General features: G+C 44.1%; 3 protein-coding genes across 3 annotated transcripts; 1 reads left to right on the forward strand and 2 right to left on the reverse strand.

Annotated features, from left to right (window-relative positions):
• Positions 1 to 4,296: 4,296 nt before the first annotated feature.
• Positions 4,297 to 26,551, forward strand: LOC112231278 (transmembrane protein 47). Its single transcript, XM_024397945.2, has 3 exons — positions 4,297 to 4,660; positions 7,197 to 7,337; positions 24,673 to 26,551. Exons 1-3 carry the CDS (start codon positions 4,465 to 4,467, stop codon positions 24,852 to 24,854), a joined length of 519 nt encoding a protein of 172 aa, XP_024253713.1. The 5' UTR covers positions 4,297 to 4,464; the 3' UTR covers positions 24,855 to 26,551.
• A 12,472-nt stretch (positions 26,552 to 39,023) lies between these two features.
• si:dkey-111e8.4 (uncharacterized protein LOC793802 homolog) lies at positions 39,024 to 39,821 on the reverse strand. Its single transcript, XM_024396929.1, has 2 exons — positions 39,664 to 39,821; positions 39,024 to 39,546 (listed from the first exon to the last, which is right to left on the reverse strand). Exons 1-2 carry the CDS (start codon positions 39,819 to 39,821, stop codon positions 39,069 to 39,071), a joined length of 636 nt encoding a protein of 211 aa, XP_024252697.1. The 3' UTR covers positions 39,024 to 39,068.
• A 3,758-nt stretch (positions 39,822 to 43,579) lies between these two features.
• Positions 43,580 to 51,365, reverse strand: LOC112230663 (monocarboxylate transporter 8-like). The gene is made up of 8 exons (XM_042311223.1): positions 51,348 to 51,365; positions 50,093 to 50,602; positions 49,695 to 49,841; positions 45,119 to 45,211; positions 44,775 to 44,862; positions 44,468 to 44,539; positions 44,107 to 44,327; positions 43,580 to 43,972 (listed from the first exon to the last, which is right to left on the reverse strand). The coding sequence occupies exons 1-8, from the start codon at positions 51,363 to 51,365 to the stop codon at positions 43,580 to 43,582; spliced, it is 1,542 nt and encodes a 513-aa protein (XP_042167157.1).
• Between the last annotated feature and the right edge of the window lie 6,455 nt (positions 51,366 to 57,820).

Consider the following 57,820-nt stretch of genomic DNA (forward strand, 5'->3'; position numbering starts at 1 on the left):
GCCAAACCCACTGGCTCCATGTCATCTACAAGACCCTGCTAGGTAAAGTCCCCCCTTCTCTCAGCTCGCTGGTCACCATAGCATCTCCCACTTGTCGCACATGCTCAAGCAGGTATATATCTCTTGGCTCCCCCAAAACCAATTCTTTCTTTGGCCGCCTCTCCTTCCAGTTCTCTGCTGCCAATGACTGAAACGAACTACAAAAATCTCTGAAACTGGAAACACTTATCTCCCTCACTAGCTTTAAGCACCAACTGTCAGAGCAGCTCACAGATTACTGCACCTGTACATAGCCCACCTATAATTTAGCCCAAACAACTACCTCTTTCCCTACTATAATTAATTAATTAATTTTGCTCCTTTGCACCCCATTATTTTTATTTCTACTTTGCACATTCTTCCATTGCAAATCTACCATTCCAGTGTTTTACTTGCTATATTGTATTTACTTTGCCACCATGGCCTTTTTTGCCTTTACCTCCCTTATCTCACCTCATTTGCTCACATTGTATATAGACTTGTTTATATTGTATTATTGACTGTATGTTTGTTTTACTCCATGTGTAACTCTGTGTCGTTGTATGTGTCGAACTGCTTTGCTTTATCTTGGCCAGGTCGCAATTGTAAATGAGAACTTGTTCTCAACTTGCCTACCTGGTTAAATAAAGGTGAAACATTATTTTTTTAAATTTAAAAATAATGCAAAAACAGTGTTGGAGAAGAAAGTAAAAGTGCAATACGTGCCATGTAAAAAAAGCTAACGTTTAAGTTCCTTGCTCAGAACATGAGAACATATGAAAGCTGTTGGTTCCTTTTAACATGAGTCTTCAATATTCCCAGTTAAGACGTTTTAGGTTGTAGTTATTATTGGAATTATAGGACTATTTCTCTCTATTCCATTTGTATTTCATATACCTTTGACTATTGGATGTTCTTATAGGCACTATAGTATTGCCAGCCTAATCTCGGGAGTTGATAGGCTTGAGGTCATAAACAGCGTTGGCAAAGCAGGAAAGTGCTGTTTGAATGAATGCTTACGAGCCTGCTGCTGCCTACCACCGCTCAGTCAGACTGCTCTATCAAATATCAAATCAGACTTAATTATAATATAATAAACACACAGAAATACAAGCCTAGGGTCATTAATATGGTCAAATCCAGAAACGATCCTTTCGAAAACAAAACATTTATTCTTTCAGTGAAATACAGAACTGTTCCGTATTTTATCGAACGGGTGTCATCCGTAAGTCTAAACAACCTTCAATGTTATGTCATAATTCTGTAAAATTCTGGCAAATTAATTAGCCTTTGTTAGGAAGAAATGGTCTTCACACAGTTCGTAACGAGCCAGGCGGCCCAAACTGCTGCATATATCCTGACTCTGCTTGGACAGAACGCAAGAGAAGTGACACAATTTCCCTAGTTAATATTGCTTGCTAACATGAATTTCTTTTAACTAAATAAGCAGGTTTAAAAAAATATACTTGTGTATTGATTTTAAGAAAGGCATGGATGTTTATGGTTAGGTACATTGGTGCAACGACAGTGCTTTTTTCGCGAATGTGCTTGTTAAATCATCACCCGTTTGGAGAAGTAGGCTGTGATTTCGATGATAAATTAACAGGCTCCGCATTGATTATTTCCAACGCAGGACAAGCTAGTTAAACTAGTAATATCATCAACCATGTGTAGTTAACTAGTGATTATGTTAAGATTGATTGTTTTTATACGATAAGTTTAATGCTAGCAAGCAATTTACCTTGGCTCCTTGCTGCACTCGTAACAGGTGGTCAGCCTGCCACACAGTCTCCTCGTGGAGTGCAATGTAATCGGCCATGATCGGCGTCCAAAAATGTAGATGACCGATTGTTATGAAACCTTGAAATCGGCATGAATGAATCGGCAATGCCGTTTAATTGGTCGACCTCTAGTTTAGAGTCATACCTTGTGGGATTGGTAATAATCTGAGGAATATTTAGGGTGTCCCATTGCTTTAGGACTTGGTCAGGTTGTTTAAGCATGTCCCAGTTTAGGTCACCTAGTAGGACGAATTCAGACTTAGTGTAAGGGGCTAGGAGAGCAGGGCAGGTAGGGTACAGGCCGGTGCAGATGGAGGACAATAACACCCAGAAACAGTCAACAAAGAGCAATTTGAAAGTTGAATGTTTATAACCAGCAAATCAAATAGTTTGGGGACAGACTTGGTGGAGACAACCGAGCACTGAAGGTGATCCTTGGTAAAGATTGCCACTCTCCCACCTTTAGAAGATCTGTCTTGCCGAAAAAGGTTATAAACAGAAAGGTTGACATCAGTATTCAAAACACTCTTCCTTAACCACGTCTCAGTAATGACCAACACATCTGGATCTGAGTTGTGAACCCACACTTTCAATTGATTCATTTTAGGTAATAAGCTTCTAGTGTTAACGTGCAGAAACCCCAGGCTTTTACGACAGCAGAAATCAGTGAAGCACATATCAGAGCAGAATTGGTCAGAATTGGGGCTAGAAACAGTAGATGGGCACATTTCCAGATCAATAGTGATACAATCAAGGCACGGCAGAGGACAGGGAGAGCTCTGCAGGGTTGATTTATGACATCTGAATGTGCATCAGATGGCAACAAGATCATATGATACAGCAATTTCATCAGGTACCACGAAGTTGCCAAAATGTCACGTGTCTATTTATATCAGTACATTCGTAACAACCTAACCATGATGCAACTATTCTGTCAAATAAGCATCAGGTAGCAAATGATCAAATCAAGTTTTGATGACCAAATTTGACACCCATTGCCCTCCATACAAAAATTCCTCACTTAGTGGGGTTATTGTCAAGGACAAATTTTGGGCAGAACCTCTCGCTTCACCTCTTTATCTCTGAAATAACCAAACCACAGATTATCCATTATATTGGCCAGATACTCCATTGAATACATTTAAGGCAGTCTGGTAGAGCCACGGCCAGGTGGGAGCATTCTAGCCAATGAGAGGGCAGATATGAGCGTGATAACAGGCACAACTCTGATATAACGTTTTTTTTCTTCTCAAAGTTCCCAGGATGTCACCTGTCCTACTTATACCAGTACAGTTGTAACAACCTAATCATTCCCGAAACTTGTATTCGAGCAAATAACCCATTACATTTTTTGTTAACCATTTTTGACCATGTACTCATTGTTAAGCGAGAAGACAGATTTTAGGCCCAGTTATCCCTCTCGCTTCGCCTCTCTGACCAAACAGAACAAGCTCAGGTGAGCTAATTTATAGTCTGCAGTCCAAACACTTAAAAGACACCCTCGTCCACTTACCCTCGCCTTATGCCCTTGGGGGAATCCCCGTTTTTAGTTGGCTTTGCGAGTGTACAATTATGTTCACTCTGGGGCCTGAAACTCCCCATTAATTCAAATCGCTTTTGTACATCCGCTAAGACATACAAGTATAAGTAAAAACGAATGCAAATAAGTTAGAAATTGTACTACTAATGCACGACCGCACAAACACCTCTCTTAAAAGTGAATATGTTTTTGTTTGGTTATCATTTGGAAATTGTAGAAAAAAAACATTTTCCTTCTTCAGCTAGTTCCAGCTAGGCAGACTAACGTTAGTTAACTAATTAATTTTAGTATAATTATATATTCATATAAGTAGACATGCACTCATTATTGACTGAAGCGCATATAAAGCACCCACAAGCTACCTGTGGCGGAAAACAAAATCATGGCGGGATGAACGAGTGACGAATTTCCAACCAAAGGTGGTCCATTTGAAAAACATTCCTTCCTCCCTCGCCCCTTGCCCTGCAAGTGTATACTCGTCAGACGTCATGTTACGTCATCAGAAGTGTCCACTTAATTTGAGGGCAGAGGGAATAGGGTGTGTCTTTAAGTGTTTGGACAGTAACCATATAGACTTGAAGTCCAGCCTCTGACCAGGTGGTCGTTATGGGATGGTCATGTGACCTTGTTAGAAGTGTTAGGCGACCAACTACTGGCGGGATGGTCCAACGTGGGGAGGAATTTGGGATTTTGATTGGTTTCCAGTCCATGGTATCCAAAACGCCTCCGTCTGTAATCTCGGTTAACCCAGAAGTAAAATATTGAATAATTTGGTAAACTACACGCATAATCTGCCCACGGGAGACTACTCCGTCTGTAATCATTCTTATATTGATGGCTCGTATATTTCCATCCTTATCTCAACTGTAGTAGTGAAAGGAGTTCCGCAGTGACTGTGGGAGCTGCCATATCAGTTGTCCAGATGGGGGCGCACGGGATCTGAGTAAAGCGCATTGTGCGCACAGACAGACGCGGGGAGGAGAGGACTTTATGAGGGGTTGCACCACAACTTGCTGTAGTCGATTCTGAACTTTCGGATCTGATCGTGCTTGAGGACCCAGTCGCAGTTTTTATTTTCTCCTCAATTTCAACACGCGTGGATCCAAGTCAACTTAATATGAAAAAATGTCGATAAATGAAGTGTACGTTTTCCGACCGTTCAAGTTGATTGCTTTACTTTGTATATTTCTGGCATTGTGTCTGGACATCGTAGCGTTATTGAGTCCCGCCTGGGTAACGGCAGAGCGTTTTTCTTTGTCGCTATGGGAATCATGCACTGAAACAGAGGCTGGCTGGAGATGCCTTTCCACCCTCACATCTGGTAAGAAGCGATTCACGTTTTTTTCCCTAAAATGATTCTGTATCTTGATGTAAATCACGCCTTTCAAGTGGTGTTCTGTCCAAATGAAAAGGGGTCCCCATAATTAGTTATAATCCTTTGACTCCCAAAATAATGGGGAAGTAGGCCTTTATTGGCATAGCATGACTTGGGACTATACGGAACCCAAACATTGTGATATTGGCCTTTTAAAACATTATATTATTTCCCATCATCTGTTGTAACACACGTTATAGAACCTGGCTATAACGCCTGCCTTCATGCTGTGGCATGGAAACTGGGGTCGTCTGGTGCAGTTTATTTATTTAACCTTTTATTTGACAAGGAAAAGCCCACTGAGACCCAGAGTCTCTTTTTCAGTTGTTTCTCTTTATCAAAGTTCTAGCATAGGCTATACAATGTTTAGTCTACACACATTAACAGACTGGCCCAGATGGATAGAAGAACAATGGGTGACTCAACCTGATTATAGTGAGAGAAATGTCTGGAATTTACGGTGAATTTCTATGTACATCATGGGATGAAGAGATAAAACAATGGACCATTGTTAATGTACTGTAATCGCTCCCAGTCCGGCTCCACATATGCGTGTCTACTGTAGCATTTGCGTTCCAGGCCAGTGGTAATATTTTGCTCTCTGCCCTGTCAGTCAGAGCGCGCCAATATAGCGGAGATTCGCCACCTATGTGAGTAATTCTCGAGATACAAGTAGCTGTTTAGGCCTATCGGTTCTCTTTTCGTGTCCTCGCGGTTTTTTGATCGTGCAATTTGAAGTTTTCTTTCTCAGCTGAGAGTTGTCCCTATGACGTGATGTGCCATCTGGGAGCTCCACTGGCCTTTGTAAGCTTTGTGAATGCAGGTGGGTGTGTTCCACCTATTGTTGCGTTCCACTGGTGTAGGCCACTCTGTTTTTGTGAATGTCTCTCTCGCCCTCACTCTCTTTGAATGGGGGAAGGGGATTGAGTGTCCTTGGTTATGGACTGAAAGCATTATCATAGATAGATTTCACAGTTTGTTTTAAGGAGATGGAGTTCTCACACATTCCTACAGGGTTCAAGACACATATTTACGGGAGACAAATATATTTCCTTTGGCCATAAAAATATGTTTGATGAGAATGTATTCTATCTATTTATGGCAACAACATGTTATCATATTGCACTACTGAAAACTATTGTTGGTCTCTTTCAATATCCCATGCTCCTTCCAAACAAGAGCATCTTCCTTCTCCCCTACTGCTTCTCAGTATCTCAGTAGCTGTTTTGGCTGAACCTCCAAGCAGAGTAGAATGTGCTGTTTATTTTACCTGCAGGGAGAGCATTAGGGATGACACTACTGCCACTGCAGCCAGCTTTATGACTCGAGCACAGCACAGAGCAGAGAGGCTGGCAGGCAGTGGAGACTGAGACAGACACCAGATGGGGGCTGTGCTCAGGCGAGACAGGTTAACCCTGGCTGTCTCCTCTGATAGGATCCTTTCTCTCAGATCTGTGCCCAGCCAGCGACACCCTCCCTCTCCCAACCCAGCTTGATGGTCCGTCTCTGTCAGAGAAACACCTGTCATTCTCCTGCCAGAGCCTCCTGCTATCCCCACCTCAGAGGTTTGTCTGGACAGACCGTGTCGTCAGTGGAATGGTCTCTGTATTGTTCCTCTGGTCCATCCTGGTGTTGTGGTTGGTTCAGCTCATTTGAGTAGGGGTGAAATGAGGAACCATCATCATCCATCCCCAGTGGGTCTGTGGAGGCCTCTCATCTCACACAGCTTGATGAGGTGGAGCAGAGGGGGCATTATGAGCTGCTGTGATGGATCTCCTCCCCTCTGTTGTTGTGGTGGAATGTGGAGAGTGGGGGGTGAATGTGAGGTGGGCCCTGAGAGATAAGCTTGTCCCTGGGCAGTGAGAGAGAACACCTGCCTGCCTGGCGGAGCTCATTAGGACAAGGGCATCAGGGCTGTGGGGTTAACATTACAGGAGACAAAAGAGTAAATGGCCTGGGGGGGCAGATAGGGACATGTCAGAGGACAGACGGAGCCCATTAGCTGCCTCGAGTGGAGCTTCTCTCTGTTCTCTGAGATGAGCCAGCCAACCGAGACGCAACAGACCTGAGAGAGAACTGAACAGTCAGCTGGATTTTGGAGCACTGTACCTCAGCACTTTCTGCACAGCCAGAACCTGGACAGAAGAGAGGCAGTGGCAGATGGGATGGAGGATATGTGAGAACCTTTGTGGCACATAGTCAAGTGAGCATGTTTGAAGTAGCTGTATGAGTTAAGCTCCCTGTTCACTGTCTGCTAACACTGAAGAGGGAGAGCTGTGTGTGGGGAATTTTAATATATTTTCTTGACCACAAACACACGTGTTTTGCATTGTAACGAGCAGCAGGTTATTTGTTTCCTGCTTGTCTGTCATCACTGATCTGAGTTAATGGGGGATCCATTCAACTCCACCATAGTGTGATTTCAGTGTGTGACTAGAGTAGCGTACCCTGTGAGTCTGTAACATGTCTCCTCCTCCTGCAGACTGGCAGATCGCCACTCTGGTGCTGCTGCTGGCCGGTGCTGCGGTGACTCTGGTGACCTTCCTGGTGGCCCTCATCTCCCTGTGCCGGGGGACACGCATACGGCACTACCGCATGGTGGCTGTGTTCCTGTTCACTGCAGGTACATCCATCATGCTCCAACATAACACCATACATGGACATACTGTACAACACTACAATAATCCACAACACCATCACTTACATCTCTAATGTTTCTCCTATATTCATTTAGGAGCAGTGGCCAACCACTGTTACATTCTTGCCACCATTGCAAAAAATATGATGTTCATTTTTAATATATATACAGTACCAGTCAAAAGTTTGGACACACCTACTTATTCCAGGGTTTTTCTTTCTTTTTACTATTTTCTACATTGTAGAATAATACTGAAGAGATTAAAACTATGCCATAACACATATGGCATCATGTAGTAACCAAAAAAGTGTTAAACAAATCAAAATATATTTCATATTTGAGATTCTTCAAAGTAGCCACGCTTTGCCTTAATGACAGCTTTACACACTCTTGGCATTATCTCAACCAGCTTCATGAGGTAGTCACCTGGAATGCATTTCAATTAACAGGTGTGCCTTGTTAACAGTTAATTTGTGGAATTTCTTTCCTTCTTAATGTGTTTGAGCCAATCAGTTGTGTTGTGACAAGGTAGGGGTGGTATACAGAAGATAGTCCTAGTTGGTAAAAGACCAAGTCCATATTATGGCAAGAACAGCTCAAATAATCAAAGAGAAACGACAGTCCATCATTACTTTAAGACATGAAGGTCAGTCAATGCGGAATATTTCTAAGAATTTTGAAAGTTTCTTCAAGTGCAGAGTCTCAAAAACCATGAAGCTCTATGATGAAACTGGCTCTCACTTCTCTGCTAAACAATTCAACAAATGGCCACCCAGACTATTTACATTGACCCCCCTCCCACACACACACAAACATTTTTACACTGCTGCTACTCAACGTTTATTATCTGTGACAAATAGGATTTGATTTGATTTATTTGAGTGCATAGAGATAACATGTATTTTCCCCTGTTCCCAAAAGGGTCATTCTAAATCGAAACAAATGTTACATATTTGTAAAGACGAGAGAATAGTCTGATGGGTGAAAATATGATCACTTGATGAGAGGACACACAGCATGTGCAGCCTGAGGCAAGGAACAGAGAGCAAGCCTTTTTTTTTTGTGACTTTCTCAAATCATCAATAGCCCATAGTCCCATCATGCAGCCCATATACATTTTGATTTGTAAGACATTCTAAGGTTTGTATCACTCACAACTAAAGTTGCCAAATAACTCACAATCAAGCATATAGGACCTGTTTCAAATGATCACTTTTACGCTCCACATATCCACTTCATATTTGCACTCGCTCCGGAATGGGAAAAATATCACTTCTATTTCTTTCAGTTCAGTTAAATTCTATTCTTTTTACTATAAAATCATATAATATAAAATAATGGCATGGGACATAAACATATCTTGTCGGGTAAATGAACAAGCCTACAGCCTATGGCATGGAGCATAGCCAGGTCTATGGCAAGGCGTATTGAAGCTGTTCTGGCAGCTCACGGTGACCCAACACCCTATTAAGACGCTCTATGTTGGTGTTTCCTTTATTTTGGCAGTTACCTTTATTTTCCCTTCACACCACAGTTGGTCTACATAGACACATAATGAGCATTTGAGAAAATGGTCAAGTTATTTGCACAAAGCTAAATAGACACTGACTGAGACTGAATGTGAGGGTGAGGTAGTGATGTGTTAAAAGTACCAGTCTGTCTGTTTAATTGATTAGCACACAGCTCAGACACTCATACGTACCCCACAAGACATGCCACCAGAGGTCTTTGAAAAGTCTCCAAGTCCAGAACAGTGGCTAGGAAATGCACAGTACTATATAGAGCCAGGATGGAACTCCCTTCCACCTCAGGTAACTCAAGCCAGGAGTAAAATCTGATTAGAAAAAGCGATAAAACAACACCTCTCCGCACAACGGGGACTCACACACACTCTCTAAAACATGCACTCTACACACACCCACACACTATTCTTAGTAATGTAGTATTGTAATACTGTAATGGAGAAATATACATTTATATAATGCACAGTGTTTTGTTTGATGTAATGTTTTATCTCTGTTTGGACCTCAGGACAGGAAGAGTAGCTGCTGCCTTGGCAACAGCTAACGTGGATCGTAATAAAATACTAACGTGTGGAGAAGGAGAGGGTGGGGGGGATAAGAGGGGAGTTGGGTTTGAGCTAACTTTTTCTGTGGTGAGGGAGCTGTTGTGAGACCCAGAAAGCAGGCTGCTGTGTGCCAAGAAAAGCAGCCACAGAATTTGCACAGTTACCAATGAAGAGAGGAATGTATTCCCTCCCCATAGCTCTCTCTCTCTTTCTGCTTTGTCTGCTCTCTCTCTCTATATATATATATTTCTTTCTGCTTTGTCTGCTCTCTCTCTCTCTTTCTTTCTGCTTTGTCTGCTCTCTCTCTATATATATATATTTCTTTCTGCTTTGTCTGCTCTCTCTCTCTCTTTCTTTCTGCTTTGTCTGCTCTCTCTCTCTCTCTCTCGTTCTTTCTGCTTTTTCTTCTCTCTCTCTCTCTCTCTCTCTCTCTCTCTCTCTCTCTCTCTTTCTTTCTGCTTTTTTTCTGCTCTCTCTCTCTCTCTCTCTCTCTCTCTCTCTTTCAGCTTTGTCTGCTCTCTCTCTCTCTTTCTGCTTTGTCTGCTCTCTCTCTTTCTGCTTTCTGCTCTCTCTCTTTCTGCTCTCTCTCTCTCTTTCTGCTTTGTCTGCTCTCTCTCTCTTTCTGCTTTGTCTGCTCTCTCTCTCTCTTTCTGCTTTGTCTGCTCTCTCTCTCTTCTGCTTTGTCTGCTCTCTCTCTCTTCTGCTTTGTCTGCTCTCTCTTCTGCTTTGTCTGCTCTCTCTCTCTTCTGCTTTGTCTGCTCTCTCTCTTTCTGCTTTGTCTGCTCTCTCTCTCTTTCTGCTTTGTCTGCTCTCTCTTTCTGCTTTGTCTGCTCTCTCTCTTTCTTCTTTGTCTGCTCTCTCTTCTGCTTTGTCTGCTCTCTCTCTTTCTGCTTTGTCTGCTCTCTCTCTCTTTCTGCTATGTCTGCTCTCTCTCTCTCTTTCTGCTTTGTCTGCTCTCTCTCTCTCTCTTTCTGCTTTGTCTGCTCTCTTTCTCTCTCTTTCTGCTTTGTCTGCTCTCTCTCTCTCTCTCTCTCGGTCTGCTTTGTCTGCTCTCTTTCTCTTTCTGCTTTGTCTGCTCTCTCTCTCTCTTTCTGCTTTGTCTTCTCTCTCTGCTTTGTCTGCTCTCTCGCTCTCTCTCTTTCTGCTTTGTCTGCTCTCTCGCTCTCTCTCTCTTTCTGCTTTGTCTGCTCTCTCGCTCTCTCTCTTTCTGCTTTGTCTGCTCTCTCGCTCTCTCTCTCTTTCTGCTTTGTCTGCTCTCTCGCTCTCTCTCTTTCTGCTTTGTCTGCTCTCTCGCGCTCTCTCTTTCTGCTTTGTCTGCTCTCTCTCTCTCTCTGCTTTGTCTGCTCTCTCTCTGCTTTGTCTGCTCTCTCTCTCTCTCTGCTTTGTCTGCTCTTGCTGCTTTGTCTGCTCTCTCTCTCTCTCTCTCTCTCTCTGTTTTGTCTGTACTCACTCAGTCACTCACTCTTTCTGTCTGCTCTGGTCCTTTTACTTTTCAGGCTCAGTGAAACACAATAAATAGTCCTGGAGCAGTGGTTTTAGGCACTGCATCTCTGTGCTAGAGGCGTCACTACAGACCCTGGTTAAATTCCAGGCTGAATCACAACCGGCTGTGATTGCGAGTCCCATAGGATGGCGTACAATTTGCCTAGCGTCGTCCGGGTTAGGGTTTGGCCGGGGGTAGGCCTTCATTTTAAAGTAAGAATTTGTTCTGAGCTGACTTGCCTAGTTAAATAAAGGTTAAAATATAAGAAAGCAATATTAAAACAGACATTGTTTTTGTTGTTTGTTGTAATAATGAAGAACAAAAGGTCTGTGCGTGTCTGTGTGTTGTATGTGATGTCAGGAATAGAGCGGTGTACAGTGCAGTCAGTACATCTTGTGGTTTGAAAACAACGATGAAGCAGAGACCACAGCCTTACTTGGGTGGTGCTCAGTACAACTGTCCCCAATATAAAACGTGTTTCTAATAACAGACATGCATCATGCTATGCCATTTATGTCGAATGCTAACAAATACCTTTCTCCCACTCCCTGCACTTTCTCTTCTTAGGCCTCAACACATATCTTTTCTAAGTTTTCTGTTTGGGAAGTGTTCTGCAAGTCCATTGGGGGACAGGTGTAAGGATGGATACAGCCAACCATTGGTTCCATCACCCGGTTACTTAAGCTCGCTCTTGGAAAAACCTAAACAGCATGAAAGCCTGCAGTACTGTAGGAACAGTATGTAGTGGGGTAGATATGATGTCTGAGGCTTTCGCTGTTTGTCATTTGCTGAGAAATGTGTAAGAGGCAATGCTTTCAGGCCTGGTGAGGATAAAGGTCTCCTTATGGCAGAAAAGCCCCCAGTCACAGGAGGGAGGCGGAGGGAGGGGGAAGAAGGAGGGGAAGATAGCCCTTAGTCACAGGATGGGGGGCCTCCGTCACGGGGGAGAGGGAGAGAGCCCTCCATCATGGGAGAGATGGGTGGGTGTGGGGGAAAGATACCTCTGTCATGGGAGAGAGGGGGGAGAGGGAGAGAGCCCTCAGTCATGGGAGAGAGGGGTGGAGAGGGAGAGAGTCCTCAGTCATGGGAGAGAGGGGGAGAGGGAGAGAGCCAGCAGTCATGGGAGAGAGGGGTGGAGAGGGAGAGAGTCCTCAGTCATGGGAGAGAGGGGTGGAGAGGAGAGAGCCAGCAGTCATGGGAGAGAGGGGTGGAGAGGAAGAGAGTCCTCAGTCATGGGAGAGGGGGGAGAGGGAGAGAGTCCTCAGTCATGGGAGAGAGGGGTGGAGAGGGAGAGAGTCCTCAGTCATGGGAGAGAGGGGTGGAGAGGGAGAGATTCCTCAGTCACGGGAGAGAGGGGTGGAGAGGAGAGAGTCCTCAGTCATGGGAGAGAGGGGTGGAGAGGGAGAGAGTCCTCAGTCATGGGAGAGGGGTTGGAGAGGGAGAGAGTCCTCAGTCATGGGAGAGAGGGGTGGAGAGGGAGAGAGTCCTCAGTCATGGGAGAGAGGGGTGGAGAGGGAGAGAGTCCTCAGTCATGGGAGAGAGCGGTGGAGAGGGAGAGAGTCCTCAGTCATGGGAGAGAGGGCTGGAGAGGGAGAGAGTCCTCAGTCATGGGAGAGAGGGGTGGAGAGGGAGAGAGTCCTCAGTCATGGGAGAGAGGGAGGGAGAGAGCCAGCAGTCACAGGAGAGAGGGAGAGGGAGAGAGCCCTCAGTCATGGGAGAGAGGGGTGGAGAGGGAGAGAGTCCTCAGTCATGGGAGAGAGGGGTGGAGAGGGAGAGAGTCCTCAGTCATGGGAGAGAGGGGTGGAGAGGGAGAGAGTCCTCAGTCACAGGAGAGAGGGAGGGAGAGAGCCAGCAGTCATGGGAGAGAGGGAGGGAGAGAGCCAGCAGTCACAGGAGAGAGGGAGGGAGAGAGCCAGCAGTCACAGGAGAGAGGGAGGGAGAGAGCCAGCAGTCACAGGAGAGAGGGAGGGAGAGAGCCAGCAGTCACAGGAGAGAGGGAGGGAGAGAGCCAGCAGTCACAGGAGAGAGGGAGGGAGAGAGTCCTCAGTCATGGGAGAGGGAGGGGAAGCGAGGGAGGGGAAGAGAGTGGTACATTTCCCAGCCTTTCCTCTAGTCAGAGAAAGGCTTGGAGTCAATAGTGTTGTGCCTAACTGCTGGCCAGAGGTACAGCCCCAGCCCAGTCGCTTCAGTCTGGCCTCCCTCAACGGAGTCATGTTCCTTGGCTTATGTCTCAGCCTACCCCCCTCTCCATCTCCTCCTCTCCTCCAGGCCCCGCCACCTTGTACAGCAGGAAGGAAATAGGTGGTCTCAGTAAATTACACAATGTCCTTGCTCTGAGTCCAGTACTCACACATATACACACACATATGTATATACACACACACACGTATACACAGATACAAGGAACAGTAGTTAAAATGTGTAGAGGGCCCACAGTGTGGTATTTCTCTCTTTTAACTAGGCGCCCTACTGTTTGACTCTAAAAGTAGGAAGAACACACACATGTGTAAGCAGACATGTACACACACACACACTGACAGCTTCCTGCTCTTAAAAGGATTTATTAAGAATGCGTTGACTCAGAATGTGAGGAATGTGATGAGGGATGAGTTTACACAATGTGACCAAAGGGAGCCAAAGTGAATCATAACTTTGTTGTAGCGCTATTAGATCAAAGTTCAATCGGCCAACACTGGTGACTATTCCACAGGATGTACAGAACAGACACTCACTGAGCCTTATAACAATCTGACAACTGTGTGGCAACTACTGTGTTAAACCTTTCCTGCTCCACAAGTTGCACCGAACAATGTTAACACATGATGTCCATAATGAAAGATCTGTCGCTATAGGGATGTTTCAGATATTTCAGGTTTTCTATTATGACCTCTGCCACTACAGTCTATAGAAAAGTTTGTGGGCATACGCACATCCTTAAAAACATAGGCTAATAAAGAATACTATTAAAGAACAAGAAGGCGGCCTCCCGGGTGGCGCAGTGGTTAAGGGCGCTGTACTGCAGCGCCAGCTGTGCCATCAGAGTCCCTGGGTTCGCGCCCAGGCTCTGTCGTAACCGGCCGCGACTGGGAGGTCTGTGGGGCGACGCACAATTGGCCTAGCGTCGTCCGGGTTAGGGAGGGCTTGGTCGGTAGGGATGTCCTTGTTTCATCGCGCATCAGCGACTCCTGTGGCGGGCCGGGCGCAGTGCGCGCTAACCAAGGTTGCCAGGTGCACGGTGTTACCTCCGACACATTGGTGCGGCTGGCTTCCGGGTTGGATGCACGCTGTGTTAAGAAGCAGTACGGCTGGTTGGGTTGTGTATCGGAGGACGCATGACTTTCAACCTTCGTCTCTCCCGAGCCCATACGATGAGACAAGATAGTAACTACTACAACAATTGGATACCACGGAATTGGGGAGAAAAAGGGGTAAAATAAATAAAAAATGTAAAGAACAAGAAGGCCCGCACACTGTTAAAGCTCCCAATTCACCTCTTTATTGACAACGTTTCCATCCCAAACGGATCTTCGTCAGGTCAAACGTTGTCAATGAAGCAGTGAATTGGGAGCTTTAACAGTGTTGGTTACTCTGCCACTACAAACTCAATACAGTCCAGTGGAACACAACTTGAAACACTGGTGGAACATTTGACTTTTCTCTGGAAGTTCAGGATCATATGACAGTATTATGCCAACATAGAGCTAGTTATAGTACAGGTGTCAGATCTTACACTGAACAAAAATATATTTGTGTTGGTCCCATGTTTCATCAGCTGAAATAAAAGATCACAACATTTTTCCATAGGTACAAAAAGCTTATTTCTCTAAAATGTTGTTCACAAATTTCTTTACATCCCTATTAGTGAGCATTTCTACTTTGCCAAGATAATCCATCCACCTGACAGTTGTGGCATATCAAGAAGCTAATAAAACAGCATGGTCATAAAACACAATGCCACAAGATGTCTCAGGTTTTGAGGGAGTGTGTTATTGGCATGTTGACTGCAGGAATGTCCACCAGAGCTGTTGCCAGAGAATTGAATGTTAATTTCTCTACCATAAACTGCCTCCAACGTCTTTTTAGAGAATGTGGCAGTACGTCCAACTGGCCTCACAACCGCTGACAACATGTAACCATGCCAACCCAGGACCTCCACATCTGGCTTCTTCACCTGCGGGATCGTCTGAGACCAGCCACCCGGACAGCTGATGAAACTGTGGGGCTGCACAACCAAAGAGTTTCTGCACAAACTGTCAGAAACCGTCTCAGGGAAGCTCATCTGAGTGCTCGTCGTCCTCATCTGGGTCTTGACCTGACTGCAGTTCTGCGGCATAACCGACTTCAGTGGGAAAATGCTCACCTTCAATGGCCACTGGCACGCTGTAGAAGCGTGATCTTCACAGATTAATCCTGGTTTCAGCTATACCGGTCCGATGGCAGACAGTGTGTGTAGCGTTGTGTGGGCGAGCAGTTTGCTGTTGTCAGTGTTGTGAACAGAGTGCCCCATGGTGGAGGTGGGGTTATGGTATGGGCAGGCATAAGCTACTGACAATGATCACAATTGCATTTTATTGAGGGCCCTTTGAATGCACAGAGATAACGTGACGAGATCCTGAGGCCCATTGTTGTGCCATTCATATGCCGCCATCACCTCATGTTTCAGCATGATAATGCACGGCCCCATGTCACAAGGATCTGTACACAATTCCTGGAAACAAAAAATGTCCCAGGTCTTCCCTGGCCTGCATACTCACCAGACATGTCACCCATTGAGCATGTTTGGGATGCTCTGGGTTGACGTGTACGACAGCGTGTTCCAGTTCCTGCCAATATCCAGAAACTTCGCACTGCCGTTGAAGAGGAGTGGGACAACATTCAACAGGCCACAATCAACAGCCTGATCAACTCTATGTGAAGGAGATGTGTCATGCTGCATGAGGCAAGTGGTGGTCACACCAGATACTGACTGGTTTTCTGATCCACACCCCTACCTTTTTTATAAAGATATCTGTGACCAACAGATGCATATCTATATTCCCAGTCATGTGAAATCCATAGATTAGGGCCTAATGAATTTATTTCAATTGACTGATTTCGTTATATGAGCTGTAACATATTTGTTGCATTTATATTTTTGTTCATTGTAATTAGATTTTTAATTTTATTTTTGCTGATAGTTTTAAAGGTGAGCGTATTGCACTCTTCATGTAGCCTCATTTGTCCACGTAATAGCATAACCTCCGATCGAGCAACATTATGGACTATAGGATTATTTTGCTACGACAATACTGGTCAAATTAAGATCCAGTATCTGTAGGCCTTTACCTAAACACTTCAATACAGCGTGTAAAATACTGGACCAGAATTGTTTAATACAATGGCCTGTATTCATAAAGCGTCTGAGAGTAGGAGTTCTGATCTAGGATCAGGTGCCTGCTGTCCATATAAACCTATTAATTTTGACCTGAAAGGCAAAACTGATCCTAGATCTGCACTCGTCTGAGTTGCTTCGTGAATACGGGCCAATGAGCCTATATTTAGGCTGTGGTCAATAAAGCCCAAGAATGTTATGCCACAACCATAGAGTATAACATATGGTAGAGTACTGCTCAGAGTCAACTGAAGGGGGATGCATTAGAACGTTACAAGAGAACTAGAGATTGGATACAGGATGTTGTTTGTTTACTGTGTGGTGAAGTATGGGCCAGTGGAGAGGGAGGGAGAGATTCCTCAGTCACGGGAGAGAGGGGTGGAGAGGGAGAGAGTCCTCAGTCATGGGAGAGAGGGGTGGAGAGGGAGAGAGTCCTCAGTCATGGGAGAGAGGGTTGGAGAGGGAGAGAGTCCTCAGTCATGGGAGAGAGGGGTGGAGAGGGAGAGAGTCCTCAGTCATGGGAGAGAGGGGTGGAGAGGGAGAGAGTCCTCAGTCATGGGAGAGAGCGGTGGAGAGGGAGAGAGTCCTCAGTCATGGGAGAGAGGGCTGGAGAGGGAGAGAGTCCTCAGTCATGGGAGAGAGGGGTGGAGAGGGAGAGAGTCCTCAGTCATGGGGAGAGGGAGGGGAGAGAGCCAGCAGTCACAGGAGAGAGGGGAGAGGGAGAGAGCCCTCAGTCATGGGAGAGAGGGGTGGAGAGGGAGAGAGTCCTCAGTCATGGGAGAGAGGGGTGGAGAGGGAGAGAGTCCTCAGTCATGGGAGAGAGGGGTGGAGAGGAGAGAGTCCTCAGTCACAGGAGAGAGGGAGGGAGAGAGCCAGCAGTCATGGGAGAGAGGGAGGGAGAGAGCCAGCAGTCACAGGAGAGAGGGAGGGAGAGAGCCAGCAGTCACAGGAGAGAGGGAGGGAGAGAGCCAGCAGTCACAGGAGAGAGGGAGGGAGAGAGCCAGCAGTCACAGGAGAGAGGGAGGGAGAGAGCCAGCAGTCACAGGAGAGAGGGAGGGAGAGAGTCCTCAGTCATGGGAGAGGGAGGGGAAGCGAGGGAGGGGAAGAGAGTGGTACATTTCCCAGCCTTTCCTCTAGTCAGAGAAAGGCTTGGAGTCAATAGTGTTGTGCCTAACTGCTGGCCAGAGGTACAGCCCCAGCCCAGTCGCTTCAGTCTGGCCTCCCTCAACGGAGTCATGTTCCTTGGCTTATGTCTCAGCCTACCCCCCTCTCCATCTCCTCCTCTCCTCCAGGCCCCGCCACCTTGTACAGCAGGAAGGAAATAGGTGGTCTCAGTAAATTACACAATGTCCTTGCTCTGAGTCCAGTACTCACACATATACACACACATATGTGTATACACACACACACGTATACACACATACAAGGAACAGTAGTTAAAATGTGTAGAGGGCCCACAGTGTGGTATTTCTCTCTTTTAACTAGGCGCCCTACTGTTTGACTCTAAAAGTAGGAAGAACACACACATGTGTAAGCAGACATGTACACACACACACACTGACAGCTTCCTGCTCTTAAAAGGATTTATTAAGAATGCGTTGACTCAGAATGTGAGGAATGTGATGAGGGATGAGTTTACACAATGTGACCAAAGGGAGCCAAAGTGAATCATAACTTTGTTGTAGCGCTATTAGATCAAAGTTCAATCGGCCAACACTGGTGACTATTCCACAGGATGTACAGAACAGACACTCACTGAGCCTTATAACAATCTGACAACTGTGTGGCAACTACTGTGTTAAACCTTTCCTGCTCCACAAGTTGCACCGAACAATGTTAACACATGATGTCCATAATGAAAGATCTGTCGCTATGGGGATGTTTCAGATATTTCAGGTTTTCTATTATGACCTCTGCCACTACAGTCTATAGAAAAGTTTGTGGGCATACGCACATCCTTAAAAACATAGGCTAATAAAGAATACTATTAAAGAACAAGAAGGCGGCCTCCCGGGTGGCGCAGTGGTTAAGGGCGCTGTACTGCAGCGCCAGCTGTGCCATCAGAGTCCCTGGGTTCGCGCCCAGGCTCTGTCGTAACCGGCCGCGACTGGGAGGTCTGTGGGGCGACGCACAATTGGCCTAGCGTCGTCCGGGTTAGGGAGGGCTTGGTCGGTAGGGATGTCCTTGTTTCATCGCGCATCAGCGACTCCTGTGGCGGGCCGGGCGCAGTGCGCGCTAACCAAGGTTGCCAGGTGCACGGTGTTACCTCCGACACATTGGTGCGGCTGGCTTCCGGGTTGGATGCACGCTGTGTTAAGAAGCAGTACGGCTGGTTGGGTTGTGTATCGGAGGACGCATGACTTTCAACCTTCGTCTCTCCCGAGCCCATACGATGAGACAAGATAGTAACTACTACAACAATTGGATACCACGGAATTGGGGAGAAAAAGGGGTCAAATAAATAAAAAAATGTAAAGAACAAGAAGGCCCGCACACTGTTAAAGCTCCCAATTCACCTCTTTATTGACAACGTTTCCATCCCAAACGGATCTTCGTCAGGTCAAACGTTGTCAATGAAGCAGTGAATTGGGAGCTTTAACAGTGTTGGTTACTCTGCCACTACAAACTCAATACAGTCCAGTGGAACACAACTTGAAACACTGGTGGAACATTTGACTTTTCTCTGGAAGTTCAGGATCATATGACAGTATTATGCCAACATAGAGCTAGTTATAGTACAGGTGTCAGATCTTACACTGAACAAAAATATATTTGTGTTGGTCCCATGTTTCATCAGCTGAAATAAAAGATCACAACATTTTTCCATAGGTACAAAAAGCTTATTTCTCTAAAATGTTGTTCACAAATTTCTTTACATCCCTATTAGTGAGCATTTCTACTTTGCCAAGATAATCCATCCACCTGACAGTTGTGGCATATCAAGAAGCTAATAAAACAGCATGGTCATAAAACACAATGCCACAAGATGTCTCAGGTTTTGAGGGAGTGTGTTATTGGCATGTTGACTGCAGGAATGTCCACCAGAGCTGTTGCCAGAGAATTGAATGTTAATTTCTCTACCATAAACTGCCTCCAACGTCTTTTTAGAGAATGTGGCAGTACGTCCAACTGGCCTCACAACCGCTGACAACATGTAACCATGCCAACCCAGGACCTCCACATCTGGCTTCTTCACCTGCGGGATCGTCTGAGACCAGCCACCCGGACAGCTGATGAAACTGTGGGGCTGCACAACCAAAGAGTTTCTGCACAAACTGTCAGAAACCGTCTCAGGGAAGCTCATCTGAGTGCTCGTCGTCCTCATCTGGGTCTTGACCTGACTGCAGTTCTGCGGCATAACCGACTTCAGTGGGAAAATGCTCACCTTCAATGGCCACTGGCACGCTGTAGAAGCGTGATCTTCACAGATTAATCCTGGTTTCAGCTATACCGGTCCGATGGCAGACAGTGTGTGTAGCGTTGTGTGGGCGAGCAGTTTGCTGTTGTCAGTGTTGTGAACAGAGTGCCCCATGGTGGAGGTGGGGTTATGGTATGGGCAGGCATAAGCTACTGACAATGATCACAATTGCATTTTATTGAGGGCCCTTTGAATGCACAGAGATAACGTGACGAGATCCTGAGGCCCATTGTTGTGCCATTCATATGCCGCCATCACCTCATGTTTCAGCATGATAATGCACGGCCCCATGTCACAAGGATCTGTACACAATTCCTGGAAACAAAAAATGTCCCAGGTCTTCCCTGGCCTGCATACTCACCAGACATGTCATCCATTGAGCATGTTTGGGATGCTCTGGGTTGACGTGTACGACAGCGTGTTCCAGTTCCTGCCAATATCCAGCAACTTCGCACTGCCGTTGAAGAGGAGTGGGACAACATTCAACAGGCCACAATCAACAGCCTGATCAACTCTATGTGAAGGAGATGTGTCATGCTGCATGAGGCAAGTGGTGGTCACACCAGATACTGACTGGTTTTCTGATCCACACCCCTACCTTTTTTATAAAGATATCTGTGACCAACAGATGCATATCTATATTCCCAGTCATGTGAAATCCATAGATTAGGGCCTAATGAATTTATTTCAATTGACTGATTTCGTTATATGAGCTGTAACATATTTGTTGCATTTATATTTTTGTTCATTGTAATTAGATTTTTATTTTATTTTTGCTGATAGTTTTAAAGGTGAGCGTATTGCACTCTTCATGTAGCCTCATTTGTCCACGTAATAGCATAACCTCCGATCGAGCAACATTATGGACTATAGGATTATTTTGCTACGACAATACTGGTCAAATTAAGATCCAGTATCTGTAGGCCTTTACCTAAACACTTCAATACAGCGTGTAAAATACTGGACCAGAATTGTTTAATACAATGGCCTGTATTCATAAAGCGTCTGAGAGTAGGAGTTCTGATCTAGGATCAGGTGCCTGCTGTCCATATAAACCTATTAATTTTGACCTGAAAGGCAAAACTGATCCTAGATCTGCACTCGTCTGAGTTGCTTCGTGAATACGGGATAATGAGCCTATATTTAGCCTGTGGTCAATAAAGCCCAAGAATGTTATGCCACAACCATAGAGTATAACATATGGTAGAGTACTGCTCAGAGTCAACTGAAGGGGGATGCATTAGAACGTTACAAGAGAACTAGAGATTGGATACAGGATGTTGTTTGTTTACTGTGTGGTGAAGTATGGGCCAGTGTGTTGTCCTGCAGTAATGAGTCTGGTGGGTGTGTTGTGCCTGGTAGGGCGGTGGTGTGTGTTTCATGATTATCCACTCATGGTGTGATTGTGATAACGTACAGAAACCTCACAATCTAGTGCTGACCGTATTACCTCCCCAGAGAATTCTCTTCGTTATAGTTACAGCTGTGTATATTCCCCCTCAAACCGATACCATGACGACCCTCATGAAACTACAGTGGACTTTGTGCAAACTGGAAACCACATATTCTGAGGCCGCATTTTATTGTAGCTGGGGATTTTAACAAAGCGAACTTGAAGAAAACGCTACCGAAGTTCTATCAACACATTGACTTTAGTACTCACGCTGGGAAAACACTCAACCACTGCTATTCTCTCTTCACATATGCCTACAAGCCCCTCCCCTGCCCTCCCTTCGGGCAAATTAGATCACAACTCCATTTTGCTCCTCCCTTCCTATAGGCAGAAACTCAAACAGGAAGTACCCGTGCTAAGGTCTATTCAATGGTCATCTGACCAATTGGAATCCATGCTTCAAGATTGTTTTGATCACGTGGACTGGGATATGTTCCAGGTAGCCTCTGAGAATAACATTGACGTATACATGGACATGGTGACTGAGTTAATCAGAAAGTGTATAGAGGATGTTGTTCCCACTGTGACTATTAAAACCTACCCAAACCATACACCGTGGATAGATGGCAGCATTTGCGCTAAACTGAAAGCGCAAACCATCGTATTTAACCAATGCAAGGTGACTGGGAATATGGTTGAATACTTACAGTGTAGTTATTCCCTCCGCAAGGCAATCACACAGTGCCATCGACGCGGCCCACTCCCAAGGACTGTTGGCTCTTGTTCTCCGTGGCCGACGTGAGTAAGACATTTTATGCGTGTTAACCCTCACAAGGCTGCCGGCCCAGGCGGCATCCCTAGCCGCGTCCTCAGGGCATGCCCTGACCAGTTGGCTGGAGTGTTTACGGACATACTCAATTTCTTCCAATCCCGGTCTGCTGTCCCCACTTGCTTCAAGATGTCCACAATTGTTCCTGTACCCAAGAAAGCAAAGGTAACTGAACTAAATGACAATCACCCCGTAGCACTCACTTCTGTCATCATGAAGTGCTTTGACAGGCTAGTTAAAAATCATATCACCTCTACCTTACCTGACGCCCGAGACCCACTTCAATTTGCTTACCGCCCCAATAGATCCACATACAATGCAATCACCATTGCACTGGACACTGCCCTATCCAATTTGGACAAGAGGAATACTTATGTAAGAATGCTGAGCCTTCAACACCATAGTACCCTCCAAGCTCATCATCAAGCTCGGGGCCCTGGGTCTGAACTCCGCCCTGTGCAACCTCAGGAGGCTGAAGACATTTGTCTTGGCCCCTAAGAACCTCACAAACTTTTACAGATGCACAATTGAGAGCATCCTGTCGGGCTGTATCACCACATGGTACGGCAACTGCACCTCTCCAACTCATCAAGTCATGACATTTCAGACAACACAACCATAGTAGGCCTGATTACCAACAATGGCAAGACAGCCTACAGGGAGGAGGTGAGGGCTCTGGTGGAGTGGTGCCAGGAAAATAACCTCTCACTCAACGTCAACAAAATTAAGGGGCTGATCGTGGACTTTAGGAAACAGCAAAGGGAGCAGACCCTTCTCCACATCAATGGGACCGCAGTGGAGAAAGTGGAAAGCTTCAAGTTCCTCGGCGTACACATCGCTGACAAACTGAAATGGTCCACCCACACAGACAGTGTGGAGGCTGAAGAAATTTGGCTTGGCCCCTAAGAACCTCAAACCTTTACAGATGCACAATTGAGAGCATCCTGTCGTGCTGTATCACCACCTGGTACGGCAACTGCACCGCCCACAACCGCAGGGCTCTCCAGAGGGTGTTTCGGTCTGCCCAACGCATCACTGTTGGCACACTGCATCACTGTTGGCACACTGCTTGCCCTCCAGGACACCTACAGCACCTGATGTCACAGGAAGACCAAAGAGATAATCAAGGACATCGACCACCTGAGCCACTGCCTGTTCACCCCGCTATCATCCAGAAGGCGAGGTCAGTACAGGTGCATCAAAGCTGGGACCGAGATACTGAAAAACAGCTTCTATCTCAAGGCCATCAGACTGTTAAATAACCATCACTAGCCGGCTACCACCCGGCTATGCAACCCTGCACCTTAAAGGCTGCTGTCCTATATACATAGACATGGAATCACTGGGCACTTTAATAATGTTTACATCCTGCTTTACTCATTTCATATGTATATACTGTATTCTATTGTACTGAATTTTAGTCAATGCCACTCCGACATATATTTCTTAATTCCATTATTTTACATTTAGATTTGTGTGTATTGTTGTGAGTTGTTAGACATTACTGCACTGTTGGAGCTAGAAACACAAGCATTTCGCTACACCCTCAATAACATCTGCTAATTATGTGTATGTGACCAATAAAATTGGATTTGATTTGATTAGTTGACTACAGGCTACAGTAATGAGCCCGGTGGGTGTGTTGTGCCTGGTAGTTGACTGCAGGCTACAGTAATGAGTCCGGTGGGTGTGTTGTGCCTGGTAGTTGACTGCAGGCTACAGTAATGAGTCCGGTGGGTGTGTTGTGCCTGGTAGTTGACTGCAGGCTACAGTAATGAGTCCGGTGGGTGTGTTGTGCCTGGTAGTTGACTGCAGGCTACAGAAATTAGCTCGGTGGGTGTGTTGTGCCTGGTCGTTGACTGCAGGCTACAGTAATAAGCAGCTGTTGGGCCTCTGAGGGTAGGAGCAGACAGAGTGTGAAAGGACCCGTGGAGGAGGAACAGGGTTTATAGAGTGTAGTGGACGCTGAGGGGAGGGTTAATGGACCCCCTGGGTAATGGCTGGGTTGGGTTGGGATATCTATCTACCACCTTTTTCCTGGCCCTGGATGTTGTCCCCTGTCTGACTCGCACACAGCTCCAGTTTCCCATCAGCAGCCTTGGCATCAATGGTTCTCTACCTGCACACAGGTAGCCATTCATTCATACAACAAAGAGCCTTGTCAGGCAAGCAGAAGTGATGATGGATGTCTGGTGATGTTCCCTTTCACCATCTCACATAGCATACAGAGATAGTAGACATACGTACAGAGATAGTAGACATACGTACAGAGATAGTAGACATACGTACAGAGATAGTAGACATACGTACAGAGATAGTAGACATAGCGTACAGAGATAGTAGACATAGCATACAGAGATAGTAGACATAGCATACAGAGATAGTAGACATAGCATACAGAGATAGTAGACATAGCATACAGAGATAGTAGACATACGTACAGAGATAGTAGACATACGTACAGAGATAGTAGACATAGCATACAGAGATAGTAGACATAGCATACAGAGATAGTAGACATACGTACAGAGATAGTAGACATACGTACAGAGATAGTAAACATAGCATACAGAGATAGTAGACATAGCATACAGAGATAGTAGACATACGTACAGAGATAGTAGACATACGTACAGAGATAGTAGACATAGCATACAGAGATAGTAGACATACGTACATTGTCTAATTGCTAAACTGTAAAATGTTAACTCACAGAAAGATGTAAATATGATATCTATTTTTTCCCCCTTTCTTTCAGTGGTCCTTCAGGCCTGTGCACTGGTCCTCTACCCAATCAAGTTTATTGATGGAACTGTCCTCCAGACCTACCATGAGTTCAACTGGGGCTACGGACTGGGCTGGGGAGGCACCATCTTCATGCTAGGGGGAGGCATCCTCTTCTGCCTCCGGACGGACATGTACGAGGACGCTATGTACTGAGTCCTCTCTCTCCTACTCTCTATATTTCTCTCTTGTTCTTTCTGTCACACACAAACAAATATTGACATTCACTCTCTTGTGCGACAACACACCCACACAAACACATCCTTCCTCTGCCCACGTAGACAAGCTTCGACACCTACATACAGTACATCTCTGTTATTTATAGACAGTGTGTGAGGCCTCCTGGCTCTGGCTGATTAGCAGGAGAGATGAAGTCCGAGGAGCAGTTGTGTGGAGAGAATGTCTGCCTGTCCCCAGTGGGGTGCCAGAGACCCTCACCACGGTCAGACAGACAGACAGCCATGATGTTAAATCACAGAAATGGTTTTGGACAGACGGCGCATCCCATGAATCTCCATTCGTAGAGCAACAAGGAAGTAGATTCTCTGAGCTCTACCTTCTGGGCTGAGGTGTTTATATAAGGGATTGTTACAGTATATGGGCCATCCCACCAATTTGGTGCCTTTTGAAAAAAATTACTTTTGATTTCACATTATAACATTCTGTCATAAAGAGCAAATGTTCAACTTAATAAAAGTTTTCCCATCTCAAAATAAATAAAAAAGACAATAGAAAGTGCCTATTACATGCCGAATAAAGTAACAGAGTTGACAATTTCATCTTAAATCAGCCATGAATCCTGTTTTGACTTGGGGAATGGAAGCTTGTTGTTTGCAACAGGGAGTGGCAATTGAATGCAAGCTTCACCAAAAATGTTTCATTGTTTGAACATTTCTAGTATGTCTATCTATGGGTAACAGGGTGGACGTGTTGTGCTCGACCCCCTCACTTTCCACGACAGACACCAGAAAATGTCCAATAGGAGTAGAGCCAGCTCACCTGCTTTTACACTATGATTTGACTATGAAATGTTTCTTAAAAAAAAAAAAAAACGTAGGCATAGTTTCACCATATTAAAACGAGAGTTAAGATAATGTAACAGGGATGACCTTAAAATGAGGGGCAGAGGTAAATGATTCACTAATCACATTAAATCAATGATTTTGTCAAAGCAATTTCATAACTAGGGCTTTACAATGACGGTGAAAACTTACAGAATTGTAGGGTTAAGTGGGGTAAAATATTACAAGTCACAGAGGTGCATAGAGGGACATGTCAAAATACAGAATTGTAGGGTTAAGTGGGGTAAAATATTACAAGTCACAGAGGTGCATAGAGGGACATGTCAAAATACACAATTGTAGGGTTAAGTGGGGTAAAATATTACAAGTCACAGAGGTGCATAGAGGGACATGTCAAAATACACAATTTGGGCTCTTTAGCAAGTCTTTATTCATATCGAAAAATGTGATTTATAGAATTCTCCATGTGGTCTATATTCATTTAATATAAAAGTATTTTAAAATGTATTATTGGGGCACCATGTTTACTTAAAATAGCAAATGGATGCAAAAGGCACTCTTTTAGTGGGACGACCCATATATTCCTTTTTTTCTTTAGTCTATTTTTTTGTGATGATGACAAATAATATTGTTAATGTATTTATGGTATCATTTATCTTGCTATCTATTCTCCCACAGGAAGATATATATTTTATGTATTGCTGTTTAAAAATTGCGGTTTCTGAACACTGAGAACTTAAAATGGGTGAATCCCAAAACATGCCTGGTTTTCTAACTCCTCCTGACATTTGTAGTGTAAAATAAACAGTACTGATATATATGCAATAATGACCAAACGCTTCTCATTTGTTTTAAATTATTACAGTCTTAAGCGTCTTAAGCGTTTGCTATAGATTATGTCAAATGCTTTGCAAATCGAATTGGTGGTCTGAACATTTGCACAACTATGAAGAGTGAAAGTCATGTGAACATGCATAACATAGTCTTTGAACAGTGTAGTTCCAGTCATAACTCTGGCCCAGAAATACCCTGTGAAAACTATGGCAGGAGTGTACCACTGAGGAGAAAGTTAAAAGGCAGGGAGCCACTTGCAAACTCTTACATGGCTGCACCATTCTATCATAACCCAGGACACAAGGGCCTCGCAGGCCAGAACGAAACATCCGCAGCAGGGCAATTATAGTTGTCATTACCAATGTGACTGCTTGTGGTAAAATGGGAAATGGGCATGAGGCTCCTGGGAAATGGGCATGAGGCTCCTGGGCTGGAACGTAATGAGGTTCAGAGCTATTGGCTGGCAGGATATTGATGATCTCTCAGGGCTTCACACAGACATAGTGTGAATAGTGGCTCCTGTCCACTAGATAAATAGTGGGGCCAAACAACAGCGGCAAAATAGTTCAGGACCCCACAATTTATTACATGCCTATTGTGCTATTAGAGTACTATTAGAGTGGTACAGTATCATTATTGCCTATTTTGACATTTTGAATGTTCGGGACCTAATGAATATATAAATATCAAACACGTCTCATTTGTGAAATTGTCCTTTGACAGAATGTGGGTAGATTTGGGTAAAACAAAACATTCAAGTCAAAGTCATTCTACTCTCTTTTCCTCCCTGCATTCCTTTAAACACTTGTAACTACTGTTCCATATAACCCCATTTCCTCCTGTATATTCCACAGAAGCTCAGGGTTAAATAAACAAGTCATTTAAAACAGCCCCCTGAACGGATAGCTTGATTATGTGAAATCAAGCTATCTGTTCAGGGGCTGTTTTAAATGACCTGTTTATTAGTTCCTTAAAACAAACCATCACGGTTGCTGTTCCCCCTCTGTGACTCCAGACTGTTTTCCCTGCAGGATGTGTTTTTAAGGCAGAGAGGGAAATGGATGCTGTTTCAGTTCAGCCCATCTCATCTGGTTTCAATTCCGCGGGATACTGAGGACTGTGATCAAATTTGCCTTGATATTTTTATATATTTTTGAAAGAAAAATGATGGCTTTCTCAGCGAGGGAGGTCTTGAGCCACTCTCCCTCTCAGTAATGAGACTCATGTTGTGTCTGGGGTCCTAGCAGAGTTGCTGTGTGACTGACTGTGTGTTCAGTAGAGTAGGAACCAGAGGAGGTGCCCCCCAGTACTCAGCTGTTCCTCCTCAACCACTAACTCTCAGGTGTCAGGTGGAGAGTCAGCCCACCTGGTGCCTCCTTCCTGTGCCATGTGCTCCCTCCTCTCCTCTCCCTGGCCAGCAGAGCACATTGCAGCAGCTGGGACTCCCTGCCTTGAATGGGGTTTCCATCCTCAACACCAACTAACTATTTTTTATTGCGCCTGTGATAAAAGGGCCCATTTTCCTGTGTGAGGATGCTCTTGTAGGATACGTCTTCCACGGTGTCGGCCTCTGTCCCCAAGCTGTCAGCAGCTTCTTATAGGAGCCTGGAAGGTGTTAGGTCAAATGGATCCTTAGCCTCTCTGATAGTTACTGAAGTGGCTGTTCTAGGGCCAAAGTTGATCTTTTTTTATATATATTTTTTTAGAAATTACTTTTCAAGAATTCATGGACTACAGCTTGTTGGTTAGGGGGTCATGGTCACGTGGTGTGGTGTATTGGGTACATATACTCTACATGGCTTCTATAGAATGACAGGTATGCAGCTGTGTTACACTAAGGTGTGTCCTCGGTTGTAACTGAGGAGTCTAAGTTATCTGTAGCTCATTACATATTGGGTTTGGTAGCAAAGGCGTGGCCTTGTCTTTAGCCTGCATTTATTTGACCATGCATACACCCATTTATGAATAGACAATAAAAGTTTGCACAAACACTGTCATTATTCAAAACGGTAAACAACAACCCATAAACTGTATGGAGCTAAATGACATGTTTACTGCCACCGTTGTTTTGTTTACTTTACAATCTCTCTCATTATGGCAGGTAGAGCATCCCACAGCATTGAGGTCATTGGAGCAATGATCCCGTTTCACAGTCTGACCACACCTGCATTATAAACACATCTCCTTCTCGACTCCTAGTGGACAAATATAACACTGCGATACTGCTGGGAAAAGGCACGGCCTCCATTGGCCTGATAAAATAAGTTGTCATTCTTGAATTGCAGTTGCATTTGGGCATGCATTTTGGAAAAAATATACTGAATTTTTCTAGATTTGTATTTTATTTAAATGGATTTGAGTACATCTTCCCATTCTAAATCAACTAATATGGTCGTTTAATTACTTTAAATCATTTGTAACATTATGATAACATTGTACCACCAGTAGGAGTACTAACAATAATGTTGGTAACACCAATTATACATTTTAGGTAAATGAGGATTTTTTAAATGGAATGCACAAATGCTCAAATCTATGGTCATCAATCCTTTAAAAATAATTTACCAAAGCAATATGATTCATCATTTTGCTCCCAATGTTATTTCCCTTCATTTAAAAACCAGGTTACACTTTTGATTTAACCACCAAATTATCAATGGAATGCTGAAATCTATGACAAATTATATTTGATTAGCCAATCATTTTCTTTAACATAAACCCCTCCCTAGTTTTCCACTGGAGGAAAAGGTCCTTGTATAACTTTGTATTACTGAAAGTGATTTTCAAGGTGGAAACTCCAAAGACATACAACTGAGGGACACACATTATATAAAATAGGTCAAATAGGTATTCTAATAGCCTTCTTTGTTTTTATTGCTCTACCAGGTATTCCCAAACTGTACGCCAAATAAAAACGTGATTCACATTTTAAAAAATTGAACATTTTCAAACAGTCCGTTTATATTTTCCAACGGGGCTATACTGTCATGGCCGTCGTTGGAAGGAGACCAAGGTGCAGCGTGCTGAGCGTACATATTCATTTTATTAGAAAAGACGCCGAACAAAACAATAAACACTACACCACAAACCATGCCACTAAAGGCTATGTGCCATAAACAAGGTCAACCTCCCACAAAGACAGCTGGGAAAAAGGGCTACCTAAGTATGGTTCTCAATCAGAGACAACGATAGACAGCTGTCCCTGATTGAGAACCATACCCGGCCAATCATAGAAATACAAATAATAGAACATAGAATACCCACCCCAAATCACACCCTGACCAAACCAAATAGAGACATAAAAAGGATCTCTAAGGTCAGGGTGTGACATGCATTTGGGTGAGTTTTTTTTCTCGCATGAGTAGCCTCGTTTCACTGGCAAAAATTAAATTAAACCATCTACTGTTCAGCGAAATAACAACACAATTTCTTATTTTAACTTTATTTAACCAGGCAAGTCAGTTAAGAACTAATTCTTATTTTCAATAACAGCCTAGGAACAGTGGGTTAACTGCCTGTTCAGGGGCAGAACAACATATTTGTTCCTTGTCAGCTCAGGGATTTGAACTTGCAACCTTCCAGTTACTAGTCCAACGCTCTAACCACTAGGCTACCCTGCCGCCCCAGCCTAGTCAAATAATGAACATCCAATCACATTACCCGTTACTCTCTCGCGGGAAACCTTTCAATCTTGCGCAGACATTTAGAAACGAAACATGACAATTTGAAAAATAAGCCACGGGAGTTTTTTGAGTGAGAATAAAGATGACTTTCAAATAGTAAGACATGTATAAAAGCAACAGATACCATTAATAAGAAGGGTCTAGAAGCGTCTTATATGGTGAGCTACTGAGTGGCTAGGACAAGCAAGCCCCATACTATTGTGGAGGACTTAAGTCTTCCTGCTGCTGCGGATATGGTTAGGACAAGGCTGGGAGAAATGCCCCAAAAACTATGCAGACAATGTCTTCATCAAACAACACTGTTTCACGACACATCAGTGACATGGCAGGAGATGTTTAGAAACAATTACTGCTTTGCATACAAGCCAGTGAATTATATGCATTACAGCTGGAGGAGTCAACAGATGTGGCGGCCCTGGCACAGCTCCTGGTATATGTCCTTTACGTTTATGGGGGGTCAATTAAGGAAGACATCCTCTTCTGCAAACCACTGGAAACCAGGACAACATGAGAGGATATTTTAAAGTACTGGACAGCTTTGTGACAACAAATGGACTTTGGTGGTAAAGATGTGTTGTTATCTGTTCTGATGGTGCAAAAGCCATAACAGGGAGACATAGTGGAGTGGTAATGTACGTGCAAGCAGTTGCTCCTGACGCTACTTGGGTACACTGCAGCATCCACCAAGAGGCTCTTGCTGCCAAGGGAATGCCTGACAGCTTGAAAGACATTTTGGACACTACAGTGAAAATGGTTAACTTTGTTAAAGAAAGGTCCCTGAACTCTCGTATTTTCTGCACTATAAAATGACATTGGCATGTAACACTTTTACAACATACAGAAAGAAGTGCGCTGGTTATCAAGGGGCAAGGTATTGACATGTTTTTTTAAATTGAGAGACGAGCTTAAAGTTTTCTTTACTGACCATTATTTTCACTTGTATGACCGCTTGCATGATGATGAGTTTCTCACACGATCTGTCTGGGTGATATTTTTTCTCACCTGAATGATCTGAATCTAGTATTACAGGGACTCTCTGCAACTATATTACATGTGTGGGACAACATTGAGGCTAGGATTAAGAAGTTGGAGCTCTTTTCTGTCTGCATTAACAAGGAAAACACAGGTCTTTCCATCATTATATTATTTTTTTGTGTGCAAATGAACTCAAGCTTACGGACAATGTCAAATGTGATATAGCGAAGCACCTGAGTGAGCTGGGTGCACAATTACGCAGGTACTTTCCAGAAACGGACGACACAAACAACTGGATTCATTATCCCTTTCATGCCCTGCCTCCAGTCCACTTACCGATATCTTAACAAGAGAGCCTTTTCGAAAATGCAACAAGCAGTTCTTTGAAAATGTAATTTAATCAGAAGCCACTGACAGATAGGGCTGCGCTCAGAGTTTCTTGCCTTGGCAAATCTCGCTGTTAAGACACTGATGCCCTTTGCAACCACATACCTATGTGAGAGTGGATTCGCGGCCCTCACTAGCATGAAAACGAAATACAGGCACAGACTGTGTGTGGAAGATGATTTAAGACAGAGACTCTCTCCAATACAACCCAACATTGCAGAGTTATGTGCATCCTTTCAAGCACATGTACCCTTCTCATTAACCTGTGGTGATCTAAATAAAGAGCAAAATTGTTGATTATTATTATATTATTATTTGTGCCCTGGTCCTATAAGAGCTCTTTGTCACTTCCCACGAGCCAGGTTGTGACAAAAACTCTCATTCATTCTTATATTTAATAAATGTATCATATAGTGTGTGTGTGTGGCAGGCTTACAATGATGGCAAAAACATCATTTGAGAGTGCGCTGACCCTGGTGCTCGCGCCCCCTGGAGACCGGGCAGTTTACCCATGCATCTCTACTGGTGCTAGCGTCCCCTGGAGACCGGGCATTTTCCAGTGTATTGTCTTCTGACTGAACAAAATGTTTCAGTCATTAAGTCTGAGAATTATTCACAAGTTATTCATCAATGCTGAATGCCTTGTGAACTAAGCTGTGCGAGTCAAGACTTTAGCTCCTTGTGAACTAAGCTGTGCGAGTCAGGGCTTTAGCTCCCAAACTGATTGTTTGTCTCAATCATTTGTTTCCTCTGATGTAATAGAGGAAACAGCATCTACCAGTTTACAATAGCTACATAATACTATCATACCATCTGCATATCTATTGGTACTCGTTATGCGCCAATGAAACACATCAGACTTGGGGTGTGTGTCCACGTGTATGTCTGAGTGTGTGTGCCAGTCTGACACATTCTGACACATCCCTGAGGCGCAAGCTCTGTTTTCCTCTGCAGACTTGTCACATCAATGCCTTGTTCCCTGAGCTCTCAAACTGAGTGTGTGTGTGGGCATGTGTGTGTGTGTGTGCGTGCGTGCGTGCGTGCCTGTGCACACGCCCATATGCTTCATCAGCAGTAGCTGTCCTCTGTCTCTGGCGGTTTGTGATTAATTAGTAGAGAAGTGTTCCATGAGTGACAACAGAACAGCAGTATTGTCTGCCTGTACAACTCCTCTGTCTCCTCACTGGGTCCTCACTGGGTCCTCACTGGGCTGAGAGGTTATAGAACAGGGGGATATTAGATTTTCACTTTTACTCATGTAACCTGGTGAGAGTAGACCAGCATGTGTTCCTGTCCTCCAGTCTTTATCATGTAACCTGGTGAGAGTAGACCAGCATGTGTTCCTCTCCTCCAGTCTTTATCATGTAACCTGGTGAGAGTAGACCAGTATGTGTTCCTGTCCTCCAGTCTTTATCATGTAACCTGGGGAGAGTAGACCAGCATGTGTTCCTGTCCTCCAGTCTTTATCATGTAACCTGGTGAGAGTAGACCAGCATGTGTTCCTGTCCTCCAGTCTTTATCATGTAACCTGGGGAGAGTAGACCAGCATGTGTTCCTGTCCTCCAGTCTTTATCATGTAACCTGGTGAGAGTAGACCAGCATGTGTTCCTGTCCTCCAGTCTTTATCATTTAACATGGTGATAGTAGACCAGTGTGTGTTCCTGTCCTCCAGTCTTTATCATGTAACCTGGTGAGAGTAGACCAGCATGTGTTCCTGTCCTCCAGTCTTTATCATGTAACCTGGTGAGAGTAGACCAGCATGTGTTCCTTTTCTCCAGTCTTTATTATGTAACCTGGTGAGAGTAGACCAGCATGTGTTCCTGTCCTCCAGTCTTTATCATGTAACCTGGGGAGAGTAGACCAGCATGTGTTCCTATCCTCCAGTCTTTATCATGTAACCTGGGGAGAGTAGACCAGCATGTGTTCCTATCCTCCAGTCTTTATCATGTAACCTGGTGAGAGTAGACCAGCATGTGTTCCTATCCTCCAGTCTTTATCATGTAACCTGGTGAGAGTAGACCAGTATGTGTTCCTATCCTCCAGTCTTTATCATGTAACCTGGTGAGAGTAGACCAGTATGTGTTCCTGTCCTCCAGTCTTTATCATGTAACCTGGTGAGAGTAGACCAGCATGTGTTCCTGTCCTCCAGTCTTTATCATGTAACCTGGGAGAGTAGACCAGCATGTGTTCCTATCCTCCAGTCTTTATCATGTAACCTGGTGAGAGTAGACCAGTATGTGTTCCTGTCCTCCAGTCTTTATCATGTAACCTGGGAGAGTAGACCAGCATGTGTTCCTATCCTCCAGTCTTTATCATGTAACCTGGTGAGAGTAGACCAGCATGTGTTCCTATCCTCCAGTCTTTATCATGTAACCTGGTGAGAGTAGACCAGCATGTGTTCCTGTCCTCCAGTCTTTATCATGTAACCTGGTGAGAGTAGACCAGCATGTGTTCCTATCCTCCAGTTTTTATCATGTAACCTGGTGAGAGTAGACCAGCATGTGTTCCTATCCTCCAGTTTTTATCATGTAACCTAGACCAGCAGTCCAGTCTTTATCATGTAACCTGGTGAGAGTAGACCAGCATGTGTTCCTGTCCTCCAGTCTTTATCATGTAACCTGGGAGAGTAGACCAGCATGTGTTCCTATCCTCCAGTCTTTATCATGTAACATGGTGATAGTAGACCAGCATGTGTTCCTGTCCTCCAGTCTTTATCATGTAACCTGGGAGAGTAGACCAGTATGTGTTCCTATCCTCCAGTCTTTATCATGTAACCTGGTGAGAGTAGACCAGTATGTGTTCCTATCCTCCAGTCTTTATCATGTAACCTGGTGAGAGTAGACCAGTATGTGTTCCTGTCCTCCAGTCTTTATCATGTAACCTGGTGAGAGTAGACCAGCATGTGTTCCTGTCCTCCAGTCCTGGACAGATTCACAATTAGAAAAGAGGGTTCTTTGGGAAGGGTGATGGTTCTATGTGGAACCATCATGACTCAAAGAACCCTTTGAGCCCTTCAATGGGTCTTTGCTTTTTAAGTGATAAACAAAATGCAGGGGCGGCGGCTCATTCAAATGGGGCGGCGGCTCATTCAAATGGGGCGGCGGCTCATTCAAATGGGGCGGCGGCTCATTCAAATATTTTGGGGCGGGGTTTGCACACCGCTCTTATTACGCAAACATGAGTGAGAGTTTATGTCCAGTTTATGTCCATTCCAGTTTATGTCATCAGTTGTGTTATGCCTTTACATGTTAAATATGACTCTATCCAATAACTGTGTCTTGTGAAAGACTCATTTATGGCCTTGTGTCAATTGAGAACAGTGGACTAAATCAGTAGTTCTCCATTTTCTCCTCAAGGACCCCCAGCTGCTCCAGAGCTAGCACAACTGATTCAACATGTCTATTAAGACAATAGTAACACCTATGGGATTGTCACAATGTCATATGGCTAATCAGAATAAGAAACGATGGTTCTTCAAGGGATCTAAAAATAACCTTTCAGATTGAGAAACCATTAAAAAGGGTGCTGTATAGCACCAAAATGGGTTGTAACCATTTTTTTGTGCTCTGCACAAACAGTTTAAGCTGTTATCAGTATGAAAAATAGTTGCCAAAGGTTTTGAGCAGGTGCTGTAATCAAATGGTGCTGTGCACAAATTTCCCTCAGCAAAAAACGACACCTCTGCACACTAGAATAAATGCTCCCTGGTGTGTCTAGAAGGTTTTGACCCTTCATTAGGTCTCAATGGGTTAAACGTCGCTATAATGGATACTTGGAAGTGTGTATTGTAGTGTGCAGTATTTTTTGCTGATTTAGAATGTTCAGTTCCAACATCAAGTAATTCACTTCTAGTAGTGGACAGGATATTGTTGAAAACATTTTTGTGTGCATATCAAAGTGACAACACTATATCGCCATCTAGAGGTGTTGTATGTCACATTCTCACCCCTTTGTAGGGGTGACCCAAACACATTTAAGGCAATGCACAGTATATCATAGAGCCATGGTTACAGAACTCCCTTCCATCTCAAATTATCCAAGCAAACAGCAACATTAGCTTTAAAAAACGAATAAACAAACACCTCCCCTATCTGACCTAAATAACTTGTATGTATATGTCAACTGATTATGTATGCAAGCATGAAATTGCTAAATGTGACAGAATGTAGGACTAGAGTCTTCAGTGTCTTCAGTGTTTTGTCAGTACAGGACCTTTATATTTGTTTTAAATGTATGTAGTTCTGCTGTTCTTGTCTATTATTGCTCTGTATAATGTAATGTCTCATGTTTTGTGTGGACCCCAGAAAGAGTAGCTGCTGCTTTTGCAACAGCTAATGGAGATCCTAATAAAATAAAACATTACATCATAAAACTATCACAAATGAATCAGAGATTATATATCATCTTTATTACAGATGTTGATTGAATCTGGACTGAATGTTAACTTGAGTCTGTAAAACGTATCACCTGGAGTCTGTTCGGACAGAAACTGTGTCATGGTAGGTCTATTAGTGCCTCTGTGCAGCAGGTATTGGCTGGCCACCTGCCCCAGAGAGAAGTATTTTTACAGAGTACATTTTAATAGGTCCATTTTTACTCTGAAGAAACCCCATTAGGAACATAAAGCCATGGAGAGCTGCAACACTGAGCTATTTATTCCACCTAGCCAGGAGACTACTGTGTGTGTGTGTGTGTGTGTGTGTGTGTGTGTGTGTGTGTGTGTGTGTGTGTGTGTGTGTGTGTGTGTGTGTGTGTGTGTGTGTGTGTGTGTGTGTGTGTGTGTGTGTGTGTGTGCGTGTGTGCGTGTGTACATGCGTGCATGTGTGCGTGTGTGTGTGAGAGCGTGTGTGTGAGCGTGTGTGTGAGCGTGTGTGTGTGTGCGTGCGTGCGTGCGAGCGTGCGTGTGTGTGTGTGGGTGTGTGTAGACTCTCAAATCCCCACTGTCTCTGTGGGTTTCTCTCTACAGGATTCAAGAACAGTACAGACCAATAGGTGTTCAACTAGAGGTTAAAGCTGCAGTTTAAATGACTCATCTGTGCAGAGTCATCAGTAAAATATTTAATATATACAGACATCTGCTCTGGGAATTATACTGTATACGCATATTAATAAGCCCTGATAAATACGTAACACCTTGACCACATGTCCAGTTTCAATACTCAAGAAAGAGGAGTGTGTCGTTTGGATGTTTGTACAGTAAGGCAATATAACACTATACGGTGCTTCAAGTAAAGAGCCATCATCATTCGTAGTTTATGTAAACTCAAGCTATGTAAAGGAGGTATAGGATTCATAGTATCATATATGACTGCATAACCTGCCAAATAAAACAGTTATTAGACACCTACAATAACATTAAACTCAACATTTTATAATTTCCTAATCCCAATATCATCGTCACAAAGTAAGTATCACACATGTAGTAAACAGCAGAGTATTTATTACAGTATATTCAGGTTATCATTTAAAGCCTCCTGCTGGTGGACAGATTATGACATCATCCTCTTCCCTGGTTGTTTACACTTGGCAGTGAATCAGCTGTCTGCCATCTTCCTCTTCCTCTTATATGTGACCTCCAAGCATATTTTACCACACTGTCCGAGCACGTCGCAGTTTGACCGGGAAAGTCTGTCCAATCCTCGGCACAGAGCCCAAAAATGGAACTGGTAATGGTTGAACAAGGCTCTTTTATGCCATGGGTCTGTCTGTAGGCCTGGGGTCCTCCTCACCTGTCGCTGGATCTGCATCTGTAGGGGGACAGAACATGATGACTACACTCTTAGAATTAGTGGTGACGCGGGGAACCCCTGGAGTTCCTCAAGGAAACATTGCTAGTCAATGGTTCATATTTGCACCTTCGGTTAGTTGAGGGGTTCTTGGAGGAGCCTTTAATGGTTCGATGTAACGACGGGTTCCTGACTTAGTAGCGGCGTGGCTTTGAGATATGTATTTTTTGGGCCACTCGTAGTAAATGTCATTCCTGTTCTGTTGTGTTGTCATCACATGTTAAGGTTGAACATTGAGAGTTTTTAGCTGCAATGAGGCTAACAGAGGTGTATGAGTTCCTCAAGAGCCTATGACAATCCTGAATAACCTCTGTATGTAATCAGCAATGTTATAATTATTTATATTATATTAGAATATGTCATATGCATAGGTATTCAAGGGAAATGTTCATTTCAGTGTACAAACTTGAATGACAAGCGGCTGTCTGCGCTCTTTAAAGGTCCTTATTATTAAATAGTGTCTGTACAAACTTAACATGATGAACAGGACATTTACGCCAATGGATAACCAAAAAGAACCATTTGAATGCCAGGGCTCCAATAAGCCACACCTCCAATCTGATAGGCTGCCAGCGCTACAATATATTATTAAAAAGGTTCAAATGTAACCCTCCCATCACAAAAAGGTTCCGGTTTAAGCCTTTACACAGGGGTTCCTTGAAGACCCTTTTCAAAGGGGTTCCTCAAGTAACCAATTTTATATATGTTTCTTATCTACATTTTACAGAGTGGGATGAAATACAACAAAGAGGCAATATTTTGATACAGGAATGTAACTCTTTATGGATAAACTCATACAGCCTTTTATTGCTGTCCTCTTTTGACCTTCTGAATGGTTCAGCTTCAAAATGACAGAACAAAAGAGAGATTATTTCATAAAAAATATTGAACTTAATACGGAAATGTCAAACGATTAACTTACTAAATTGATCTGATAGGTAGTAGGCTACAGTACAATGGCATTTGGTAGATGCAACATAGCCTAAGCTGCCTAAGCTAAGCACACAATGGAAAAGGTCTGGTAGCATCATTTGGATCATTTGTTGGATGAAAATCAAACACATATAAAAGGAATTTGACGAAATGGCACTGTCCACCAGATGAATGATAGCAGTTCGGTCAATGCCCTTCTCTTAACTTGGGAATTCAGTCATTTCGATAAGTGACCTTCATTTTTTTTTTAGATGTAGTCATTGTTGACGTCTCGGCATATATACCAGAGCATGACGTATAGGAGGAGCAGGATGGCAAAGAGAAACAGAGTTATGAATGTGGCTTTGGTAACAGGGGACACTGACTGCATGACAGGGAGGACGGTTGAACGGAGCTGTGGAGCTTTCAGACTTCTCTGGTGATCAGGAAGCACCTGTCCCACAGCCAATCTAATAGGAAACGATTGTGCAATCTACAGTATACTGTATATATATTTTATTTTTTCTTCAAGGTGCTTGAGGTATGGTAGGCTATGGCTTGCATTCTATTAAAACTTCAACTTCAATTAGCTAAGCTAGAAGGAGCCTATATCCATCTTCCTAATAATATTACAATATCCAAAAGAGTCAACGTATCACCCCATTCCTCAGATTCATTTGAAGTTTAGTTCTTTATTTTACTTTAATTTATAATGGATTATGGTTTTTAGTTTTATTTGGGTCTGAGACTGCCCTCTCAAGATGAATCAGGTTAATCGGTGATGCTGGAGTACTCAGAAGCATCATCCTCATCCTCATATTCAGATTCAGATTCATCTTCATTTTCATCCTTCCCCCCCTCATCTGCGACACAAAACTCAGAGGGCAGTGGTCTGTTGGGAGCATCAAGGTAGTATGGAAGGGGACTTGTTGTCTTAGGCATGGGCACAGTTGTCCGGAGTGTGGGCTGGGACACACTTTGGTTATTCTCAGTGGGTACAGGAAGTGGTGCAGGTGCAGGGGATGCCATCCTATCAGTGGGTGACACCACAGTGGGTAATGTGACTGAAGTAAGGGGTGGCAGTGGGGTATTTGGGCCAGCACCCTCCAAGCGACGGACACGCCCCACAAGCATCTCCACCAGCTGAGTGGCATGACTCTGATCAGTCCTGATCTTCAGGGTGAATTTGGCCTGGGTTTCTCTCTCTAGTCCATCACCTGCTGAGATGATCTCTATTTCAGTCAATTTCCTGCAAAACGTCAGACAGACTATGTTAACCTATATGCATGCTCACATATGGTCGATTTTGAAAAAATGCCTCCACGTCATTGTGACCCTATGTGACCAGACTTTGATCCTCTCTTACATTGCTGTAGCCCTCTGGGTTCTATTGCGTCTGACGAACCAGCAGCACACTGCTCCCAGCACCAGGAGGACGAGTAACAGAACCACCACAAAGATGATGAAGATGTCTGAAGCAAACCATTTGGACGCTGTTGCATACCTGTTCCCACTGGTACTCATGCCTGAGGTGTCTTGAGGACAGGGTGCCTCCTGGAATAGCGCCAGTATGCGTGGCGTATGCGAGTCTAATGGATGTCCAGATGTTTGTTGGTCCACTACTGTCTGTTCTTCAGTCACATCCATGTGTTAGTGAAGGGATAATGACCACTTAAACAGATCCATGCCGCTACATTTGATCTGATCACACATGCCCTCATATAGCCTGTGTCTTTCTCCCTCTATTGTTTAATAATTGTCCATCAGCATTTCAAAACCAAAGAAACACACTGATAGCAAATAAGAACAGGATGAGAGACTACCACCCTCATGGAATGGAATGTGTTTACTGTTATGATGTCACAATTATGTTTATCTTCCAGTGCAGACACCATAACAATAGAATCATTGAAACATACAGTATCTACCCATATTGATCTTTTTTTATTTCACCTTTATTTAACCAGGTAGGCAAGTTGAGAACAAGTTCTGATTTACAATTGCGACCTGGCCAAGATAAAGCAAAGCAGTTCAACACATACAACACAGTTACACATGGAGTAAAACAAACATACAGTCAATAATACAGTAGAAAAATAACTCTATATACAATGTGAGCAAATGAGGTGAGATACGGGAGGTAAAGGCAATAAATAGGCCATAGTGGTGAAGTAAATACAATATAGCAATTAAAACACTGGAATGGTAGATTTGACAGTAGATGAGTGTGTAAAGTAGAAATACTGGGGTGCAAAGGAGCAAAATAAATAAATAAATACAGTAGGGGAAGAGGTAGTTGTCTGGGCTATTTATAGATGGGCTATGTACAGGTGCAGTAATCTGTGAGCTGCTCTGACAGCTGATGCTTAAAACTAGTGAGGGAGATAAGTGTTTCCAGTTTCAGAGGTTTTTGTAGTTCGTTCCAGTTATTGGCAGTAGAGAACTGTAAAGAGAGGCGACCAAAGGAGGAATTGGCTTTGGGGGTGACAATTGAGATATACCTGCTGGAACGTGTGTAATCTGTGCTATTCTGGACAAATATATCCACAGGGAAAAGCACATGCAGGATATCTAAGTACACAGTGCACAGCACATCCTTGAAAAATACCTATCGAAACGTTGGGTGTTTATGTGATGGATCTAAATAAATGAAAATACTACGCCTATACACTCCCGTTCAAAAGTTTGGGGTCACTTAGAAATGTCCTTGTTTTTGAAAGAAAAGCACATTTTTTTGTCCATTAAAATAACATAAAATTGATCAGAAATACAGTGTAGACATGTTGTAAATGAGTATTGTAGCTGAAAACGGCAGATTTCTTTATGGAATATCTACAAGGCCAGCATCCCGGAGTCACCTCTTCACTGTTGACATTGCGACTGGGGTTTTGCGGGTGCTATTTAATGAAGCTGCCAGTTGAGGACTTGTAAGGTGTCTGTTTCTCAAACTAGACACTAATGTACTTTTCCTCTTGCTCAGTTGTGCACTGGGGCTTCCCACTCCTCTTTCTATTCTGGTTAGAGACAGCTGCACTGTTCTGTGTTGTATGAGATCTTCAGTTTCTTGGCAATTTCTCACATGGAATAGCCTTAATTTCTCACATGGAATAGCCTTAATTTCTCACATGGCATAGCCTTAATTTCTCACATGGAATAGCCTTAATTTCTCACATGGAATAGACTGACGAGTTTCAGAATAAAGTGAATTGTTTCTGGCCATTTTGAGCCTGTAATCAAACCCACAAATGCTGACGCTCCAGATACTCAACGTGTCTAAAGAAGACCAGTTTTATTGGTTCTTTAATCAGAACAGTTCAGCTGTGCTAACAGAATTGCAAAAGGTTTTCTAATGATAAATTAGCCTTTTAAAATGATAAACTTGGATTAGCTAACACAACGTGACATTGGAACACAGGAATGTTGGTTGCTGATAATGGGCCTCTGTACACACCATTGGAACTGCTGATTATTATACATATTCCATTAAAAAGTCAGCCGTTTCCAGCTACAAGTCATTTACAATATTAACAATGTCGACACTGTATTTTTAATCAATGATGTTATTTTAATGGACCAAAGAAAATGAGCTTTTCTTTCAAAAACAAGGACATTTCTAAGTGACCCCAAACGTTTGAACAGTAGTGTATATTTAGTGCATCTAGAAAAAAATATTCCTTCGAATTTGGCTCTAGCTTTTGAATGGTTGGAGAACCAATTGTTAAGCGGAGGGACACAGGGGAACCCAAAAGCAGACTCAGATGAGGAAACAGGGATGAATGAACCAAAATATTTGTTACACAGAGAGATATGGAGTACAGATCCGGGGAAGCTCGGATGAGTTGCAGAAAACCAGATGTGGAGACTGAGGTTGAAGTTAGCTGAGTAGAACAGGGTTAACAGGTCCTGAGGGGAATCCAAGGTAGTGGTGGTGAGTAAAATCCAGAGTAAGGTAGTTGGGTGGTGAGATGTGGAACAGGAGACAGAGCGGTAACGGCAATGAGAGGATAAACAGTGTCAGGCAGGGAAACAGGCACAGCAGAGTAACAGGATCTTGAATAATCATAAATGGCTAGAATCATGAGCTGACTGAGCAGAGATTACAATCTGGCAGAGTGGAACTGGCAGGACTGAGTATTTGTAGAGGTCTTGATTATGGAATGAGTTGAAGCTGGTTCGGATCTGCTCCGACTCCAGCACACCTGTCTCCAACCACACAATCACACAGAGAGGGAGAGAAAGAGAGTGTAACTGCAGGTCAAGTAGACACCAGATAAACACCAGAGGGCGTAGCAGGAGCAGTTGTGACACCAATTACTGAAAGCTAACACTGATGAACCTGGGAATTTAACCCACTATCCTGGTATTGCAAGCATGTATGCTCTATCAACTGAACTACAGAGGACCACACTAATGCATTTCAATCACTCCAAAGAATATATTTCCTTCAGACTGAAATTTGGCATTACCTGATTTGACATATAGTATCTTTGTGCTATAAACTTTATTGAGATAATGGCAAAAGGCCATATTTAATAGATTCCTAAAATTATTTTTCCACATTTGTTTCTGATATATACGATATATACTCAAATAGCTTGATGGTCCATGTTAATAGTATCTAAAATATCATGTGTGAATCCATTTGATATCATGTATGAATCAATTTGACTTTGTGAACCCCCCAACTCACTATGGGTATGACGGCTTTCTCAGTGAGGTTGTTTCACAGAAGTGGCTACCTCAGAGATATTAGTGACTGCCCCCGCCCTAAAGCCAACAATGGTAGAAAAGCATATATGCAAATGGGTCATGGAGTACAAAGCTTATTCAGAATTCAATAACTTTAGACTGGTGGTTTAATGATGTTTATAACAAATGTCCCTTGGAATATCATGGAACAAGACTTCACTCATTATACATCTTATGGGATCTCTGACTTGATCTCTGACTTCTTCACCACAGTGGCCTCTTACTTTTGTCAACATTCTTGAGTCGTGGCAGCGATGGTGATGACCAGGGATGGGAGGGGACGATTAGTCAGGGCTGGTTGGGGGAGCTGGTGACCAGGGATGGGAGGGGACTGGTGGTTCGAGCCAGAGGGGGATAGCTGGAGGTCAGGGCTGGTTGGGGGCAGCTGGTGACCAGGGATGGGAGGGGACTGGGACTGCTGGTCAGGGCGAGCCAGGGGGATAGCTGGAGGTCAGGGCTGGTCAGGGCTGGTTAGAGCTGGTGACCAGGGATGGGAGGGGACTGGTGGTCCGAGCCAGGGGGATAGCTGGAGGTCAGGGCTGGTTGGGGGCAGGGGACCAGCTGGTGACCAGGGATGGGAGGTCAGGGCTGACCAGGGATGGGAGGGGACTGGTGTGAGCCACGGGGGATAGCTGGAGGTCAGGGCTGGTTGGGGGCAGCTGGTGACCAGGGATGGGAGGGGACTGGTGGTCCGAGCCACGGGGGGATAGCTGGAGGTCAGGGCTGGTTGGGGGCAGCTGGTGACCAGGGATGGGAGGGGACTGGTGGTCCGAGCCAGGGGGATAGCTGGAGGTCAGGGCTGGTTGGGGGCAGCTGGTGACCAGGGATGGGAGGGGACTGGAGGGGACTGGTGGTCCGAGCCACGGGGGATAGCTGGAGGTCAGGGCTGGGTCTGGGGGCAGCTGGTGACCAGGGATGGGAGGGGACTGGGGGAGCCACGGGGGGATAGCTGGAGGTCAGGGCTGGTTGGGGGCAGCTGGTGACCAGGGATGGGAGGGGACTGGTGGTCCGAGCCAGGGGGATAGCTGGAGGTCAGGGCTGGTTGGGGGCAGCTGGTGACCAGGGATGGGAGGGGACTGGTGGTCCGAGCCACGGGGGATAACTGGAGGTCAGGGCTGGTTGGGGGGAGCTGGTGACCAGGGATGGGAGGGGACTGGTGGTCCGAGCCAGGGGGATAGCTGGAGGTCAGGGCTGGTTGGGGGCAGCTGGTGACCAGGGATGGGAGGGGACTGGTGGTCCGAGCCACGGGGGATAGCTGGAGGTCAGGGCTTGTTGGGGGAGCTGGTGACCAGGGATGAGAGGGGACTGGTGGTCCGAGCCAGGAGGGGATAGCTGGAGGTCAGGGCTGGGTCTGGGGAGGGTTTCTTGCTGGCCCTCCAGCAGGCATTGATGAACATTCGGGACAAAGAAGAGTAGGAAACCTCTGACCATGGGAGGAACCCCAGCCAGGTAGAAGGCCATGTGGTAATCTCCAAAGTGGTCATGGAGTAGCCCTGCGAAGACACACATCTACTTATCACACAGAGAGGCACCATTGAGGAGCACTTCAAGGTGATTCACACAGTCAGAAACATTAAACAATTTACAATAAGGCTCATGTGCATACAGTACTGATGATACTAATATATACTGAACAAAAATATAAACGCAACGTGACAATTTCAAAGATTTTACTGAGTTACATTCGATTTGAAATAAATCAATTAGGCCCTAATCTATGGAGTTCACATGACTGGGCAGGGATGCAGCCATGGGTGAGCCGGGAGTGCAGAGGCCCATTCACTTGGAAAGCCGACACTGGGGAGCCAGGCCCACACTGGGGAGCCAGGTCAAGCCAATCAGAATGAGTTTTTCCCCACAAAAGGGCTTTATTACAGACAGAAATACTCATCAGCTCATGAAACATGGGACCAGCACTTTACATGTTGTGTTCATATTTTTGGTCAGTGTATATCCAATTGATATGTAAGGGTTACATAAGGGATACAGGATAATACATACATTTTGCATCAAAACAGTAATAATTTGTATCTGAGACAATGACACAGTGGGTTAGTGGCCATTTGAATTACTGTCCGAAAGGAGGTGAGACCTGCGAGGGGGGGTCCGGCGGTCATGGGGAGGGCCATTAGGCCCATCAGGTAGCCGATGGCCTGGGAGGCTCTCTGGGGGCCCACCAGTTCAAATGTCACAGGGGGCCATGAGGGTGATGACGCAGCCGTCACACAGCCCCAGCAGTAGACACACTGCAACCAGCCCCTCAAACCTGACACACAGAGGGACCAGCATAGACGCCAAGCCAAGCACCATGAAGGAGCCTGCCTGGAGGATGATGACAAGGACGGGGTTAAAGAGGTTTGTACACCACTATTTCATTCTAATCCTGTTCAACATTTAGTTCTAAGCACAACCTCAGACTACTAAAGTGTACAGTCGCTAGGCCATCCAGGGGAAGACTGTGTTCCTCTCTTATCTAGTCACGGTACTTCCTATGTCAAGGAGTGTCAAACTCAATCAGCGCACATGCCATATTAAAAAACACAAGGAATTCACGGGCCAGACATAACCTATTATGTTTGTTTTTACAAAAGAAAGTGCATACAACTGGACATTATTTTCCTTGAAAAAATATGGCCCTTTATAATGTCTACATGATGCTGTATACAGCATTTTAATGAAAGACCCACACACTATCTAAAAATAAGAATATTAATCTATATAGCATTTCAACATGTTAAAACAAAATAAGGAGCACTCAAATCATTGCCCCGCTGATAGAAATGTGTCCCGGGCCTTGTGTTTGACGCATGTCCTATGTTTTTGAAAAACAAAAGCAAAAATGATAAACACAAATAGGTGCTGAGTGGCGTAAAAAATCCAAGTCCAGGTCTGAAAATGATAAAGCCTTTAAAGTGTGGGCTAAGTCATTATTAAAATACACAGGTGTATCGCCTTCCCCAGGGTGTCTGAATGTCAACTTGGCACCTGTTTGGGGTTATACTTTTCCTTTTGCTTTTCAATTACTATTCCCCTTCAAGAGTACCTGATCAAATCAAATCAAATCAAATTTTATTTGTCACATACACATGGTTAGCAGATGTTAATGCGAGTGTAGCGAAATGCTTGTGCTTCTAGTTCCGACAATGCAGTAATAACCAACAAGTAATGTAACTAACAATTCCAAAACTACTGTCTTATACACAGTGTAAGGGGATAAAGAATATGTACATAAGGATATATGAATGAGTGATGGTACAGAGCAGCATAGGCAAGATACAGTAGCTGATATCGAGTACAGTATATACATATGAGATGAGTATGTAAACAAAGTGGCATAGTTAAAGTGGCTAGTGATACATGTATTACATAAGGATGCAGTCGATGATATAGAGTACAGTATATACGTATGCATATGAGATGAATAATGTAGGGTATGTAAACATTATATAAGGTAGCATTGTTTAAAGTGGCTAGTGATATATTTACAACAGGCAGTGGCTCGGGTGGTTGATGTCCTTGATGATCTTTATGGCCTTCCTGTAACATCGGGTGGTGTAGGTGTCCTGGAGGGCAGGTAGTTTGTCCCCGGTGATGCGTTGTACAGACCTCACTACCCTCTGGAGAGCCTTACGGTTGAGGGCGGAGCAGTTGCCGTACCAGGCAGTGATACAGCCCGCCAGGATGCTTTCGATTGTGCTGTAGAAGTTTGTGAGTGCTTTTGGTGACAAGCCGAATTTCTTCAGCCTCCTGAGGTTGAAGAGGCGCTGCTGCGCCTTCTTCACGATGCTGTCTGTGTGAGTGGACCAATTCAGTTTGTCTGTGATGTGTATGCCGAGGAACTTAAAACTTGCTACCCTCTCCACTACTGTTCCATCGATGTGGATAGGGGGGTGTTCCCTCTGCTGTTTCCTGAAGTCCACAATCATCTCCTTAGTTTTGTTGACGTTGAGTGTGAGGTTATTTTCCCGACACCACACTCCGAGGGCCCTCACCTCCTCCCTGTAGGCCGTCTCGTCGTTGTTGGTAATCAAGCCTACCACTGTTGTGTCGTCCGCAAACTTGATGATTGAGTTGGAGGCGTGCGTGGCCACGCAGTCGTGGGTGAACAGGGAGTACAGGAGAGGGCTCAGAACGCACCCTTGTGGGGCCCCAGAGTTGAGGATCAGCTGGGAGGAGATGTTGTTGCCTACCCTCACCACCTGGGGGCGGCCCGTCAGGAAGTCCAGTACCCAGTTGCACAGGGCGGGGTCGAGACCCAGGGTCTCGAACTTGATGACGAGCTTGGAGGGTACTATGGTGTTGAATGCCGAGCTGTAGTCGATGAACAGCATTCTCACATAGGTATTCCTCTTGTCCAGATGGGTTAGGGCAGTGTGCAGTGTGGTTGAGATTGCATCATCTGTGGACCTATTTGGGCGGTAAGCAAATTGGAGTGGGTCTAGGGTGTCAGGTAGGGTGGAGGTGATATGGTCCTTGACTAGTCTCTCAAAGCACTTCATGATGACGGATGTGAGTGCTACGGGCGGTAGTCGTTTAGCTCAGTTACCTTAGCTTTCTTGGGAACAGGAACAATGGTGGCCCTCTTGAAGCATGTGGGAACAGCAGACTGGTATAGGGATTGATTGAATATGTCCGTAAACACACCGGCCAGCTGGTCTGCGCATGCTCTGAGGGCGCGGCTGGGGATGCCGTCTGGGCCTGCAGCCTTGCGAGGGTTAACACGTTTAAATGTCTTACTCACCTCGGCTGCAGTGAAGGAGAGACCGCATGTTTTCATTGCAGGCCGTGTCAGTGGCACTGTATTGTCCTCAAAGCGGGCAAAAAAGTTATTTAGTCTGCCTGGGAGCAAGACATCCTGGTCCGTGACTGGGCTGGATTTCTTCCTGTAGTCCGTGATTGACTGTAGACCCTGCCACATGCCTCTTGTGTCTGAGCCGTTGAATTGAGATTCTACTTTGTCTCTGAGATTCTACTTTGTCTCTGTGTGCGGCTGCTCGGTCATGGAAACCTATTTCATGAGGTTGTTTTTGGAATACTTGAAGCACTCCTGCTACTTCTTTGACTTCCTTTATGAAAATCCATATGCACAATATATACAAAAGCATGTGCACACCTCTTCAAATGAGTGGATTTGGCTATTGTATAAAATTGAGCACACATCCATGCAATCTCCATAGACAAACATTGGCAGTAGAATGACCTTACGGAAGAGCTCAGTGACTGTCACGACTTCTGCCGAAGTGGTTGCTTCTCCTTGTTTGGGCGATGCGCGGCGTTCGACGTCACCGGTCTTCTAGCCATCATTGATCCATTTTTCATTTTCCATTGGTTTTGTCTTGTCTTCCCACACACCTGTTTTCAATCCCATTCATTACCTGTTGTGTATTTAACCCTCTGTTTCCCCTCATGTCTTTGTCAGAGATTGTTTTATTGTCAGTGTTGTTTATTGTTGTGTTGGTGCGTGACGGGTCCTCGTACCCATGTTTGTTCATGTCTGTACTTTTAGTGTTATGGAGCATGTTCCGTGGACATTTATTACAAGACTCCATTTACACTCCATTTTGACTCTCCTGCGCCTGACTTCCCTGCCACCTATACACACGACACTGACAGAATCTCTGACCAAAGACATGAGGGGAAACAGAGGGTTAAATACACAACAGGTAATGAATGGGATTGAAAACAGGTGTGTAGGGAGACAAGACAAAACCAATGGAAAATGAAAAATAGATCAATGATGGCTAGAAGACCGGTGACGTCGAACGCCGAGCACCGCCCAAACAAGGAGAAGCAACGACTTCGGCAGAAGTCGTGACAGCGACTTTTGAACGTGACACTGTCATCGGATGCCACCTTTCCAACAAGTCAGTTTGTCAAATTTCTGCCCTGCTAGAGCTGCCCCAGTCAACTGTAAGTGCTGTTATTGTGAAGTGGAAATGTCCAGGAGCAACAATGACTGAGCCACGAGTGGTAGGCCACACAAATTCACAGAACGGGACAGCCGAGTGCTGAAGCGCGTAGCACATAAAAAATAGTATGTCCTTGGTTGCAACACTCACTGCCGAGTTCCAAACTGCCTCTGGAAGCAACATCAGCACAATAACTGTTCACCGGGAGCTTCATGAAATAGGTTTCCATGACCGAGCAGCCGCACACAAGCCTAAGATCACCATGCACAATGCCAATCGTCGGCTGGAGTGGTGTAAAGCTCGACGCCATTGGACTCTGGAGAAGTAGAAACACGTTGTCTGGAGTGATGAATCACGCTTCACCATCTGGCAGTGCGATCGATGAATCTGGGTTTTGGGATGAATTGGGGTGAATTGGAACGCCGACTGCGAGCCAGGCTTAATTACCCAACATCAGTGCCCGACCTCACTAATGCTCTTGTTGCTGAATGGAATTAAGTCCCAGCAGCAATGTTCCAACATCTAGAGGAAAGCATTCCACTTCCAACATCTAGAGGAAAGCCTTCCACTTCCAACATGTAGAGGAAAGCCTTCCCAGAAGAGTGGAAGCTGTTATAGCAGCAAATGGGGGACCAACTCCATATTAATGCCCATGAGCTTGAAATGAGATGTTTGACAAGCAGGTGTCGACATACTTAATTTTGGTCATGTAGTGTATGTTCTGTTGGATGTGGTTTACCTGAAGGTAGATCTTGCGTGCCCCATGGAGCAGGTTTCCCACCCTGCCAAACAGCAGGCGTCCTACACAGGAGGTCACCCCGATACACACCAGGAGGACCCACTCCTTCACTGGCGTCTCCACAAACTGCTCCTCCACAAAACTCATCTGACAAGAGGCATCAATAAGGATACACTGAATCACTGGCCAGGTATCGTTGAACAATCAATATTAACAAAAGGTAAGGCCAGAGTTCAAAAAGGGAATGTTTCCAAGTTCGTAGTGATTGCATTCAAGTTAAACGTGCATATGTCAGATCAATCGGAAATTACCTTTAAATGTCACGTGTTCTACAAAACGCCTCAGATTAAATCCCGTCCTAAATGATCAAAATGAAAAGAATTACACAGCTAACTCACCAGGTAAATGTAGGGCACAAAGTTGCCCAGCATAGCCGTAGCCACTCCAAAAGCCCACACCCTGTAATTAGGGAGGTGAAACACTCCCAGGTTGCAGTACCTCCTGGTCTGTGTCAGGCCCTGCTGCCAGCCACTGCTCAGGTTGGCAGATGAAAGCTGGGCCGTGTTAGTGGACAAATTCCTGTGGTAAAGGCGTGAGCAGAAGGAGAATGCCAGGGCTGCCTGGATTAGCATGAGGGCACTGAGGATCTGAAAGGTGGTGCTGAGGCCCAGCGGTGTCCCCACCTCCTCCAGCAGGGCAGGCAGGCTTATGGAGAAAACACTGCTGCCTGCCATCACCACCCCGTTGACCAGGCCGAGGCGCTGAGGGAAGTAGTGTCCCAGGGTCACCAGAGAAGACAAGAAGACAAAGGAGGAGCCACAGCCAAACAGAACCCCATAGGTGAAGTACCACAAACCTAACGACCTTGGAGAGAAATACACAGTGACAGCAGCAATATAATGAAAAGACTTAAAATTATTGAAAATTCATTTCAAAAATATCACTAGGATATTCAGATTAACCTGTTTTCATTTGTACAGTAATTTATTGGAGAAAAGGTGCTAGAAAGAAGCATCCTAAGTTACATGGTGAATGAACTTGTCAGAAGTCCCAAGAAAGCCACAAGGGCCCCACAAATGGCCGTCACCCTGCAGCCAACGTGATCAGTGACAATACTGACCAGGGGGGAGCAAAGAAAGACCATACCCATGGCCAGAGCACCAACCCAGGCTGAGGAGAGTAAGACAGCAATAACACAGTAATTAGGTATTTTGCAGGAGAATCATAAACTGGATTGTGTGCGTGCATGTATGTTTGTGAATGGCCATTAATCTGTGCATAGCGGAGCGGCCCCACTGACGTCATGCTTTCATCAATGTTTGGAGACGCACAAATTAAACAAATCAAAGTTTAAATCGATCAACTATTCAGAGTTGTCTGAACAATACTGTAGGTACCCAAGCAAAACTTTCCTCTCACCTATTGCAAACTGAGAAACTTCATTATTTGAGTCCTCGTGAGCTTTAACAAGCATCATATGTATGATTCCAAAAGACTTCTGAATCCCAAAGATTGATCCACTGCACCAGGTGGCTGCCAGGACAACAACGCAGACGAACCGTCCCTCTGGGAACCACTCCAGGTCGGGAGCTGAATCTGCATGGGCACATGAGACAATCTGAGATGATGAGTCCTTGTTTTCCTCTGTCTCACTGTCAGGACGACTGCCATCTCTTTTTATTTCTTCATGCTCGTAATATGATAAATATGTTCCTAAGGACTGTGAAAGGCCTGGATCAGGTTTCTCAGACTGTGTTTTTTGGCTCTCCATCCTCTGAGATGCTGTCTCCAATTATCAGACCTCTCATTTTCCCATCAACATTGTGTTAATATCCCTGCAGGATGTCTTAGCTTCCCAGCACGAACCAATGAACCAAATCAATGCTGTTGCATGTGCATCACAGAGGATGTGAGCAAAGAGTAAAGATAACAAGTGTTACGCTCAATCATTAACCACAATGAAGAAGCATCATGGTCATATTTGACCTTTATTTAAGCAGGGAGTCACCATTGAGACCAGGGTCTCTTTCACAAGGGAGCACTGCATATACAATTTCATAGACAAAATACACAAATCAAGTAAAATACAGCACAATACAAATATTAGTGCTGAGCCATTAGCGCTTTATGAGGTCTGTTCGGTATCAGTTCGATTATTTAAAAAATTATCACATTTTCGACTTCAGTTTCAATAGTTTTTTCAGACATTAGACGTGCTACGCATCATCTGGGTTGAATGCTGTAACAACACAGAATAAAATAATTAGGCCTAATACAAGTCCCATGTGGACGTGACTGCCCATGACAGCTTATTATTTATTAACCATCATTTATTCACATTACTTTACTTTAATAAAATATTTCAGATGTGTATATTACTGACTTTATTATTTAATTCCAAGTTATCATCTCATCTCTATAGAGCTGCTGTCTATGCTGTCTGACAAAATCACTATTTTAGTAGTTCTTCAAAGTAAATAAGGCTTTTATGACTGCTGAATACCAACTATCAATCACTTAGATCATGTATTGTCAGGTAGAGATATACCGCGAAGCAACTTTTCTCTATCCCTCTCGACTGCGAGATCTCTCTGTCTCTGGACAAGTAGGCGCACAATGGATTATGGTCAATCTAGTTATTTACCATGTTTTCTTCCCTAAACAACGTACAATATTGACCTGTTGGAAACTACAACTCCCTACTACATCACACAGTTTAGGCTTTATCCATTGAGAAACTGCAATGAATAAATGCACATTGAGCTCACAGAAGAAAAAAATGAACTAAATGGTATTCAAATAATTAACCGATGTCGGTTAATTAGTTGTTTAAAACCCCCAAAATAACGACATTTCGGTTAATCACTCAGCACTAACAAATACTCAAAAAAAGGTTTAGTCCAGGGTGGGTTGATGTAATTTATAATCGAATTTGCTAATTGAATTTGACTGTGTAACTTTGATGCATGACCCTGGTCTCTCTTTCTCATTCCCCTCGCTGAGCCCGGCCTCATGGGCATTTCGCTTTCCCCTTTCCATTGACTGTTCCAGTAGTCCCTCTTTGTGCTTGGCTTATCCAGAACATGGGTGTTTAGAGTATGTGACGAATCAAATAGGCTTGTAGTGATGCGGTAGGGAGCTAATGCACTACAGTGGTAGAAAAAATGTTTTGTTTATTGCTGCATTCAAAACAACTGGGAACTCAGAACTCTGACTTCAGTGCGTTCAAAACAACTGGGAACTCAGAACTCTGACTTCAGTGCGTTCAAGACAACTGAGAACTCAGAACTCTGACTTCAGTGCGTTCAAGACAACTGAGAACTCAGGAAAAAAATGACCACAAAAAAAAATAAAAATGTTTTGAATTGTCGTAAAACTTGGAATTCCAAGTCAGAAACTCAGGCATCTTTCTAGAGCGCCGACTTTCCAACCTGAAGATCACTGATGTCATGATTTGATCTTGTCCCCCCCAGAGTTCCCAGTTGTCTTGACAGCACCATTAAACAACAAGTATGGCATTGCACAATTACACAAGGACCACAGCTTGTGAAAAAAGTTCTTCAGAACAATTTAAGGATATATTTGCTGTCTCTGTATACTGAAGAGAGTTTAGAAAAGTTCAATTGAATTTCGGAGTGGAAAGGAGATGGTTCCTTAAAGCAGAAAAGTGAATGGATGAAATTGGGTCGTTGGAGGAGTTGCTGCTACCTAATGGGGAGGACAACAGTCCATGCGGATGACTGGACTATCTGTATGCCTATGAGTTGTTCTCCTCCTTTTCAAGCGATATGTTTATCCTAGGCTGCCTGTCATTTCATAATCTGATTCAAAAATATTTCACTGTGTAAATTCATTGGGTAGGCAATATATATATATATATACACGCTATTCAACGCAGTATTATTCCTAATAATTACTCTTCAGCTCTTGGAGTCTAGACTAGGCCTACAATAGCTTGTTGTACACTTATCTTATTTCAAGTATTTAATTTTCTACTACTAGCCTACCGCCTATCTAGGAGAGATTCCAGCTTTCTCTTGCATGCTGAATGTAAAATACGGAAACCAAAGAACTGGCTGTGAGTTTGAAAGGAGCAAAGGCAGTGATTTCAGCATGAAGCATTCCAAGCAGGACGTTTTAGCTCACATCACTGCAGTTTACAGCCATGGCCAATAATAGTGTAGGCCTACTCACTAGATAACAATGATACATTCCTCATTGCACTGTGTTGTGGAAGCCTATAGTTAGAATAATATCTAAAAACGTAGGACTAATCAATAGTGGAGCTTTGCAAGGCCGAGCCCCCAGGGACTGCAGAGTGCAGCCTGGAGGAACGCACAGATCTGCCATTTCATGATATGTTCACTTTGTTTCCTTGCACTTTGACAGGTAAATATTTATAGACCTACTATTTAGCTAATGAGTGGCATAAGAACTAGATCATATTTAACTTCTTCGGCTACACAACTCTGGCGCCTCTCTTCCAGTTGTTCCCGTGCGCAATAGGTTATAGCCTAGGTTAGGCTACGGACGATAGGCTATAGCCTAGGTTACGGACAATAGGCTATAGCCTAGGTTACGGACAATAGGCTACAGCCTAGGTTACAGACAATAGGCTATAGCCTAGGTTACAGAGGCAATAGGCTAGGTTAACAATAGTCTTCAGGTTACTAGGCTATAGCCCAACACTCTAACCACTAGGTTAGGCTAGCCTAGGCCGATAGGCTATAGCCTAGGTTACGGACAATAAAGCCTAGGTTAACCGATAGGCTATAGCCTAGGCGGACAATAGGTTAGCCAGCTAGGCTAAGGTTACAGTTAGCCGGACAATAGTCTAGCCTAGGCTATAAGGTTTAGGCTATAGCCTAGGTTACAGACTAGGCTACAGCCTAGGTTACAGACAATAGGCTATAGGTTACAGACAATAGGCTACATTTAGCAAAATAGGTTACAGACAAATATTAATAGTTACTAAAGAATTGTTAGCCTAGCCAATGTTAGCCAGAGCTAATGGACATCAATGTTCAAATTAATACATACAAATGTTCAATATATTAGAATTGTTGCATGGACATCAACAAATTAATTAGACGTAAATTCGAATCTGGTATCAGGATAAATATGACAATGAGTCTCCGATTGTATACTATATATTTTTTATTAGCTAAGCAATAAATGGCAAATGCAACTTTCGTATATACGGGCTCACTGTAATACCACGCAGGACAGAACAGAGAACTGACAGGATGTATGTAAAACAGTATTCTTTATACTGTGATAGACATAGTTCCAACCCGTCTGTTGGCCTATCACAGTAGAGGCTGAGCGTGGTTTAGACTTGCTCAGCCTATCGCAGGCGCTCAGGCTGGTTCCCACCTCTTGGCGCTTCTTGGAGTCCTCGCTCCGTCGATGTATAGATTCTTACTGTTCTGGTATCGCAGACTAGTTACAACCGTTGCTCAGTTCCTGCTATTGTGTTGTTCAGTATTTTTCCATCTCAGTTAAACCTCATGATGACCACCCCTCCCTGTACCTGATTAACCACAACTTTGCAAGATACAGCAAGTAACACCATGTGCTCAATATTGTTACATACAAACACAAGGACAAAGCATCTGCTGGGCTGTTATCTACAGTTTTGCAACATGCAGGTCACACCATGTTACTCAGTTCTTGTCACACACACAAACAGGCAAGTAGATGTAGCAAGCAGTTGTTTAATCTCATGATGCTGCTCAAGTGCATAAATGCAGATACCTCACACAGCCAACATCAGATAATATTTAATCATATATATGGTAATGGCTATAATGTAAAACACAGAATCCCACAATCCCCCTTTTTCACACTCCCAAGGGTGTGAATAAAAATTCAGCATCATAATCATATAACAGTTACAAAGTTTAAAATACCTTCATGTCCTCCATTCGATCCCACTATGTACTAGATTGGCTACCAGCCACCTAGGAACTTAAAACCCTCATGTCAAAAGAGAACAGCAGCTCATTTAAAAACCGAATAAAAGAAAATGGTGTTACATTTAAGTCCCCCTTTTGACACCCCCTAGGGTGTCACTCATTATCCTTTATTTCAGTGGTCCCAACATAGTAATATGTTAATAGCATTTAATAAAACATTATTATTATTTATTACAGAAAAGAAATCAACTAAGAAAAATAGAGAAAAAAAAAATCAAGTGATGTATGCTTTTGTCTCCCCCTTTTGACACCCATAACAGATACAACTTTATTGTTTATTGACATGGAAGATATAGGATAAAACTTTGGTCATGGAAAACAGAGTAAAGCAGAGCAAAGCATTATTCTAAACCGTCTGGTCCTCTCAGCTACTCCTATCCTACACCAGGTGGGCACCATGCCACCCAGGGACTCCAAACCTTCACAACAGGGAGAACAAACATAACTGAAAAGAACTCATCATAAAACAAAATTGTAAAAGAAGGAACTGTGGTGGTGTAATATTTATTCTACTACATCACCCACAGCATACCAAAGATTTAAGAGTAGTCTTACATTCTGGTAAATGGTTTCCCCATAGTCAAAAAAAGGCATGGAATGTATTGTACAATCTGGTTCCTGCTATTTAGGGACAGGCCAGATCTAGTTCTAAAAAAGAAGCCCACACAGAAGCCCACTTTAAAGCTTAGCTTTTTAACTAGCTCATCCATGTACTTTAAATCTTAGTCAATCCAAAAGCCCAGATATTTATAGGAGGGAACCCGATCAATGGGAGAACCATCCAATAACTAAATATATATGTGGTCCATCTGAAACATTTGTGTGAGAGTTAGAGAACCACATACACTGAGTATGCAAACTTAAGAACACCTGCTCTTTCTATGACATAGACTGAATAGATGAACCCAGGTGAAAGCTATGATCCCTTGTTATCACTTATTAAATCCACTTCAATCAGTGTAGATGAAGAGGAGACAGGTTCATTTTAAGCCTCGAGACATTTTTTAAATTTTATTTCACCAGGTAGGCCAGTTGAGAACAAGTTCTCATTTACAACTGGGACCTGGCCAAGATAAAGCAAAGCAGCGTGACAAAAAAAAACAGTTACACATGGGATAAACAAATGTACAGTCAATAACACAATAGAAAAACCTATATACAGCATGTGCAAATGAGTTAGGATAAGAGAGGTAAGGCAATAAATAGGCCATAGTGGTGAAATAATTACAATCGAGCAATTAAACACTGGAGTGATAGATGTTCAGAAGATGAATGTGCAAGTAGAGATACTGGGTGCAAAGGAGCAAAAAAAAAAAAAAAAAAAAAAAAAAAAAAAAAAAAAAATATGGGGATGATGTAGTTGGGTGGGCTATTTACAGATGGGCTGTGTACAGGTGCAATGATCAGTAAGCTGCTCTGACAGCTAATGCTTAAAGCTAGAGAGGGAGATATAAGACTGAAGCTTCAGAGAATTTGCAATTTGTTCCAGTCATTGGCAGCAGAGAACTGGAAGAAAAGGCGGCCAAAGGAGGCTTCGGGGATGACCAGTAAAATAAACCTGCTGGAGCGCGTGCTACGGGTGTGTGCTGCTATGGTGACCAGTGAGCTGAGATAAGGTGGATACCTAACAAAAGACTTATAGATGACCTGGAGACAGTGGGTTTGGCGACAAATATGTAGTGAGGGCCAGCTAACGAGAGCATACAGGTCGCAGTGGTGGGTAGTATATGGGGTGTTGGTGACAAAACAGATGGCACTATGATAGCAAATTGGATGCAGTCTGAGTAGAGTGTTGGAGGATATTTTGTAAATGACATGGCCGAGGTCAAGGATCAGTAGGATAGTCAATTTTACAAGGGTATGTTTGGCAGCATGAATGAAGGAGGCTTTGTTGCAAAATAGGAAGCTGATTCTGTTGGTAAAATTATAATTAAATGACTGAACAAATCATTTTAAATGGAACTGTAACTAAGTCAAATGTATACTCTGTTATTGTATCTGATTAACAATATGAGTTCATAAGAAGGGATTGTGTGACACGGACAAGGAGTAACTCAAGTTAATGAACACCATTCCACCTCGGAAGAAACGAATGGGTTGGGGACTGTGTAAACACATAAGGTCGTTAATTAACCTAGCGTTGAACCT

The sequence above is a fragment of the Oncorhynchus tshawytscha genome, linkage group LG33, assembly GCF_018296145.1.
Source record: "Oncorhynchus tshawytscha isolate Ot180627B linkage group LG33, Otsh_v2.0, whole genome shotgun sequence".
Taxonomy (NCBI): domain Eukaryota; kingdom Metazoa; phylum Chordata; class Actinopteri; order Salmoniformes; family Salmonidae; genus Oncorhynchus; species Oncorhynchus tshawytscha.

Bases quoted from the DNA above. Each gene is read 5' to 3' on its own strand.
- LOC112230663 (XM_042311223.1), bottom strand. The intron at 49,842-50,092 runs GTGAGTTAGCTG...GCCTCTTGTCAG, and splicing joins TTGTGCCCTACATTTACCTG to ATGAGTTTTGTGGAGGAGCA. The intron at 44,540-44,774 runs GTGAACTCCATA...GTGTCTTCGCAG, and splicing joins CTGCATCCCTGCCCAGTCAT to GGCTACTCCATGACCACTTT.
- si:dkey-111e8.4 (XM_024396929.1), bottom strand. From the start codon at position 39,821: ATGAGTACCAGTGGGAACAGGTATGCAACAGCGTCCAAATGGTTTGCT. The intron at 39,547-39,663 runs GTAAGAGAGGAT...GACGTTTTGCAG, and splicing joins ACCCAGAGGGCTACAGCAAT to GAAATTGACTGAAATAGAGA.
- LOC112231278 (XM_024397945.2), top strand. From the start codon at position 4,465: ATGTCGATAAATGAAGTGTACGTTTTCCGACCGTTCAAGTTGATTGCT. The intron at 4,661-7,196 runs GTAAGAAGCGAT...CTCCTCCTGCAG, and splicing joins CCTTTCCACCCTCACATCTG to ACTGGCAGATCGCCACTCTG. The intron at 7,338-24,672 runs GTACATCCATCA...CCTTTCTTTCAG, and splicing joins TGTGTTCCTGTTCACTGCAG to TGGTCCTTCAGGCCTGTGCA.